Source organism: Aegilops tauschii, chromosome 2 (genome assembly GCF_002575655.3).
Source record: "Aegilops tauschii subsp. strangulata cultivar AL8/78 chromosome 2, Aet v6.0, whole genome shotgun sequence".
Lineage (NCBI taxonomy): Eukaryota > Viridiplantae > Streptophyta > Magnoliopsida > Poales > Poaceae > Aegilops > Aegilops tauschii.
In genome coordinates this window covers 60,919,617-60,991,705 of record NC_053036.3, presented here as the reverse complement: position 1 = coordinate 60,991,705, position 72,089 = coordinate 60,919,617, and the positions used below count along the sequence as shown (strand labels likewise).

Here is a 72,089-nt window from a genome sequence, read left to right as displayed (position 1 = left end):
GGGGAGAGAAAAATCCGAGAGGAGGATTCATCGCATTTTACGATACGGAGCCGCCGCCAAGCCCTGTTCTTCCTCGGGAGGGCAGATCTGGAGTCCGTTCTGGGCTCTGGAGAGGGGAATTCGTCGCCATCGTCATCATCAACCATCCTCCATCACAAATTTCATGATGCTCACCGCCGTGCGTGAGTAATTCCATCGTAGGCTTGCTGGACCGTGATGGGTTGGATGAGATTTACCATGTAATCGAGTTAGTTTTGTTAGGTTTTGATCCCTAGTATCCACTATGTTCTAACTCTGATGTTGCTATGACTTTGCTATGCTTAATGCTTGTCACTAGGGCCCGAGTGCCATGAACTCAGATCTGAACCCTTTATGTTTTCATGAATATATTTCTGTTCTTGTTCCGATATTGCAAGTTATAGTCACCTACTACGTGTTATGATCCAGCAACCCCGGAGTGACAATAGTCGGGACCACTCTCGATGATGACCGTAGTTTGAGGAGTTCATGTATTCACTAAGTGCTAATGCTTTGGTCCGGTACTCTATTAAAAGGAGGCCTTAATATCCCTTAGTTTCCAATAGGACCCCGCTGCCACGGGAGGGTAGGACAAAAGATGTCATGCAAGTTCTTTTCCATAAGCATGTATGACTATATTCGGAATGCATGCCTACATTGCATTGATGAATTGGAGCTAGTTCTGTGTCACCCTATGTTATAACCGTTGCATGATGAATGCCATCCGACATGATTATCCATCATTGATCCATTGCCTACGAGCTTTTTATATATTGATCTTTGCTAAGTTACTTTTCTGTTACCACTGTTACGATTGCTACAATACTACTACTGTCACTTTTGCCACCGTTACAGCTACTTCCATACTACTTTGCTACTAAATAATTTGCTGTAGATATTAAGTCTTTCAGGTGTGGTTGAATTGACAACTCAGCTGCTAATACTCAAGAATATTGTTTGGCTCCCCTTGTGTCGAATCAATAGATTTGGGTTGAATACTCTACCCTCGAAAACTATTGCGACCCCCTATACTTGTGGGTTATCAAGACCTTTTTCTGACGCTGTTAAATCTCAGCCTCCCTAACCTGACGTACAGTTGTCACAGCAACTGTACAAGGGGAATAAGGTGAAGACACGGTCTTCTAAGTTAAATCTCAGCCTCCCTAACCAGACGTACAGTTGTCACAACAACTGGAACTGGTCCAACAAATCCTTGTCCTCATCAAGCGACTGGTTTTATCTTCTTCCTCTCTTTATTTACAGTTTGTCTTCATGAAGTCATTGCCTGCCCTGTGTTACCTATTTGACTTCACTGTGTGACTTTATTGTTGTTTGGCTTCACACTATCTTCCATCCTGATCATTACTACCTAGCTGCTATTAGTCTTCGTGCTTTCACTTCATTGAATACTTGACTATGGCCTACCTAGTGCAGTCTACCTTCCACTGCATGTTAATAGGTTCATTTCTATCGTTTGTCTTTGGAACTCCCATGTTTTGAAGACTTTCATAAAAATCGCCTATTCACCCCCCCCCCCTCTAGTCGATAACTAGCACTTTCAGGTGGGAATAGGGGTAGCACGGCAGGGAGAGGAAACGGGCGAGCGATCAAGAGATGCCTACGTCTGTGCTTGCCACGGATACGTGTGTGCAAGACCATGGAAAAATCGGAGGAGGAAAATGCCAGAAGGTGGTATAGAGTGGGGACGGCCGAACCAATGGAAGAGTGGAGCAAAACAATTTGATTTTTTGTGGGAGGGAGAAAAAACTTGGGTGAGGCGATGGTGGGAGGTGAGGCAAAAATAAACCATGGAGGCGGGACTACCAACTCCTCTTTAACAGTAGAGATTACATTTCAACGACGGATTATGGGACGAATCTGAATTTTGTTCTCATATGAATCATATGACTATGCGTGTGATCCCACAAACAAGACAAGAAGCTAGAAAATGGGTGATAGACCAGATATGGACCCAAATGAGGAATGGCACCTAAGGGCATCTCCAACGCTGACCCGTAAACCGGCCACCGCATCTGTCCGCGGACCGCGGGGACCAGTCCTACACGGATGCGGGAGCCGGTCATCCAAAGCTATCCGCATATGTCTGGTTACATTTTGGAACAAATTTATCGAAACTGAACAATTTTAAGCAAACCGGACGATATTCATCCATACGGATAATTTTACATAAAACCTGATGCTTTGCATCTAAACCGGAGCAAAATCATTACATTTCGACATACTTGGACTTAACCGTACTCTAAACCTAGTCTAATTGACCATCGGCGCTTGTTCCCCGTGTCCGGCTGGCCATGAGCCCCGGGAACTGAAGCTCCGCCTCCGCAACCCGCAAGCGGCTAATCGGCTGACAATTGAGCCTGCCAAGCTTGGCTTTAGGGGGAGCGAAAGAGTGGTCGCCTTCTTGGGACGCGAGCACCGACGATCTCCCATTCTCTACCCTTCCTCGCTGATGGCGGCGTCCCAGGACGTGCCGGCTTCGTGGTTTTGGCGAAGCTGGCAGCGTCCTCCTCGTCCCCACTCTTGCCATACACTTCATCCGCCGCCTCGTCGATCTCCTTGAAGACGGCTTCTAACTCCTTCTGACGGACGCGGTACCGCTAGCGGTCGTGGCGGATGTCACGAGAGGAGCGGTAAGAGTCCAGCAGCACCTCATACCCAGCCACGTTCAAGTCTGGCACTGGAGCGGCGCTCACTGCTCGGGCGGGAAAGGGTGCAGGCGACACAAAATGGTTTGGGTGGGCCAGGTTAGTCAGAAGCGGGCATGGCAACGGTCCGGAAGCCCGCAAAGCCCCCATCTCCCTTTTTGCTTTCGGTTTGCTGGAAAAAGGACGTCCGGACCGCCAAGCAAACCAATACAAGACCGCCTTGGATGGCAAAACACAGCCGGACCGTGCGGTCTGGATGGTTGCAGACGGTTTGAGTATCAACGTTGGAGATGCCCTAAATGGCTATAGTTGGGAGGAACTTTGCAACTGTTGGAGAATGTCTTCCGATAAATGAACAAGAACACGATCCAAAAGTTAGGCAATGCAAGGAAGTTGTCGTAGGCCTGTGCATGTAGAGCGATACCAAGGTTGTCTATAGTTGTAACACCCCTTGATCCGGATTTTTCTCGAAGCGCATCATATGGAATGAATATAGTTGTAACACCCCTTGCTGCTTCGGCAGACTTTGAGTAATATATTCAGGTGGGGAATCCTCCCCCCCCCCCCCCCCCCCCGCGCGTTGATTTGCATCAAATTCTATTGGTGTGCATTGAAATTCATGTAAAGAAATCTTCACATGCAAGCATGGAATTATTTTCAATAAGAAGTTACACAACCAGATTTGTCACTTCTTAATGCCATTTCTTAGCAACACCGAGGAGTGCCAGCGAGCAACTAAGTGCGCTCAGATCCCGGTCAGCTAAAACCATTTTGTACAATGGCGAAGATGAGCCGACGGGCTGCAAGTTATGAGCACAATCATCGATTGCAGCGGCAACATCCACGCAGTCCTGCTTGAAGGTTGCGAACCAGCAAGTACGCACGGCATTATCGATGGCTCCGATCTTGTTCTTCACCATGTCGTACTTGCCAATGCAGTGATCGTACGCTGCCCGCAGCTCTTTGGGGAGCGACGGGTTCTGCAACAAATTCTTGCCAATGCGTTGGGTTTCTTGACACGAATATTAAGCAGTACCCGCAGCAATATTGGCGTACTCGGTGACCTCACTATTCTCAAATGCAGCATGCAATGTTTTCATGCAGAGCTCCAACAAGGGTTGCCCTGTGCTCACCTGGGGGCATGCGGCTGCGATGGTCATTAACGGATCACGCGGGCATGCACGGCTGCAGGTGAAGGGCAAGGTGGTGGTGGTTAGTGACAAGGCAAGGACATATATGGTGGTGGCCATGCTCTTCATTTTCCTTTCATGTGTCTTTCTCTATGTGAAATGTGAAATCTTTGTGGCCATGTAGAACACCAAGAACGGCCTTTATAGAATTTCTCCGCTACCAAGTACCAGGAAAGCAGTGTGAATGCGTGATAAATTTTTTGCAATCTGCACTCGATCGTTATGATCTCCTAGATCAATGAGACATCAAAAATCTACGCGTATCTTTTATGTGATGTATATCCGGTACACAAAACAAATTTTTAGATGCACGAAATCACAAAATAAATTGATCACAATAAAATAGAATTCAGAGCATACTTGCAGCAAATCAGATATCTTTACGAATCTGCGGAATTAATTTGTCTTAATTATTGGAGATGCAACAAATAAGCTAACTTATCTCCTCCTCAAAATAAAAACTTATTTGTAAACATATGAAAAGAGTATAATCCTCATCACAAAATAAAAAATCATGGAGTACATAAATACTAGTATCTCAAACAATTTGGGATGAAAATATATTCATGCATTTATTGGTGAAGCGACAAAAAATCATATTATAAATATGGTACAAATAGCTAAAATTTATCTGAGGATCTCACCTAACCCCCTTCTCCTTTGAGAGTGACCCTCCCTGTTCGTACTCGTCAACCCCTACCTAGTTTTCTCGCGACACCACGGCTGGCCGTGTTATTTTCGTTTTTGACTCGTTCCAAAGCTAAACCTAATCATATGTTGGGTCGGCCTTACAAAAGCCCGAACCTCAAACTAAAGGCTCGAGGCTAACCCAAATCCGGAAAATGCCCCTTTTCTCTAGCCTAAAACCCAAAAGCTCGGCTCAAACACTATCTTTCAATGCACACACGCTGCATGCCCGATAGAAAATGAAAGCCCGAGCCCAAGCTGAATACCCTTTCGATCAGTCTACAAAATGACGAAATCACTAATTAAGGAGTACTCGTTGCAAAGAACACTCCACCTTCCCAGGTCACGACAAGTGGCGCACATGCAGCGCGCCACTTGTCGCAACCTGGGAGTTTTCCCTTTTTTCATAGATCCGTTTATTCAAAAGGTTTTATCTCTTAAACCGTGCGTCCAAATCTCAAACCGTTTTCATCATTGGATTCCTCGCGTCGAGATCTTCAAAACTAGATCCCATGTTAATAGGTTTTGACGAACTTTTTTTTCATGAAAAAAACGGACGAAAAAAACCAAACCGGGAGCACGGTTTTTTTCCCTTCTGAAAGAGGCACGCCCATGCCTCTCGCGAAATCACAACCGTGCCTCTCGTGGAAGCAAAACCGTGACTCTCGTGGAAGGAAAAAAAACAGAAAACGCGTTTTTCCCTTTCCGAAAGAGGCACGCCCGTGACTCTCGCGAAAGTACAACCGTGCCTCTGGAGAAAGAAAAATCGTGACTCTCGTGAAAGAAAAAAAAAGAAAACGCGTATTTTTTCCCTTTCCGAGAGGCACAACCGTGACTCTCGCGAAAGCACAACTGTGCCTCTCGCGGAAGCAAAACCGTGACTCTCGCGAAAGAAAAAAAAAACAGAAAACGCGTTTTCTTTTTCCCTTTCCGAGAGGCACGGCCGTAACTCTCGCGAAAGCACAACCGTGCCTCTCGCGGAAGAAAAACCGTGACTTTTCGCGAAAGAAAAAAAATAGGAAACGCATTTTTTTGTTTCCAAAAGGCACGGCCGTGAATTTCGCTAAAGCACAACCGTGCCTCTCGCAGAAGGAAAACCGTGACTTTTCGCGAAAGAAAAAAAAAAGAAAACGCGTTTTTTCGCGTAAAAAAATTCGAAAAAAAATTGGTCGAAAAGCTAAGGAAGACCGGGAAAAAACCAAAACGTCGAAAATCCCGGAAAACCCGTTTAAAAAAGCCGAAAACGCGTGCGGAAAAATAAAAAAAAAATCTAGAGGGAGCGCCCAGAGCGTGACACGTGGCGAATGGTTGAGAGCGCGCCAAGTGGCGCTGATCGTTGCGAGCCTCCCGAAGGAGCGCTCGTTAACTAGTTGCTCCCACAAAATGAAGCTCAAGACATATCTGAAAGGCAAGCCTCACCCTGTTCGGCCTGGTTTTTTGGGTCGGATTGTTGGGCCTGGTTGCCCATGATCAGGTTTGTTCTAGGTTGCCCACCTTGGGGTCCACATCGACGGCTCAGTGCATTCCTTTCCATGGGAATCCAAATGACTGACCTACAGCAAATGCGTTAAACATTTACTTGCCTACGGTGTGGCGATGTCATCCCTAAAACGGAATAGCTCCTTTTAACGAAGCCTGTCTTCACTAGATGCTCAATCGTTGGACGTCCCCTCCTCGTCGCCGCCCTCTGCTCCACCTTCCTCCCCACTCACCGTGCCTGCCAACCCAATGCACCACCCTAGTCGTGCCTCCTTCGCCCTCTACCCTGCCTCCCCTTCCTGCCCATTGTGCCTACCTGCGCAATGCACCACCCTAGCCGTTGCCTCCCCTGCCCCTTCCCCGCTCATCGTGCTTATCTGCCTAATGCACCACTCTGTCTTCGGCCTCCTCCACCTGAGCAACGATGTCGCATCTTTGTGCAGCTGCAGCTGCTCTTCACCGCCGACCACGCATGTTCCAGCGTCGTGTAAGAGAAGTCGGACACTCAGGGTGGTGGTGGTCGGAATTCCATCTCAGGCTTCCTGCAATGGATGGTGACCGAGGCAAAACGCGTGTCAAATGTTATGCCCCACTTTATGTTGTAACCTTGAGTACTCAACCGTCAACCTTGACGGGCTTGAAATTTGCATTCAAAATGTCAAGTAGCCTTCCCAAGCAAGTGAAAAACATGAAACCATCACTATTCTAGCGTCATTAGCATAAATTAACATTGCATATTATATATCAAACAAGTATCACTTTCACAGTTAAACATGTTGCATATATACAATCAACATACATGCATATATATGGTAGATTAACATTGCACACACATCAATCCCTACATGAACGACATAGGCAAAAAGTATACCTTTGTACCCTTATGGTTCTCGAGAACGAGCTCCAAAAGGGATGAAACTTGGCATGGTGTATTCACTTGACCCATGTAGGGTGTGGTGCAAATTTGAGAGCATTAGAGCATTGATACGTCTCCAACGTATCTACTTTTCCAAACTCTTTTGCCCTTGTTTTGGACTTTAACTTGCATGATTTCAATGGAACTAACCCGGACTGACGCTGTTTTCAACAGAATCGACATGGTGTTACTTTTGTGCAGAATAAAAAGTTCTCGGATTGACCTGAAAATCAACGGAGATTATTTTTGAAATTAATAAAAAATATTGGTGAAAGAATCAGCACCAGGGGGCCCACACCCTAGCCACAAGGGTGGGGGCACGCCCACCCCCCTAGGGCGCACCCCCTGACCTTGTGGGCCCCCTGTACCTCCACCTAACTCAACTCCAACTCCATATATTCACTTTTGGGGAGAGAAAAATCCGAGAGAAGGATTCATCGCATTTTACGATACGGAGCCACCGCCAAGCCCTGTTCTTCCTCGGGAGGGCAGATCTGGAGTCCGTTCTGGGCTCTGGAGAGGGGAATTCGTCGCCATCGTCATCATCAACCATCCTCCATCACCAATTTCATGATGCTCACCGCCGTGCGTGAGTAATTCCATCGTAGGCTTGCTGGACCGTGATGGGTTGGATGAGATTTACCATGTAATCGAGTTAGTTTTGTTAGGGTTTGATCCCTAGTATCCACTATGTTCTAACTCTGATGTTGCTATGACTTTGCTATGCTTAATGCTTGTCACTAGGGCCCGAGTGCCATGAACTCAGATATGAACCCTTTATGTTTTCATGAATATATTTCTGTTCTTGTTCCGATATTGCAAGTTATTGTCACCTACTACGTCTTATGATCCAGCAACCCCGGAGTGACAATAGTCGGGACCACTCTCGATGATGACCGTAGTTTGAGGAGTTCATGTATTCACTAAGTGCTAATGCTTTGGTCCGGTACTCTATTAAAAGGAGGCATTAATATCCCTTAGTTTCCAATAGGACCCCGCTGCCACGGGAGGGTAGGACAAAAGATGTCATGCAAGTTCTTTTCCATAAGCATGTATGACTATACTCGGAATGCATGCCTACATTGCATTGATGAATTGGAGCTAGTTCTGTGTCACCCTATGTTATAACCGTTGCATGATGAATGCCATCCGACATAATTATCCATCATTGATCCATTGCCTACGAGCTTTTTATATATTGATCTTTGCTAAGTTACTTTTCTGTTGCCACTGTTATGATTGCTACAATACTACTACTGTCACTTTTGCCACCGTTACCGCTACTTTCATACTACTTTGCTACTAAATAATTTGATGTAGATATTAAGTCTTTCAGGTGTGGTTGAATTGACAACTCAGCTGCTAATACTCAAGAATATTCTTTGGCTCACCTTGTGTCAAATCAATAAATTTGGGTTGAATACTCTACCCTCGAAAACTATTGCGACCCCCTATACTTGTGGGTTATCAAGACCTTTTTCTGGCACTGTTAAATCTCAACCTCCCTAACCAGACGTACAGTTGTCACAGGAACTGTACAAGGGGAATTAGGTGAAGACATGGTCTTCTGAGTTAAATCTCAGCCTCCCTAACCAGACGTACAGTTGTCACAGCAACTGGAACTGGTCCAACAAATCCTTGTCCTCATCAAGCGACTGGTTCTATCTTCTCCCTCTCTTTATTTACAGTTTGTCTTCATGAAGTCATTGCCTGCCTGTGTTACCTGTTTGACTTCACTGTGTGACTTCTATTGTTGTTTGGCTTCACACTATCTTCCATCCTGATCATTACTACCTAGCTGTTATTAGTCTTCGTGCTTTCACTTCATTGAATACTTGACTATGGCTTGCCTAGTGTAATCTACCTTCCGCTGCATGTTAATAGGTTCATTTCTATCGTTTATCTTTGAAACTCCCATGTTTTGAAGGCTTTCATAAAAATCGCCTATTCACCCCCCTCTAGTCGATAACTAGCACTTTCAGGTGGGAATAGGGGTAGCGCGGCAGGGAGAGGAAACGGGCGAGCGATCAAGAGATGCCTACGTCTGTGCTTGCCACGGATACGTGTGTGCAAGACCATGGAAAAATCGGAGGAGGAAAATGCCAGAAGGTGGTATAGAGTGGGGACGGCCGAACCAATGGAAGAGTGGAGCAAAACAATTTGATTTTTTGTGGGAGGGAGAAAAAACTTGGGTGAGGCGATGGTGGGAGGTGAGGCAAAAATAAACCATGGATGCGGGACTACCAACTCCTCTTTAAGAGTAGAGATTACATTTCAACGACGGATTAAGGGACGAATCTGAATTTTGTTCTCATATGAATCATATGACTATGCATGTGATCCCACAAACAAGACAAGAAGCTAGAAAATGGGTGATAGACCAGATATGGACCCAAATGAGGAATGGCACCTAAGGGCATCTCCAACGTTGACCCGTAAACCGGCCACCGCATCTGTCCGCGGATCGTGGGGACCAGTCCTACACGGATGCGGGAGCCGGTCATCCAAAGCTATCCGCATATGTCTGGTTACATTTCGGAACAAATTTATCGAAATTGAACAAATTTTAAGCAAACCGGACGATATTCATCCATACGGATAATTTTACATAAAACCTGATGCTTTGCATCTAAACCGAAGCAAAATCGTTACATTTCGACATACTTGGACTTAACCGTACTCTAAACCTAGTCTAAATGACCGTTGGCGCTTGTTCCCCGTGTCCGGCTGGCCATGAGCCCCGGGAACTGAAGCTCCGCCTCCGCAACCCGCAAGCGGCTAATCGGCTGACGATTGAGCCTGCCAAGCTTGGCTTTAGCGGGAGCGAAAGAGCGGTCGCCTTCTTGGGACCCGAGCACCGACGATCTCCCATGCTCTACCCTTCCTCGCTGATGGCGGCGTCCCAGGACGTGCCGGCTTCGTGGTTTTGGCGAAGCTGGCAACGTCCTCCTCGTCCCCACTCTTTCATACACTTCATCTGCCGCCTCGTCGATCTCCTTGAAGACGGCTTCTAACTCCTTCTGACGGATGCGGTACCGCCAGCGGTCGTGGCGGATGTCACGAGAGGAGCGGTAAGAGTCCAGCAGCACCTCATACCCAATCACGTTCAAGTCTGGCACTGGAGTGGCGCTCACTGCTCGGCGGGAAAGGGTGCGGGCGACACAAAATGGTTTGGGTGGGCCAGGTTAGTCAGAAGAGGGCATGGCAACGGTCCGGAATCCCGCAAAGCCCCATCTCCCTTTTTGCTTTCGGTTTGCTGGAAAAAGGACGTCCGGACCACCAAGCAAACCAATACAAGACCGCCTTGGATGGCAAAACACAGCCGGACCGTGCGGTCTGGATGGTTGCAGACGGTTTGAGTATCAGCGTTGGAGATGCCCTAAATGGCTATAGTTGGGAGGAACTTTGCAACTGTTGGAGAATGTCTTCCGATAAATGAACAAGAACACGATCCAAAAGTTAGGCAGTGCAAGGAAGTTGTCGTAGGCCTGTGCATCTAGAGCGACACCAAGGTTGTCTATAGTTGTAACACCCCTTGATCCGAATTTTTCTCGAAGCGCATCATATGGAATGGATATAGTTGTAACACCCCTTGCTGCTTCGGCGGACTTTGAGTAATATATTCAGGTGGGGAATCCACCCCCCCCCCCCCCCCCGCGCGTTGATTTGCATCAAATTCTATTGGTGTGCATTGAAATTCATATTTATTCAAGTAAAGAAATCTTCACATGCAAACATGGAATTATTTTCAATAAGAAGTTACACAACCAGATTTGTCACTTCTTAATGCCATTGCTTAGCAACACCGAGGAGTGCCAGCGAGCAACTAAGTGTGCTCAGATCCCGGTCAGCTAAAACCATCTTGTACAATGGCGAAGATGAGCCGACGGGCTGCAAGTTATGAGCACAATCATCGATTGCAGCGGCAACATCCACGCAGTCCTGCTTGAAGGTTGCGAACCAGCAAGTACGCACGGCATTATCGATGGCTCCGATCTTGTTCTTCACCATGCCGTACTTGCCAATGCAGTGATCGTACGCTGCCCGCAGCTCTTTGGGGAGCGACGGGTTCTGCAACAAATTCTTGCCAATGCGTTGGGTTTCTTGACACGAATATTAAGCAGTACCCGCAGCAATATTGGCGTACTCGGTGACCTCACTATTCTCAAATGCAGCATGCAATGTTTTCATGCAGAGCTCCAACAAGGGTTGCCCTGTGCTCACCTGGTGGCATGCGGCTGCGATGGTCATTAACGGATCACACGGGCATGCACTGCTGCCGGTGAAGAGCAAGGTGGTGGTGGTTAGTGACAAGGCAAGGACATATATGGTGGTGGCCATGCTCTTCATTTTCCTTTCCTGTGTCTTTCTCTATGTGAAATGTGAAATCTTTGTGGCCATGTAGAACACCAAGAACGGCCTTTATAGAATTTCTCCGCTACCAAGAACCAGGAAAGCAGCGTGAATGCGTGATAAATTTTTTGCAATCTGCACTCGATCGTTATGATCTCCTAGATCAATGAGATATCAAAAATCTACGCGTATCTTTTATGTGATGTATATCCGGTGCAGAAAACAAAGTTTTAGATGTACGAAATCACAAAATAAATTGATCACAATAAAATAGAATTCAGAGCATACTTGCAGCGAATCAGATATCTTTACGAATCTGCGGAATTAATTTGTCTTAATTATTGGAGATGCAACAAATAAGCTAACTTATCTCCTCCTCAAAAGAAAAACTTATTTGTAAACATATGAAAAGAGTAGAATCCTCATCACAAAATAAAAAATCATGGAGTACATAAATACTAGTATCTCAAACAATTTGTGATGAAAATATATTCATGCATTTATTGGTTAAGCGACAAAAAATCATATTATAAATAGCTAAAATTTATCTGAGGATCTCACCTAACCCCCTTCCCCTTAGAAAATTGACAGTGACTCCCCCATCCCCCTATTCGTACTTGTCAACCCCTACCTAGTTTAGGGTCAGCTTGGTAAGCTATCAACCCGTACCTAGTTTTCAATCGCGACACCACGGCTGGCCGTGTTATTCTTGTTTCCGAATCGTTCCAAAGCTAAACCTGATCATATGTTGGGTCGGCCTTACAAAAGCCCGAACCCCAAACTACAGCCTTGAGGCTAACCCAAAGCCCGAAAATGCCCCTTTTTTCTCAAGCCTAAAACCCGAAAGCTCAGCGCAACTGAGGCAAAACGTGTGTCAGACGTGATGCCCCACTTTATGTTGTAACCTTGAGTACTCAACCATCAACCTTGCCGGGCTTGAAATTTGCACTCAAAATGTCAAGTAGCCTCTCCAAGCGAGTGAAAAACATGAAACCATCACTATTCTAGCGTCATTAGCATAGATTACCATTGCATATTATATATCAAACGAGTATCACTTTCACAGTTAAACAGGTTGCATATATATACAATCAACATACATGTGTATGTATATAGATTAACATTGCACACACATCAATCCCTACATGAACGACGTAGGCAAAAAGTATACCTTTGTACCCTCATGGGTCTCTAGAACGAGCTCCAAAACGGATGAAACTTGGCATGGTGTATTTACTTGACCCGTGTAGGGTGGTAAAAATTTGAGAGCGTTAGAGCATCTATAGCTGGACTCCTCATATTGACCGGGCGGACGCAGGGACCACTGACCGGACAGGAGAGAGAAGGAAAAAATTGACCCAACCGGACCCCTTATACCCTCCTTAAATGCCCAGACTGTCCAGCACTCCTCATATTGCCCTCATATATGGGATGAGTATGAGGTGCGCCCGGGCGCCTGCATCCGTCACATAGGATTTGGCCCACCTTTTCTCTTTGTTTATTCTTTCTTTTCTTTCTCTCACTTTATCTCCAGCAATCAAATCGGACGTATAGGATAAAAATGCGAGACATGGCTGTGAAAAGTGGTGATCGGCCAGTGTCCGCGGGCGTTTGAGAGGCCAGATTTGCAGGTTACGGCTGTAGATGCTCTAACGGCAAAAACTTGATGCACGTCGTGTACAGATCGGACAAAATCTCCCCTGAATTGTCAAGTGTTTGAACGGGAAATGCGCCTTACACACACAACTCAGTTTTTTTTTAATCATTTGAACTTCAAACTTTTCTATGATTAATACACCATTGGTGACCTCATAAGTATAGGGGACCACAACAGTCTTCGAGGCTAGGCTGATGACGGCACGAGAAACCCTCTTCCACGATCAGATTATGTGCAAGAGCTATGTCTCGCTTATAGCGAGACGAAAGCTTCTTTTTCGTCAAGCATCTACAATGATGGGCCGGCCCATTAGAACATTTAAAAGAAATGGAGTTTTGGAAGAAGAAGGGACCGAGCGGGGTTCGATCCTAGGAACGATCAGTTACAACGTAGTGCTAATAGCCACTAAGTAATCGCCAAGTTCGTGTTATGCTACCGGGGGTATGACAAACTTGAAGTAAAAAAGCCGGGTTTCCATTGGCTTTCTGTCCTTTCTTTTCACCGTTTTTTTTTTCTTTCTCTGTTTTTCTGGGTTTTTTTATGTTCTTTCTTTTTTACTTTGTTTTCTTCGGGTTTCTTTCTTGATTTTCGATGACTTTTTCCTTTTCTTTCCTTTTTCTTCAGTTTTGTTTGCTTTTTCTTCTTGTTTTTATTTTGTTCTCCCTTGGGTTTTCTTTGTTGTTCTTTACACATTTTGGTATATATCTAATACATTTTCTAATAAACATTTCAAAAAATTCAAATATAAGTTTAAGATTTTTGGAATAAATGGTCAATAAATTTTTTATACACATTTAGCATTTTTCAAATACTTGTTCAACATTTTTGAAATGCTTGATTAACATTTCTATATACATGATCAAATATATTCATCATTCTTTAATACATGGTCAACATTTTTTTCATACACACTTAACATTTTTCAAATGCTTGATTAACATTTTTCAAATACTTGTTTGATATTTTTTCAAATGCTTGATTAACATTTTTATATAAATGATCAATTTTTTTCACAAATTTTTAAATACATGGTCAACAATTTTATATAGACATTTAACATTCTTCAAATGCTTGATTACCATTTTCAAATATTTGTTCAATTTTTTTCAAATGCTTGATCAAATTTTTTATAGAAATTATCTTTTTTTTCATCATTTTTTAATACATGGTCAACATTTTTATATACACATTTAAATTTTTTCAAATGCTTGATTAAATTTTTATAATAATTATTCAACATTTTTTAAATGCTCGAGTAACATATTTAAAATACATGGTCAAAGTTTTTCATGAACATTGTATTTTTGGGGTACATTATTCGTATATTTGATAAACATTTTCTCTATACACATTTAACTTTTTCAAATGCTTGGTTAAAAATTTTCAAAAAAAATTATGTAGAGTGTTTTTTTAGTATATAAATTTATAATACTTTAAAGTATAAAATGGTAAAAAGGAAGAAAAAAGAAAACAGAAAACATGAAAAAATAGGAAAAAAATAAGTCTTCGGCCTCGCATGCGCCTGGGTTGGCCCATCTGGGGCTCCCCTTCACGGGAGGATGCAAATTTCATCGGACCGTCCGAGAGCCGTTCGGGAACTCGAACTGCAAATAATATGGGTGGACATTGCATGATAATCCAAGAGATCAAGAAGCGAAGTGCTTCGTTTGCGTCATGCACTTTCAAGTTTGAACAACGCAATAGCAATGGAGAGGCACATAGACTTGCCTGGATGGCGTCCGTGCCCTGTAGGACGACATATCTGGTTTACTTCTCCCCTTGAAAACTTATGTGTCCCTGTAAACTTTCATGCGCTGTTTGTCTTAAGAAAAAGGGTCTCGCTATAAGTGAGACTAGCAAACATGTCCGTGCGTTGCAACGAGAGAGAAAAAATTTACACGCTATCCAAATAAGTTTGACTCAATACCCTGACATATGAGCGTCATTTATTTTAACACAATGACTCACCATGTTGCGAACATGTTTTGTAATTTGTGAACAGTTATAAAATCACTAATATTTTTTAAACAACAACAAAGCCTTTAGTCCCAAACAAGTTGGGGTAGGCGAGAGGTGAAATTCATAAGATCTCGCAACCAACTCATGGCTCTGTCACATGGATAGCAAGCTTCCACGCACCCCTGTCCATACCTAGTTTTTTGGTGATACTCCAATCCTTCATATCTCTTTTAACGGACTCCTCCCATGTCAAATTCGGTCTACCCCGACCTCTCTTGACATTAAAATGACTAATATTTCTTAAAACTGCGAAAATTTTATGATTTCCCACACATTTTTGAATTCACGAACATTTTATGATTTCTCAAACATGTTTTTCAAAACTCGCAATGTTTTGAAATTTGGAATTCTCAAATTAATTTAAAGAAGAAAAAAGAAAAAAATTGAGCAAAGAAAAGAAAAAAGACAAAATGAAAAAAATAGGGGAGTCACGCCCTGCGGGTCAACCCATGAACGCGCACTGGGGGAGGAAGGTGCATCACAAAAAGAGGGGAAAAATCTGCAGAACCTGGGGATAAAAAATTACACTCTAGCCAAATAAGTATGACTCAATACCTTGACATATGAGTGTCCTCTATTTTGACACAGTGACTCGTCATGTTGCCACTTATCTTTCTTCCCACCCTCGTTGATGATGGATGCGATGTCCACGTGATCGCAATATAGTCGACATGGTAAATCCCAAGGCAATGAGCTTGCCACTGCACGACACACTTCAAAAGTAAATCTCATCGACCACAAACTTGCAATTTTTTGCGTTTTTTTCAATATTCTAAAATTTCATGGACATTTTTGTCAGATTCACAAATTTGTTTTGAATACATGATTATTTTTTCAAAATCATGTACATGGTTTTATTTCCTGACATTTTTTTTCCAAATTGTGATTTTTTATAATTTGCAAACACTTTTGAAAATCAATAATATTTTTGAAACTGCAAAAAATTTATGATTTCCCACACATTTTTGAAATCACAAACATTTTATGATTTCTCGAACATTTTTTAAAAAATTCGCAATGCGTTGAAATTTTGAAATCTCAAATTAATTTAAAGAAGTAAAAAACAAAAAAAAAAGAAAAAACCAAAAGACGAAATGCAAAAAAAAAGAGGCTTCACGCCCTGCGGGCCGGCCCACTTAACGCGCACTGGGTGGGTAGGGGAGGTGGGTGACAAAAAAGTGGGGGAAATATGCGACACCGGGGGATCGAACCCGGGTGTCCTAGGTAGAATAGAGACGAAAAAAGTGGGGGAAATATGCGACACCGGGGGATCGAACCCGGGTGTCCTAGGTAGAATAGAGACGAAAAAAGTGGGGAAAATATGCGACACTGGGGGATCAAACCCGGGTGTCCTAGGTAGAATAGAGAGGCTCTAGCCACTGCGTTGTCTCTATGCGTTTAATATATATGCAGCATCATCTTTGTAAAGAACTGAGCGGGGCGGCGAATTTGGTAAACCCGAATCGTTTTATAACTTACGGATGGCATTGGTGGGTAATTTTTGTCAACTTATAAGGTAAATTAAATGACGTACCACCAGAAGCAATAGGTGCTTTATTAGTAGGTAAAGATAAAATAAAGAGGTAAAGATAAAGACATAGGGGCGCCCAACTCCATGTGCTACGTTTTTTTTAGGGTTACTCCATGTGCTACATTTTTTTTTTGAGACAACTCCATGTGCTACATGACCATGCATACTTTCGCCGAGAGCGGCCACACCAGGCCCGCTAAAAGTCCACGAGAGGAAAAAAAAAAGAGGCGAATTGGCGGGAACGCAGATAAAAGAGCGCCGCAAACCAAAACCCCTTCCCCCAAACCCCCTCACCTCGCCGCCCACCACCACCCGTCCGTTCCATTCCAATCCCCTCGCCCCGCCCCCTTCCTTCCCCAATCCAACCTACCGCAGCCGTCCGGCTCAATCTCCCCCCGCGGAGCCCGACGCTCCGGCGCCGCAATGGAGGCGGCCCTGAAGGTACCCTCCCCGCCCGCTCCCCCCTAAACCCTAGCCGGCGCCGGCGCCTAAACCCTAGGCACCGAGGCGCGCCATTCTAATCCGGGGCTTTTTTTTCTGGCCGCAGAGGTACTTCGGGTACACGGGGTTCCGGCCGTACCAGCGGGAGATCGTGGATACGATCATGCAAGGGCGGGACTGCCTGGTCGTCATGGCCACCGGCAGCGGCAAGTCCATGTGGTAAGTGAACAAACCCCGCGCCTGCTCGCGCGCTCCATTTTGCTTGGTTGCGGTTGTGGAGGATGGCGCTAGGTGCTGTTTCTTTTTTTTGTTTGGTGTGCGGAGGTCGGTGGATCTGCAGGTTGAGCACTGTAGTGGCTGAATCTAGGTTTGGGCGCCGCATTTGGTGGGTGATAAATTAGTTGCGCTGTATCTCTTGGCACTGCTCTGCTTTGCGCTCCAGCGATTCCGCTGGTTGGATTGCTAAAAATTGTTTTGGAGAGTCTGATCTGCATTACTGTTTTTGGGAGAAAAATGTCGTCATTTTGGTGGTAAATGTTGGGAACCTGTAAGCTATAAAGTGGTTGAATCATCTTCAACGGAGTATCCAAACTCATCTAGTATTCCAACTTGTCATCGGATCAGTGAGGCTAAGAGAGGTTTACAGAGCATGATTAGAAAATGTTATATTTTGTGCCAGTGGAATTGGTTGATGGTCAGAGATTGCGAAGTACTCCCTCCGTTCCAAAATAGATGACCCAACTTTGTACTAACTTTAGACCCAACTTTGTACTAAAGTTAGTATAAAGTTGAGTCATCTATTTTGGAACGGAGGGAGTATGTGCTATTGTTTCACATTTTTGTGACATTTTTATTACTTTGATAAACGGGCAGTCATGTATAAGCATCTCATCTCTGTTATGCGACTGCTAGCTTGTCGATTGTATGCACCCAACAGGGAACTGCTTGGGAAGATTTTTGTTTGTTTATACATAGATGTATAGTGGATGTTACTATTGGCACAATCGTTTATTGACCTTTTTTTTTTGAAATGGGTGAGGGTGGTTCTTTCTTGAAACTGGGCAGTGCGTTTGTCATCGTGTCAAAGAAAAATTATTGAAGTTTCTGATTTTTTTTAGTTAAGGACCTGAAAATGGGTTAAACATTTGCAGGCCATCGGAAGTGAAAGAAATATGCATCTGTTAAAATTTTGATGTTATTACTTCCCCTTGTATGTTGGAAACTTAATTTTCTCACGGTAATTCTTTTCATGGCAGCTATCAAATCCCTCCACTGGTTGCAAAGAAGACAGCTGTTGTTGTCAGCCCTCTTCTGTCACTGATGCAAGATCAGGTATGATTGTTAGATACAGTATAACATTTTTGGCTCTTTCCTCATTGTGGGTTTGCTTTGACATGAAAGCTTTTATTGTGGGTTTCATTTACTTCAAACAGGTCATGAGTTTAAAACAACATGGTGTGAGATCCGAGTATCTTGGCAGCACCCAAATGAATAGCTCTGTTAGCAGTGAGGCTGAAAAAGGCATGTATGATGTTCTGTACATGACCCCTGAGAAAGCTATTGCACTTCCTTCAAGGTGAAAATCCTGTGATATAAAAGCAGATTATGGTCATTATTGTTTATAGTTTGCAGCACTTACAAAACTATAATTGTCAATTGTTTGGCTGAACTGGAAGGCGCACACGTACAAAACTGCAAATTACTGCTCCTGTGTCTTCTTTGGTCCCTTGTAGAATCTAATAATATGTTGGTGGGTCTGTTGATATACCGTTTTCAATCTTCTATCCAGGTTCTGGAGTAACTTGCAGGCTTCCGGAATCTGCTTGTTCGCCATTGATGAAGCACATTGCATATCGGAATGGGGTCATGATTTCAGGTCATTTGTTCTTCTATCGTGTGAATTACTTCTTCAGCAAAAGAGCTGATAATTACTTTCATCTAAATTTTTGATATGTCTTATGCATATATTTCAAAAATTCTGTGTGTGCTGATGTCAAATGTAAAAGCTGTCAGTTCATATCACCTATCAATTCTCGCTCGGTTTCTCTCACACTTAAATTCTGCAATCAAACTTAGTGACCAGTTAGTCTATTACTTATTATTTATATCTTCTTTTCTTCATTGCAATTCTCTCTTATTACTGATTGTAATTCTCTCTGTTGTATGCAGGCCGGAGTACAAGCAGCTGCATTTATTGCGTGAGCACCTTTTGGGTGTTCCCTTTGTTGCTCTAACTGCGACAGCCACAGAAAGGTATAGATGTTTCACTATCAGTTGTTTTTACCTGTTTATCCTGCTTTTGTTGATATCCAATGGTAATGTCTTTCCTCTGCTTGTTATAGCTACTTGCATGTTATTACCATAAATATTTTTTGCTCACTATGATGATTGCTTACTTGTTTTATTTATTTTCCCAGAGTGTCTATATCCCTTTTCTATTTGTACCAAATTCGTGGTAACTTTCAATTTGATTTTGTAGGGTCCGTGGAGATATTGCCAATTCCTTGAACCTGAGCAATCCTCACGTTGCAATCGGATCATTTGATCGTCCGAACCTTTTCTATGGTGTGAAATCATGCAACCGATCTATGTCCTTTATCAGTGAACTTGTGCAAGATGTCTCAAAGAACTGCACTGTTGGTGGCTCAACAATTATTTACTGTACCACCATCCGGGACACTGAACAGGTTTCTATTTTCCAGCGTTGTATATTTTCATTCTTCTATATTTTGAGGCAACTGGTATACAAGCACCCAGGGTTTTGGCTGCTTGTAAGTGGGAGCTGTGTGGTTTTAATATTAAGTTCATGCTGGATCAGTAAGACTTTCTTTAGAGAAAAATAATAAGCTTGAAATTAGTATGGGATACTTGTCTGTTGATCATTGATAGTATCAGGCATTTTCTTGTTCTGACCAATGTAACAGATTTTGGAGAGTAGTCAATTTTTTGTTGGGTACACACATTTAGGTATGTTCTATAGGTAATGTATCCTGAAGGATAGGCAATTATAAGTTTATATACATTTTTTGGAGTAATATGGGAATTTCTGGGCTCCAGTTTTGATCGTAGAAACTGCTTTTAACATATACCTTGTGCCTATTAGATTATGCTAGGGTTGATGTATCTTTATCTTTTACACTTATAACGATCTGGGTTGGTGTCGGTCCATTGACCCTCACAAATTAGCTATTAAGTTGGTAAAAAGATTAATTACAGTAATTATCTTACATTCTATGTAGTAGACAGATATCATGATCTTTTGATTAGTTGGTTTGATTGATGTATATTTCGAGATATTTTTTTTCATTTGCACAAAGTTTGGGACTAATTATAGGAGTGTTTAAACAACTCATGCAATAAAGAAAATGCTTCTATAGAAATGCACATGCCTTCAAATTACACACATGTATTTAGCTAGTTAATGTATTAAATGTGACTTTTCTCTGTCAGGTACATGAAGCAATGATCGCTGCGGGAATCAAAGCTAACATTTACCATGGTAAAATGGGTAGCAAAGCTAGAGAAGAATCCCATAGGTCTGCCATTTATGCACATGCCAACGTTTTTGTTTGGCTGTTCATCGTCTCTTCTTTCCTTCTCAATTTATTTTGGACAAACTAAATTCTTTAAGTAGGTTGAATTGTTGAATGCTCAGATTACCATTCTGAGTTCATTTAAACACTTCATGTAAAGAATGATTTGCCAAATGTTTTTGTTGTCTAGTTAAATATGCTTAATCAAGCCATTTTATACCTCTTATGATTCACAACTCAAGAGGGTTATGATCTGATCTGACACTACAAAGCATTGCCAAGATAATGTTCTGTTAGTAACACTTTAGATGTTGCAAGTAATTAAATGAGAAAACAAAACAGATATAAGGAATTAAGTGTAGTGAGTTCTCATACAGCTTTTTACAAATGTTGGCTTCACAACATAGTGATTTTGATGATAAATTATGGTTCCCCTTTGCAGATCATTTGTTAGAGATGAAGTACTTGTGATGGTGGCAACTATTGCATTTGGAATGGGAATTGATAAGCCAGATGTTAGATGTGTAATACACTATGGATGTCCTAAGAGCCTAGAATCGTACTACCAGGAAAGTGGGCGTTGTGGAAGAGATGGACTGCCTTCAGTGTGCTGGCTATATTACCAAAGAAGTGATTTTGCAAAAGCTGACTTCTATTGTTCTGAAGCAACAAATGTATGTAAATATTGAGCACACAATCAGGATTTCATGTCACACTTAAGTGATAAACATACACGGCTGCAGTTTCATTCCCTTGACTGTTTACCTATTACATTATCTCATGGTGTATAGTTCTTACTCATCTACAGGCAACTCAAAAGAATGCCATCATGGATTCCTTCATGGCAGCACAGAAATATTGCCTCCTTGCTACATGCCGCAGAAAATCCCTGCTGCAGTACTTTGGTGAAGAGCGTTACACTGACTGTGGTATGTTTATATTTTAAGAATTAGTTTGGACTCATCTGCAAATATTGCCCATTTGAAGAGGAGCCAATCAATTTTCCTTTTTGTAGTCACTACTCCCTCCATTCCAAGTTAATTGAAGATCTAGCTTTGTCCTAATCAAACTTCATCAAGTTCTACCAAGTCTAGAAAAATATATCAACATCTACAACAGCCAATTAGTGTAATTAGATTCATCATAAAATATTTTTTTATGTTTAGATATTAGCATATTTGCTATGGACTTTGTCAAATATAGAGAAGTTTGACTTGGTACAAAACTAGCACATCAATTAATTTGGAAATGGAGGGGCTGAGGGAGTAATATTTTATGAAGGTTACAAACTACCAGACACAGTATCCTTATGCAATGGCGGAGCTATGTGCATTTCTGGGGCGCTGTCCCCCCCTCCCCCCCCTCCCCAAACAATCATATTTTCTGCTCTGCCCCCCCTGCCGTTCTCTGCTAGCTCCGCCACTGTCCTTATGTATTCCCAAAGCCAAACATCTTCAACTAGAACCCATCACAGGCCCTAGTCACTGCAAAACCTAGAAAGCTCCTTCCACCAAACGCACTGTCTGTCAGCTGCTATGCATGTTTTATTTTTCTTCTTGTAATTACATATATACTCGCAGTATCCCTGTACTTTGTGTAAGGAAAATGTTGTATTGCCGTACCAATACCCGCATATTCTTCGCTATATAGACACATGCTACATCAAGTCTTGTCTCAACTGTGACATTGATTTTACGACATGCCACTTAATCCTCAGGTAACTGCGATAATTGCACAGGGACAAAAAATGAGAGGGATTTGTCAAAAGAATCTTTCTTATTGCTGTCCTGTGTCAAGTCGTGCGGGGGACGCTGGGGCCTTAACATGCCAGTTGATGTTCTCCGTGGATCACGAGTAAGTTTTTGTATCATTGATGTTTGCGATGTTCCTTAGTTTATCACATACATTGGCTAGTTTCACTTGATTGGAGATCGTCTATGCGCTGATGGTTGGGAGCAACCATATGTGGCATTATTATTGATAGTAAACATTTAAAGGGATTTGAAACATATCTTTGCTGAACAGTTTTGGAGTGTGTATTGTTGTACATGTTCGCAAAGTGTTGCACCTAAACTGCACAGAGCAGTATATTTTTTTTGTACCTTGGACATTGTCCACATTTCTTAAAAGAAAGATGTTGTATAACAAGTGCTTTCGCATTTTTGTAGGTCAAAAAGATAGTGGAGAAGAACTACGATAAACTTCCAATGCATGCGATGGGAAAAGACTATCCGCCAAACTGGTGGAAAGCACTTGGCAGTCTACTTATGGCACATGGTACTGTTATGAAGTCTGTATACTCAACCAATTATTCACTTCTTGGCTAAAGCAAGGCATTCCACAAAAAGTACCTGCTCTTGTGGACTTTTATCTCGTGCTTGTTTTCTTCGAGAAACGTAATAAGGTTGTGTCTTGTTGTAGATACAGCTTGGAGAATGTTATTTACAATCTCGCAACTGTGTTTCATTTTCTTGCCCCCCCCCCCCCTCTCCCCCCTAACAAGAGAATGGTTTTGAAGGGCTTCCTATAATATCACAGTTTTGGTTGGCCCTAAGCCTCACTGAAAGTAAACTCATGAAATTTCTTTGGAGATGCTGCAGTTTTCACGATGTTTGACTTGGTGTTAAATGTGTAATAGTAAAATACCACAAATTTCTTATGGGCTTATTAGCTTATTATCATGCACAAACATCTCAACTAGACATTTTACACTTGGAAGTGGTATAATATTTACTTTGTTGTTGGATACACTGAGCAAACACCATTCATCAGCTGCCAGTACAAAGCATTTCTGGCATCATTATTATTGGTGACCTTATTTATTTCATTTTTCTTGTTATTTCTGTGCAGGTTACTTAAAGGAGACTGTCAGTGATGGATTTAGATTGGTCAGGTGCTTTGTTGAGTATTTATTTTGTCTTTTTGTCCTAGTGATGCTCTGAATTCTTTTTCGCTGGTACTTCTCCATCGTGGTGACTTTAAGTAATCATCATAGTAACTCTGCATCTCCATCTTCAGTGTTAGTCCAAAAGGGGTCAAGTTTCTCTCCGATGGTGGAACGCCACTGGTTTTGCAGCTGACTGCAGAGATGATTGGGCAAGAGGAGCAGGGTAGTTTGCAGAATAAAGAAGGGGGCTTAAATCCTTCAACCACCGCAGAATCTGAAAAGATATCTGAGGTAGACCTGATCGGATTTACTCATTAAATGACTTAGGCCTTGTGCATTTTTCATTCGCACAATCCTGTTTTCTTCCTTTGTACATTTGATTTGAGATTTTGTTTGTGGTGTTGTTTTTTCTTTCAGGAGGAATTGAAACTCTACCAAATGCTGTTGAACGTCAGGATGAAGCTTGCTCAGGATATTGGAACTGCTCCGTGAGTTAAATTTTGGATCTCAAGTGGCATTTTTTGGGCTGTATGCTATTTAGGTATTGGAACAGTCATTGAATTGAATCTCTCCAATCCCATTGTTTCAGATATGCTATATGCGGTGATCAGACCCTAAGACACTTTGCAAAGATTAGGCCTTCTACTGGAGCTAGACTGGCCAATATTGATGGTGTAAACCAGGTATCTCTTAGTAATGATACTTCGCAAATGTTATGCCGTAACAAAGACTATGCAAGAAAGCGCTATCATATTTTTTTTCCCTCTTCTACTCACATAACATCTGACCTTTTGTTTCCAGCACTTCATCTCGCGCTACAGTGGCACTTTTGTCCAAAATATCGCACAATTCTCAAAACAGTTGAATCTTTCATTGGATGATTCATCAGGAGTAGAGGATATGATGTCAGTTCCAAAACCTGTAAACAACAGTCTTCCAAGAAACTTGGGTGATGCCAAATTTACTTCATGGGAACTGTGGCAGAAACAGGAGTACTCGTTCAAGAAAATTGCAGTGAGTTAGTTTTCGTTTTTGTTTCCTACTGACCTTAAACTGAAGTTCACAGCTTGACATGGTAGTGCATTCTAGCATTTTCGCAGAGCAGTGCCGATAAAAGAGCAGACGGTTATTTCATACATACTTGATGCTGCTCGGGATGGATGTGAGATGAACTGGAATAGGTTTTTCGAGGAGACAGGACTGACCCCTGAGATAGCCTCACAGATCCGTCTTGCCATTGCAAAGGTTGGATCACGTGAGAGGTTGAAGCCAATAAAAGAAGAGCTTCCAGAAAATGTAATTCTTCCATTATTCATTATGCCATTTCTGTGTGTGATTAAGTAGATCATAGCTTCAGCAAACGTAGGAACCACTTCCGAGCTCATTGTATGTTCATCCAAACCATTAGGGAATGACTAATCTGCTGCATGGCAACTGCAGATAACATACGAAATGATCAAGATATTCTTCGCAGCTGACGATCTTGGGGTGTTAGAGAAGACTTTTGGCAACGCTCCTACTGACGGGTCTCCTGCCCAAACAGCCGAGTCGGCAAAACCCTGTTCCCATGGCAGCGAAGCTCTGGAGAAGGGCGATCCAGGAGACCCCGTCATCATATCAGGCGCCTGTGATTCAAGCGCTGCGACAAAGAGATCCCAGACGGACGGAACTCTGCTCTCTGCCGACGAGCCAGTAAAGAAGCTGCAAAAGATAGAGGAGCAAGGGACCGAACCTACCACCGCAAATGTTGCGACCGAGGACGCTATACTTGAGCTGGCCGCAAGCCGCAACGGGGTAAGCCAAGCCATTCCATTCCCCTCCGAAGATTCTTTGACCACAAGTCCAGAACCTTACTTGTGCTGAGCATTCTCAAACCACTGCAGGTTTCGCTGGAGGACGCCGTCAAGCACTTCAGCGGGTCGAAGCGGGAATCCGTCGTCGAGATGCTGGAGAGCCTCCGGTGCAGCTTCGCGGTGTACATGAAGAACGGCTGCTACTTGGTTCTGTGACCAGCGGGAGGGAAGGGAAGGAAGGATGACGCCATTTGCTGCTCTTCGCTTGTTCGTGGCGTGAGTGGGTGTTGGTTATGGCTTTTGGGCTCTGGGACCTTTGACGGCGCTCTGCATCCCAGTTCCCATATTTTGAGGGCTTGCCTTACCTTGCCATGGGAATGCTCGTTGGTTGTGTATATACGTGGGTACTTGCTTCTGAGTAGTATGGCTCGATCGAAGGTACTCAAGGAAGTGAGCTTAGCTGAGTAGTAGAATGGACAATTTCTCTAGTCTGGTTCGAGCCTTTCTAGACGGGACCGGCTACAGATCAATCAACTGAAAACATAATTTGGGTCAGTCGACTGACCCAAAGTTGTTTCAGTCGATTGAGCCTGCCCTCGACGCACTTGCACCACACTTTTCGTTCTCGGAAACCTGGGCCAAGTCCCGACGATGGCCTGCACATCCATACACTTCTTCCGTCACCCTGTGCCTTCTCAGCCATCTGTTTCCATCACACATCCCTCAAAAAAAAAAATCTGTTTCCATCACACACACATACACACATGTTATCAGACACATGCATGGCTGTCTGAATAAATTGGGACGAACGTAGCAACATAAAAAAATTAATGGCCCAACAAGTAATGTACATGTATTTCCCGCAAAAAAAAGCAATGTACATGTATAGTTTCAAAGAAAACCAGTGTAGTACATGCATATGGGAATTTCTCAAAAAAAAACATGCATATGGGAGTATCCCGTAAAAAGCATGGTGGATTACCAGGACCTTGGTGACGAACGCTACACACATGCCCAAATTGAAATACGGACCGACTACAGGAATTTGCACTAGTCGACTGACCGTAAAATTGTTTCAGTTGATCTACATTCATGCACACTAATCATGCAGCAATGTAGTCGTCTGTTGCCTAAAATTCTAATAATTATGGTGGTGTCACCTTAAACAAAATAATGACAAAATTTGCACATAATGTACAGAGAAATTGTGCTTTTATAATGTGAAAGAACAACAATATAATAGTGAAATTTTTACAAAAAATAAGTTATCTAAGAAGGAATGAATTTGCAACAAAAATAAAATCAAAATAATGAAAATTTCTAAGAAAGAATGAATTAAGTCATTGGTTTATCATTTAAGAATAAAGAAAATAAAATAAATAATGACACAATTTGTACACAATTTACACGCAAATTGCGTATATTTATAATACGCGAGAGTAAGGCTATAATGGTGGAATTTTCACAGAAAATTGAAGTTTCTTAAGAACGAACGAATTACTGACATTGGTATCACCATTTAAAAATAAGAAAATGGATGAAACTAAATCGAAATCAAATAACAAAGTTTCTAAGAAAAAATAAATTACTTTGATTGATATTACCAACTAAGAAGAAAAAAAATACATATATATATATAAAACAATGGCAAATTTTGCACTCCTACACCATCAACCGTACACCCCACCACCACCACCCCCTTAGAAACAAAATGAATAATGATAAAACTTGCACACAATACGTACATAAATTATGATTTTTATAATATGCAAGAATAAACATATTTTATGGAACTTTTGCAAAAAAGATGTTTTCTCAGAAGAAATGAATTAGTGGAGTTGATAATGTCCTTAAAGAAGAAACAAAAAAAATTCATAATAATGAAGTATTCTAAACTAAAAAGAATCATTGGCATTTAATCTTACCCTTGAAGAAGAAAGAAAATAAAAAATCTTACCATTGACAGTACCCTTTAAGAAGAAAGGCAATAAAATACAAGTAATGGCAAAATTTGCACGCAATTTACACAGAAATTGCGCTTCATTATAATATGCAAAATAAAGGTATTACCATTAAAGAACGAAAATAAAATAATATTAAAATGAAAATGAAAACAAAATAATAAACTTTTCTAGGGAAGAATAAAAACCTTTAAGAAGAAAGAAAATAAATAAAAAATAAAACAATGAAATTTTCTAGGGAAGATTGAAACCCTTTAAGAAGAGAGAAAATAAAAAAAAACAAAACAAAATAATGAAGTTTTCTAGGGAAGAATGAAACCCTTTAAGAAGAAAGAAAATAAAAAACAAAAATAAAACCAAAAACAAAATAATGAAGTTTTCTATGGAAGAATGAAACCCTTTAAGAAAACAAAATACAAAAACTAAAACTAAAACAGAATAATGAAATTTTCTATGTAAGAATGAAACCCTTTAAGAAGAAAGAAAATTAAAAAACAACTTGCACACAAGTATGCCCTGAAATTGCACTTTTCTAATATGCCAAAAATAAGCATATACAGTACAATTTTTGCTCTCTACTATAATTTACACACATGCTGTATCATACTTGCGTGTATACTTACTTACAAACACAAAAATAAAAGTAAATCTTTTCTAATAAGAAATGAAGTATAGTGGCATTGGTACCACCCTTTAAGAAGAAAGGAATTCAAAAATAATAATGATGCAATTTGCACACAATTTACACATAAATTGCAGTTTTTTAGTTATCTAAGAATAAACATATAATAGTGAATTTTACATAAAAATGAAGTTTTTAAACAAGGAACGAGTAAATGCAATTGGTATCTTCCTTAAAAACAGTAAATGAATTAAAAACTAAACATAATAAAACTAATAAAGTTTTCTTAGAGGGAATAAATTAACGACATTGAAATTACTGTTAAGAAGAAAGAAATAAAGAAAAAAATTGCACGCAACTTTGCAATGAAATTGCACTTTTTATAATATGCAGCGAATACACATATAATAATGCAATTTTAGCAGTCTACTATAATTTACAAACATATTTTATAGTACTTTCATGCATACATACACATAATAATAGCAAAATGTATTTAATTAACAGAAAAATAGCACAAAACAATTAGCATTGTATTACCCTTAAAGAATAAAGAAAATAAAAAAACAAAATTTCCCACACAATTAGCACAAAATGCACTTTTTATAATAGGTAGATAAATATATAAGAGTGAAGTTTCTGTACTGTAATGTAATTTGTACATGTAGTACTTGCATGTATACATTTTCACGCACTCGATATCCGAAAATTTACATAAAGAAAAAAAACTGAACTGAAATATTAAAAAAAAGTCTGCACATGCAGAAAACAAAAACAAACACATGGGAAAAAGGCATGCACACACCAAAATTCAGCCCAAGAGCAAAATCGACTGACGCAAAATAGGTGTCAATCGAATCCAAACAGCCCAATACCACCAGCAAAACATGACAGAAAAAAGAAAAACTACACAAGTCTTAAAGCACAATCCAAGGGCCAGAAAATCGATTGACCACAAAACAAAAATTCAGCTGACTGAAATTTAGCTAAATTGTTTCTAGACTCGCTCATATGCGAGTTCCTATTTATCTGTATCTTTTCCTGCAAAGCGCTTTTTATTTTCTAGAATTTTCGGAGGGTTTTTTTCACCGGCATTGCCCCGCCTTGCCCAAACTTCTTCCTAGATAACCACATCTCCAGTTTTTTTTAAGATAACCACATCTCAACCTGGTTCTGCTTGTGGTGTATGCCACTACTGTACACCTCCACCAGCGTTCTCGCTCTCCACCGCCCAAACACCATCTGCTGTGGCGATCCTGCCTCAACACCCTGTGCCCGAAGCACCTTCTTTGCCACTTGCCAGCCCGCACGTTCCAGCCATCCATCTAAGGCCTTGTTTGTTTGCGCTTTTATTTCTACCTTTTTAGCTTTTTCACTTTGGCAAAAAAGTCACAAAAGCTTATAAATAAGGTTTGTTTGCTTTGGCATTGGGCTTATGAATCAATATTGTTATACGATGTTAAAAGCTGAAGAAAAAACACCTATCTAGAAGCTTTTCTCCACTTCGAGAGTCTCCTGCCACCGTAGCAACCATGGAGGCCATGGGCGACCTCCCCCGCGCACCTGACGTTGGCGCTGACCCTCCTCCACTTCTTGGCGTGGTCGCGACCAAGCCCAAGGCCCAACGGTGCCTAGGGTTGGTGCTGTCGTTGAGGCCTCTGGGCCCGTCGTCCATCCCTGCCCCTCCCTCCCACTGTCTCTTGCTATAACAAGTTTTTAGCAATCCAATATACAAAGGCTATTGGAGATGCTCTAAGCCCGTAAGGCTAGGTTCTTCTCAAGTGTCAGCATTGTTCCACTCCCACACCTCTAAGTCTCATCCTTGCCTCCACCCACGACGACGCAGTAAGTGAGCTACATCATCACTTCCTGGCCTCACCGTCACTCGAGCTTGTTGGGCCATGCCAATATAACTATTCTTTGCTAAAGGAGATAATAGGATTCACATGTTTCCCAACGCCTTTGCCATTCTCTCTACCAGTTTCTATGGCATAAAGTTCAACAAAAAAACATTGTGGCAGTTTCTTTGGTCCAAAAGGTGTGATGATAGGGCATGAATAGTAGGATGGGGTGCCACACACTCTAAGTCTCATCCTTGCCTCTCACTCTTGGCTAGAAATGTTGATACCACATACCATGTCTTATGTAGGTGCGTGTGTGCCATGGACTTATGGCAAGCTATGGCACAAGTTTGGATTGTACCAGATGTCTCCAAGCCATGGAACACGAGGCCGAAGTGGCTGCTCGAAGTGGTCGCTGACCTTTAGGACAACGGCCGCCAATGTCTGCTAAAGGTATTATGGCCGTGCTGGCACGTTCTTAATGAGATCACACATGACAAGCAGGCGCCACCAGACGCATGACAACATCCAAACGATGGCTTTGGAAAGGGCAAAGTGGTGATCAATGAAGCGGGGGTTGTGGATCCTATATCGCATGTGCAGATCGCTTATCCCAACACATGAAACGTCAGGCTCCTTTTGGCTGGATGGGTTAAGCTCATTGTCGATGGATCTTTGTCGACTGGAGATGGAAGTGCGGGCGCCGAGATGATCCTTAGACCACGCTGGCGTCCTTACCTTCTTGGCCTGCCGCTCATTATGGTCTTGCGCCGATGCTTTGCAAGCTGAACTAGCTGGATGCATCGAAGGGTTGTCCTTGTTGTCCATTGATCGTCGCTGCCAGTCATTCTCGAGTCTGACTGCCCGCAATATGACAAACCTGGAAGCCAAGGATAAATCTCAATATGCCATGTGCAGGAGGTGAAAGGGGCCCATGGGAGAAAGGGAATCAATGCTACTCATCTCTACTCCTAATGTCTTAGTTGGTAGTCCGTGTTCCGGGTTTATTTTCGTCCCACCACTTTCGTCCGGTTTTTTTCGTCCGGTTTTTTTCGTAGGTTTTTTTTGTCTGCTTTCACCACCCGTTTCACCCGAAAAAAACCCGACCCGCAGTTGTTCGCATCCTTCCTCTCGTCGCTCCTCGTCTCCACTCTCTCTCTCTCGTCTAAATCTCCGCCGCCCCTCCTCTGATTCTGGCCAACGCCATCCGGCTCTCGCGTCGGCCACCATGCGGACGAGGCGCAGCCGCAGACGCCGCCGCCGATCCGGGGACACGCCTCCGCGACGCCGGCAACCGCCGCCGCCGCCGTCGCGGATCACCAGGACGCCGCCCCCGCCGGCGCTTCGGATACGTCGCGGATCTGCAGCCCACCGTCTTTGCCCGCCTGCTGCCGCCCCTTCGCCCGACCTTCCTCCACCGGTGAGGCCTACCCACGTCCAGATTTTTCGTTCGTAGGTATCTGTATCTTCCTTTCCTTTTCCCACCCTCACTTGATCTGGATTCAGAGGAGGGGTTGCTCTGTATGGCGGCGGCGTCAAGCGCCGGCAGCGTCACCTGGATCTCCTCGAGCCAAGGCCCTCCGCGCGCCAGCACCTTCCCCATCGCGCGCGATCTGTCCGCTCCGACGCACGGTGAGCGCGCTGCCGCCGCCTTGTCACCGACGTCCTGATCCATCGGCGGCAACGGCGGCTCCTTCTGGCCGGATCAAGGCGCGGAGACCCGTGGGATCCCCTCCTTCGGCAGGACCTCCTCATCTGGTGAGATCCCCTTCCCATGTCTAATGCCTCAAACCGTTCGGAAAGCACCAGCAAGTTTTTTTACTGAGTAATTAACGTATTGAATGCAAGATTGCATTCTTGCACGGACAGAGAGTGGAACACCACCTTCAGTTTCTCATCTGATCCCACTTGTGGACTCCATGAATGAAGTAAGATAACAATCCATTGGTCAAGTACATTGCCTCTTTAGATGGTTTTTAGTGGGCGTCAGACTTGGTTTAGATGGCTTTTGCTGTGAAAGAAAACTTATCTTTCTAAAGACTGTACTCTGAATCTTACATCTCATACTTGAATTTTTTTTTTTTGCATAATTTTTTTAGGCCTGATGTGTATCCAACGGCATGGGAGATTAAAGATTTTCATGAGACTGGCGATTGTGATTTTGGCCCTGTACTGAATAATTTTGTGAGCGACTGGGTGATGATGATTACAAGCCAGGTAACCGAAAGAGTCCTTCGGCCGCTGGCTAGCTAGCTGTTCTTATCTTACTATTATATGTCTTCCTCAGTATTGACTTGTGAATTATTTCTATTTTCGAACTATGCAGGAGGACTGCATGTGATGAGTTAAGGCACAAGAACTACGACCATTTTAGCTCCAGCAGTAAGTACACAACTAATCAACAATGCATTTTCACGACCCAGACTTCTGCATTCTGGCTGACAAGCTCGCTGGCACAGCCACATAATCTCATGCATTCAAATTGCTAGCTACACGAAATACGCCCAGATCTACGAGTAGGAATCCAAGGTAACACTTATTACTTACAAGTATTTACTTCATTTTTCTTCTTGTAAAAAGAGAATGCAAGCTGAAATATAAAGTCTGCAGATTCCTCATGTATGTTCAATTTCCAGAATAGGAAGAACCATACCAACAGCATACATACATATTACAGTTCTGCATTTTAAATTTGAAGACCAACGCAAAGCCCGATCGATGTAATTGGAGGTGAATGTCTGTTTTCTTGCTTGTATTTAATCTTAGAAAACAGAATCTCATCAAGTGAAAATCCGCAGGCATTGCAGTCCAATTGTTCTAGGGATTGGAACCAGACGTGTGACTGAATACTGCTTGGAAGATGTGATTCTGCAAAGTTGAGGAAGTTGAGGAAGTATGGACTCAGATCCTTTAAGGGTTTGTTTCCATACTGTGGGGCAGCAGGATCTGAGTCCCACTATGAGGGATCAACCTTCATAGATCAGCTACCGGCGTCATACTGCCCCCACAAGGTAAACCCGCCATTTATCTGGGGTCCCAAATTGCAGTGTTTGTCTCTCTTCATTTGTTATTAGTCTCTGCGATTTCATTCTTTAGCATCTGATGTGGTAGACCGTTTAATCAAGTTTCGTGGATAGTCTAGCTCATGTGTTTGTGATCTAAGTGGTGCCACATGTTTCTTCATGAAGCCTCACAAGAAAGTTAGATTCTTCTCCATATCTTCAAATTGGCTGTTTATTGATGAGCTAGGTTGACTTGAGCCGTCTTCTGCAAGTGCTCAATTGCAACCTTAAAACCAGTCGCAAAATTGTTTTGGTCCATGTACGACTTAAATAACCTACTGTGTATTTAACTATTGATGTGTATACGCAATTATTTACTTCTATATACGAATATCTTCGTTACATAAAAAAAGTTACGGTGTACTAATTGGTAAGTAAATAAATTTAAAATAGTCAGTATGATAGTTCTTCTCTCCTCAAGTCTCAGATCTATTTAGACCTATTTTGTTTTTGTACTGACTCTTGAATTTTCTGCTTTCTATTTCCAAACCCTTTTGATATGTTCCTTACTCTTGATTTCAGCCTTTTAAGGTATGTTCTTCTTCAGGGATTGCAGAGAGCATGGACCACCGTATGGAAGAAGGAGATGCCATCCTTGTCTGTCGTTGTCTTTGGTGTGTTGCTGCCATTTTCTAATTCTTGCACTACAGAGACCTTAGTCTATCCATGTAGGTCATGCCTTCTGATCAGTCTTTTGACTCTTATGTACGTGTGTGCTCTTGCATTACTTAATAGATCTTGTTGTATACGATGATCCATTGTCAGTTATACAAAGGTTCTGATTTTAAAATTTTGTAATGTTCAGTTTAGATTTAATTTTATTCCACCTCATTTTGAATGGACAACGTGTGTGCTGTTTAAACGATCACATGTGAAATTCATAGGCATTGTGAGGGCATGGAGAAAGGATTCGATTTTTGAATCTTTTTTTCAGGGTTCAGAGCTATTACCTGCTACACCTACACACATGGAAAACTTAAACTTAGCAGTCCAAAATTAAGCAGCAAACTTTATTGCCAGTCATCTGAAAATTCAGTGACAACTGCTGACACATGAGCTTCATTTTTTAGTAGAGTAAGTAGATGATGCAGATGAAAGTTCTACCTCTCTGACAGAAACACGAACTTTCTGACCAAGGGCATACCTACAGGACAGCAGGAAGTCCTAAGGCACGCATCACACATTCACAAAAGATATGGAGCTGATATTTTAGATTAGTCTGAAGCTTTGAACCTTACCAACGCCCGTGATTTGACTCTTGGTGCTTGTGAAGTCTGAATGAAGTACCAGCAGCCAATCTATGAATGATTTCTCAGAGTATGTTACATGCTCTGATGTGATTTATGGCAGTTGTGTTCATCGTTTAACCGATCTAGCAATCTATCTTCAGTTCGCTCGAATTGTTTCTTGTTTTGTGGTTACATCTTACATGCATGGTTTGTAGAAGTAAGGGTCCATCTAGCAATCTATTTTCAGTTAGCTAACTACTAGCTAAAACCACGACGAGTAAATCGGAACGGAGGGAGTAGAAGATAATGGTATTATTATTCTTAATTTCCTATATTAAAGAAGTATGTTGCCAACAACCTACTCGGGTCCTCCCTGTGCACATCTGGTGGTGGCTCCTCCTTCTGCTTCTTCATGTGCAGATCTATTGGTGGCTCCTCCTACCCTCCACAGATCTTTATATTTTGCCATTGCTAAAGGTACATGCCTTCATCCTAGAAGAGCCTGATTTTTCTTTTGATTGCATACATCATTAGCTTGCCAGTTTAATAGTCAAATAGGAAATCAAATTCTTCCTAAGATCATGAACGGATTTTCTATAGTTTGGTTGCAAACTTAATGAACCGGTTCCTCAACATTCCAGATTGTGATGATAAGGTTCACAGGAGATGCAAGTACGTCTTCTGTCCAGAAAGGATAAATTGGTGTCCGATTTGACCACAAGCATATGATCTTTGCTCCACAAGGTTGTACTTTGATAAGGCGTGATGCTCTTTTTTGTGTAAGTTTGCCGAGGAGCAGGTCGTGCGCTGCCGCAGGGACGGGAGAGCCGGCGCCGGCTCCAAGTACGCCATCGTCCAAGTTGCGCTTGGGCTTCCCTCCAGCAGGTCCACACCGTATCTTAGGTCGTGATAGGGCTGACAGCGGTTTGGCCACTACACTCGACCATGTGCTCTGCTGACCTCGATGCCCATATTTTCCTAGACACCATGTCACGAGTACCTACCTCACAGGCTGAACTGATGGATGTTGGTATTTTGATCTTGCTATGTCAAATAGTACGATGTAATCTATGGAGCTGAAGCTATAGCTAGATCTTGATCTTACTGTCATATCCGTGTCAAGCACAAGCCGACGCCTCTATTTCCGGTGAGGCCAACCATCTAAAATACCTCCTCCATCTTAAATCCATTGATATACTTTTTTGTTACAGGCTTTTTATATATAGATATTAGAATTGGCACTATTTGGAAGTATCACTTAACTGTTGGACCCTTTTTGCAGTATACATCTTGGCTGGCCTCAACATATAGTTTTTTCTCAAATTATGGGTTTTCTTCTTCTCTCTGTTCATGCATGGTTTGCTTCTGGTGATCCGTAATGTCAGTGGTGTTGCTGCTTCTAACTTCTACTGATCCATAACAAGTGCATACTATTTCGTTTGGATAGATCTTTATATATTTCACATTTAGCTGAAAAGTTTAGTATGTGAACAGATGGTACTATTGCGGATTCTTTAACCTTTTCATGTCTGATGGCATGAATTTATCCATAGTAGGTACATGCAAAGGAACTTGACAAGAGAACAATACTCTTTTGAACAAGGCTAATTTGTTACCTTTAAATATCAGGTCCACACCACACACACACCGTAAAAGAGAGATTTATATGTATCTTTTGCAGGATTGACAGCACACGATGAGAAGAAGACATGGTTTACCTCAGAGCTGGGGACTACAGAGGATAGCGTCTTCGTGGATTCAGATAAGAATAATATTGTAAGAGGGCAAGGTATCATGTATACAATCAAGCATTGCAAAGGACTAGCTACTGCCTTGTTTATTTGTTTTATGATTGCCCAAAATTTTCTTACTAGAATTTTGAGAAGTTTGGCCATCAGTTCTACTGCTTGGTCATTTTGTATATCATGTTGCAGTCTTTCTTTTAATACAAGGTAATATTAATACCATCCATGTACTTTTGTGTTTGCTGTCCTGTACATGGTGACTAATTTTCATATACATTTTGTTTCATATTATCCATGAATATGTTCTTTTATGCATGTACCCTACAACTGGGTTATTATATGTGTGTGAAGTTTTTTTCCTTTTCACTTGATTACCATCTTTGGGCTGAGACTTTATAAATTATTGCAAGTATGTTGAGAGTGTGTTAGAAACTAAGGGCAACCCTAATTGGATATGTCCAGTCCGACATGGCATTTGCAATTGCAGTATCCGTAGAACTAAGAAAGGACCGTTCCAACTGGCAATGAGTATTGGAAAGTATAAATACTACATTACATATGGTTTCAGAAGTATAATAACAAGCTCATTGCTCATATGGTTTCTGAAGTAGAAAACATCTATACCCTTTGATGTTTGAAGTGGAAATGTATCCATGACTGTTAGTTGTTGTTGTCAATGATTTTGTTTTGGAAAAGAAATAATAAAGCCATTTTTGTTGAAGAATAACTGGGGGGTAGCACCCCACCGGTTTGTAATATTACTCGCAGGACGATATATTTTCATCGAACTGATAAAAACAACTAGATAAAGAGCTAAAACAAAAATATGGGGGACTGGTCAACATGCTAGGTCAGAGCAAAGCAAAAACCCGTATAAATGAGTCCCAAGGAGCAAAGATCATTATGTAGAATAGAATATTTTTGCTCCATGAAACCTTTCCTGGGCTCCATAAATTGTGTTTTTGTGCTCATGCTTGTGCATATTCTATAATTTTGATTCGTTGTTCAGGCATTTGGAGTTCACAGTTATCTAAGTTTCTCTTATGTGTGATTTCAAAGAATTTGGTACTTTAGAGTTTTCTATTATATTATCTTTGAATCTACTTAGAATAGATTAGTGGTATGATATAGTAAAGTAATCTAATTCAATTTCCTTTTTCATTGCAACCACTTAATTTCAATCGGGTCAAAATAAAAAAAACCATAGACAATTTTTTTCAGCCATAAGTAGAACACCAGAGCTAATTGATACACCATTTTGAAAATTGATACACTGTTGCAGGGAGAGCAGTGCACGCAGCGGTGGTCAAGGGCTTAGTGCCTGTTGACCTCGTCCGTGGCCGCTGTTGGTCGGTGAAGGAGGCATGCATGAGGTGGTGCAAGGGCATGCTGGTGACGGAGTCGCGCATCATGAGGCCGGGTGAGTAACGCTCGGGAACTGCCGGGCGCTCACATTGACGCGGGATGGGGTTGGCGCGGTGATTCAAGGAGGAGGATGTAGTTATGGGGGAGGGAGTGATGACGGAGGGGCTTCGATGGCCCGACGAGACCCTACATCATAATCAAGGAGGACCCTACGTCTAAAGGAAACAGAGCAGTCTATATCATTAGTCTATTACTGGATTTCTAGAAGAAGGAAAAAGGGAGAAATGGTTGTTTCTGCTACTCTACATTTGCTTTAAAATTGGTGTACATATATCAAGAAGAACTTGGTTGCAAAAGTGATCAAACATAACATTCAACACAAACACATTGGTTTTGTAATTAAATGCCTAAGATCTTATAATTTTGAATTAAATTGTTTGATTATACAATCAGTTCACATTATTTGGTGTAGCATGCTGTTTAACATTTTAGAGTTCCATCCTTTTTAGTAACAAAATAATGACGAACTCATATTAGTGGATCCATAAAAGTGTATGATATTAGTTTGACGAGGTTATATAGCAAGGCAATTCTTGTTTGACGAGAATAATGAAAAACCAAGCAGCAAAAGAAGATAAATTTGGAAAGAAGGGATAATTTTTCGCTCGAGGGTGGGGCTGTAAGGAATCTGTGGCATGAGTAAACAAAACCATCTTGGTTGCCGTATAGAAAAACATCTTGGTTGCCTCTTCTCTATCTCGCCCATTTTGTTGCCTGGCATGGAAGAGAGGAGGGAGAGCCGAGGAGCGTGGTGGCCTCTGGCTGTTGCCCTGGAAAAGGCAAAGGCCGTGGCACGACTGCCCGTCGCAATGCCGCTGCTCCTTGCGTGCTTGTTTCCCTCCTTACACCCCCACGTCCAACTCGATCTTCGGCTGCCGCAACGCCGTAGATGACCAAGTCTAGCGCCCGTGCCCGCGCCCGCCGCCCTCTTGTGAATGGCCAACTGATGGCCGAAGATGGGGAAGGCTTCGATAGTATGATAGTATGATGTGTGTTAGCTGATTGTCAAGAAAAAGATGTGAGTTAGTTGAGATGGCCTTATTCTTGGTTATTTTAGCTCCATGAGTAGCATTTTAATTTTTTTTAAAAGCCCATGGCAACGCACGGGCGTTTTACTAGTACTCGTAGAGAGCAACATAATGTTAGTCATTTCCTTGCAAATTTTAATAGGACGGAGGATCAAACTGCTATTTGGGATTTGACTTTTTTTTTTTGAGAAACTGTAGGGAACTGAGTTGGTTCCTAGAACCTTCGCTGGCAGCCTGGCACACGACCCGTTTCAATCGGAGCGGACCTTCGCTGGCAATTTGGCAAAGACGATGGCACGAGGCCCATGTGGCACATGTGCCGCAGGCACGGCGGCCCACCCACCCACATCACCCTGGCACCCCCTCGTCCCCGACTCGCTTCACTCCCCCCCTCCCCCCTGGCGCAACCAACCCCCCCACGCACGCACGCGCGCCGCTCCGATCAAATCCCCGCAACCGCGTCGCCCAACTCGAAGCATCCCCGCTGGCCCGCACCGACCACACCGACCCCCACTGCGATGACCAGTAGACGCGCCGCCGGGGACCGGAGCCGATGAAGGCGACGCCGCCGCAGAGGCGGAGGGGCCCGCGCCTGGTGCTGCTCGCGCTCGTCCTCTGCTCCCTGCTCGTGCCCCTCGCCTTCATCTTCGACCGCGCCCCCACCGGTACCCGCCCCCCTCCCTCTCCCTCTCCTCCCCTCCCCCGCTCGCTCTGATTCGGGGTTCGGCGAATGCGGCGCGGATGCGCGCGCGCGCGCGCGCCTCCCGGTGGATCTGGGCTGGGCACCTCCGTGGTCTCTGAATTATTAACCGCCTCTTTTTCACTGGTTTGCGATGCAGGCTACGTGACCACGGACGAGCGGCGCCGACAGGTGCGGCACTGTTTATTTCCGCCTTTATTGCGGTTGGAGCGGGGCCGGTGGGCGATTCGTGCTGATTTATCTTATTTTGTATGGATTTAGGAGGTCGTCTTTCATTCATTCGATCCCGTGGAGCCGATTGGTGGCGGTGGTGGCGGTGGCGCTGTCGATCCAGTCCCTGTCAAAGTACCGGTACAGGTATGGCTGTGCTGCCATACTCCTTTTATCCACGATGTCGACTCTTTTGTAGTAGTAGTAGATTTGTATGGTTCCGTGATGGCGACCTTAGTGATGTCTAGTCATCATCGTTTATGGTGCTTCTTGGTGTGAAGATTCTACTCTGAATTAAGCATATGACGCTCAGTGGAACGGCTGATCTGCAATGGCAAGCCTTTTTTTGGTGTAGTGTCTGTTGTGTGTTAGCTTTGTGGAGATACCGTTCTCTGCTTGTAACCCTTAGCACCAGGGGGAATGCACTTGATTTGCACTTTGTTTCATGTTTATGAAGTATGAAGGATAACAAAGTATTTTGACAGCGCAGTTCAAGAATGGGCAAATTTGCATCTGCGTTACCTCACACTTTCTTTTTTCTTCTCAGGATGCACCCAAGAAGATCTCGAATGGCAGCAGTGGGGTGCCGCCGCCGCAGCATAAGCAAATTGATCGCCCCCCTTTGGCTGTTAGTGTTAAACCAAAAGGTACCGCATAGTAACAGAAAAAAATCCGGTGCCCAGTTAATTTTTTTTTGTCTAAGCTTTTGAGATAGGAGTGAATCAGTGGAAGTGTTGCTAATGCTAGAAAATCATTTACTGAATGTAAGTATGCCTATGCAATTGCAAATAAACATGGTATACTTATTAGCAAAACCTGCTGTTTGTGCCTTTGAGGTCTACTTGAGGAAAGTGTACATCACGAATATACCGCCTGGCATGATTTAAACCAGTGCTCTTAGGTCTCCAGCTTTCTGATAATGTGATATGCCCTAAGACGTGCATGTGCTATCTCGATTTTTCTTTGGTCTCTACCTCTAGCTTCCCTTAAAATTCCTAGTTTACTTTACATAGAAGAAACAATTTATCTACCCAAATATTTCCAAACAGACTATAACGTGCATGTGCTATCTCGATTTCTCTTTGGCCTCTCACTCTTGCTTCCCTCAAAATTCCTAGTTCACTTTACATACTCTTCCCTCTGTTCCTAAATATAAGTCTTTTTAGAGATTTCAATACGGACTACATACTGAGCAAAATGAGTGAATCTGCACTCTAAAATATGTCTATATGCATTCGTATGCAGTTCTTATTGGAATCTCTAAAAAGACTTATATTTAGGAACGGAGGAAGTAGAAGCACCCAAATATTTCCAAACAGACTATGACGTGCATGTGCTATCTCGGGTTTCTTTGACCTCTCAGTCTTGTAGTTTACTTTAGATACGAGAAGCAATTTATTCTACCCAAACATTTCCAAACAAACCAGTGTTGATGTTTCGAGAACAACCTCCCTTTCTTTGGACGAGCTGTCTATATGTTTTGTTTTACGTGGAAGCTATTTGTAGGTTGCAGTCCTTTCTTTATTGGTCTTTTATCCTGTATGGTGCAGCTGTTTGTTTAGCTTTACATCTGACTCAGTAATTGATGACATATGCAGTTCTTCCGGTACAAAGAACTGAACCGCCAAAGGCTGTGAAGGGATCAACTCAAAGAACAATTGTACGCCTTCTGCATTCAAATATATACTGTATTTTTCAGAACTGGGCTCAAGCTCTGCTTATGTTTTGACATGTTTAGTCAACAAAATGAAAATTGGGGGGGGGGGGGGGGGGCTTCTACAGCAGTAGCAGCAAGTATATAATTTTTAGATATTAGATTGTCAGCTCAATCTCATAAAAGATCTTAGGCACCCAATGCAATATTTTCAAACAATTGCGTTCCATATTAGTGGATTGATGTGATAGTGTACTTAGGTAAGCTAATCTTAAGACAATGCCGAATGTACTGCAACCCAGTATCTTTCGGAGTATATAGTACTTAATTTTCCAATCAATGTTCTTATCCTTCCCCTTATCTACAGCAGTAGCAGCAAGTATATAATTTTTAGATATTAGATTGTCAGCTCAATCTCATAAAAGATCTTAGGCACCCAATGCAATATTTTCAAATAATTGCGTTCCATATTAGTGGATTGATGTGATACTGTACTTAGGTAAGCTAATCTTAAGACAATGCTGAATGTACTGCAACCCAGTATCTTTCGGAGTATATAGTACTTAATTTTCCAATCAATGTTCTTATCCTTCACCTTATCTTTGCATCAATCAGAGTCCAGTGGTTTTGCTATAACGCACATGCATTGCTTTCAGGAAGTTAGCAAGGACATAAAGAAACAAAAGAAAGACCTGAAACCAGATGAAGTGGAAAATTTAAAGGCTTGTCAGCTTGAATTTGGGAGCTACTGCCTCTGGTCAACAGAACACAAAGTAATTATGAAGGATTCAGTAGTGAAAAGGCTAAAAGACCAACTATTCGTTGCCCGCTCATACTATCCAAGCATTGCCAAACTTCAAGGTCAGGAGGCACTTACTCAGGAAATGAAGCAAAATATACAAGACCATGAGAGGGTTCTCAGTGCATCTTCTGTTGATGCTGATCTACCATCCTTGTAAGAATACATTTTTAACGGCTATGCTTTTGTTGTCTTTTCTTCATTCATTCCGTTGTAAATCTTAAATTTCAGTTTATAATGACTAGGTTATGGTACCATATCTTAGCAACACACATCAGACCGAAATGGACATTAGAGTGTTACTCCCTCTGTTTGAAAATAAAGTGTATTTAGTATTTACCTGTCTAAATTTGAACTTCGACCGTAAATTTCTCGTACAATATTTTGTTGTTTTTGTAAAAGGAGTAGAAACCCAACCTGCATATAGTTTATCAGTTTTCAATATATGAGTTGCTACTTTGATAATTCAAATGACAACTGTGCTATTTCGTTCAGTATCAACAAGAAGATAGAGCAGATGGAGCACACAATAGCAAAAGCGAAATCATGCACTGTGGAATGCCACAATGTTGTCAGGAAGCTTCGGCAGATACTTGATATGACCGATGATGAAGCTCATTTTCATATGAAGCAGAGTGCATTCCTCTACAATCTTGGTTCTCAGACATTGCCAAAAACTCACCACTGTTTCTCTATGAGGTTGACATTGGAATATTTCAAATCCCCTTCATTGGATTCTGATGTTTATCCGGCTCGCAAGTTCAATACCCCAAACCACAGGCACTATGTTATACTATCTAAGAATGTCCTTGCAGCTTCTGTTGTCATCAACTCAACAGTTATCAATTCTAAGGTATGTGGGTGATATTTACAATTATTAGTTTGCTGTTATCTTCTGCTATGGGCATTGCTGATGTTCTTATTGTTCTTGTAGGAGCCAGCAAACAATGTTTTTCATATCCTAACTGATGCTCAAAACTTCTATGGCATGAAATACTGGTTTGCCAGAAATTCATACAAAAAGGCACCTATCCATGTCGTAAACTATGAAGAAATGATTTTAGACAAGCTACCAAAGTTTAGTACGCGGGAGCTGTATTTGTCTGAGGAGTTTCGTGTTCTCATCAGGAGCACCGAGCGGCCCACTGAGCAGACAAGAATAGAGTACTTGTCATTGTTCAGCCATTCACATTTCTTTATTCCTGAAATATTCAAGGATCTAAAAAAGGTGGTCGTATTGGATGATGATGTTGTTGTTCAACGTGATCTGTCTTTCTTGTGGAAACTTGATATGGGGGACAAGGTAAATGGTGCTGTCGAATTTTGTGGTGTAAGACTGGGTCAAATGAGAAATCTCCTGGGTAAGACAAAGTATGATCCTAAATCATGTGCATGGATGTCTGGGGTGAATGTGATCAATTTGGATAATTGGAGGAGGCATAAAGTAACAGAGAATTACCTGCTGCTCTTAAAACAGGTTGGTATAAGTCTTCTCTATTTGGTTTCATACTACAGTGTATAAAAAACTTGGCTCGCATAAAAAATGGCATGGAAGAAGATTTGGACAGTTTATATGCGGTGTGAAATTTAGTTTATTATCAGTTACTAGCATGGAATAGGTAGCATGCTGCATTCATTTTTGTTACTGGGCAAGTATCATCATTTTATTAATTTCTGTGTAATACCGAACAATGGTGCTTCATATGGTTAGGACAATATTTATTCTGCTGTTGTTGTGTTGCAGGTCAAGAAAAAAGACGAGGTATCTCTGAGAGAAGCTGCCTTTTCTTTAAGCCTGTTGTCTTTTCAAAATCTCATCTACCCCCTCGATGGGAGGTCGACTCTGTCTGGACTTGGATATGATTATGGAATTGATCCGGAGGTTGCACAGAGCTCTGCAGCTTTGCACTACGATGGCAATATGAAGCCTTGGCTCGAGTTAGGCATACTGGACTACAAGAATTACTGGCGGAGGTTCCTCACTCGAGAAGATCGATTCATGGATGAGTGCAATGTAAATCCGTAGCACACTTGAAATCAGAACCATCGACAACAGTTTGCGACGTCCACTGGCCTCCTCTCGAGTGGATGCCTGTAGCTCCCAGGAGCTGCACTGTGCACTAACTCGCATGACAAACTATATGCCACTGTTGAACAGGAGAAGAGGTGCTGCCATGGGCTTACCGGTGTTGACAGGATCGAGCAGACACAGCATCATCTGTCCATTGCATTGAACATGATTGATTGATGGTTCCGGGATCTTGCGATTCTTTTATGTAGCAGGTAAAGGATGATGTGAACAAGCCGCCTCGTTGTCCAGATTGTTTGGTAAGATCTTGGATGCAAAATTATTTTTTCTCTTTCTGCCAATAAGGGCACACACACACATGTAATCTCATTTTTTTGGCTGTTAGCTGTAGCGTGGTGATTAATTTTTTGGTAGTTATGCTCCTGTGAAAGATCGCTGTCCAAATCCTATGGACTCCTCTGTGGATAACCTGTATATTGTCTGCTATACTTCCTCACTGGAATGCCATCTTTTTTGAGATCTCGACATTTTTGATCCCGAGTGGCGCAGTGTCCATTGTGGCCCTGTGCGTCTGAATTGGTGTGTGTGCTCGCTAAGCGCAAGAGGTGTATCAGTGGCTCTGCGCTCTAAGAGCATCTAGCAGACCCCGTATAAATGGCCGGAACTGTAAAATCCCGGCGATTATACTGTTTTGGGCGTTTTCCTGCCAGAACAGACTCAGGCAGCCCCGCCCGTAAAACTTTTGCGGTGGCCTGGAAACGCGCCCCCTTGACCAGTATAAGTGTGGGTTTAGCTGCTGGATACGGGCCCGAACCCAAGTGTGGGTTTAGCTGCTGGATACGGGCCGAACCCTATCCCTCCGCCGACGCGAAAATCCCCAATTCCTCACCGCCGGTCCCTCAGATCCCCCGCCCGCGCCTCCAATCCGCCGCCCGCTCCTCCAATCTGTCGCGCGCGATGGCCAAGTCCGCCCGCCGTGCCAACGAGGACCCCGAGCGGGCGCGTCGCGTCAGATCCGACGGGGCGCGGAAGCGCGCCTCCTTGCGGTACACACACCACGGGTGGTCGCCCCCGCCGTCGCTCCTCCGCCGCAAGACGGAGGAGTACGACCGTGCGCGCGGGCGCCTCTTCTCTGGCACCGGCAGCTCCTCCGGGGCGTCCAGCTCGCGCTTGTCTATCACCCTGGTGAAGAGGATGCCGGAGGCCGAGGCAGGGCCGGTGAGACGTGCCGGTGGCGTCGTCGAGTCGAAGGACTTCCTCCCCACGGCGCAGGCGGATGCCATTTTGCCCATGATGCTAGCGCGCAGTGCGTGGGAGGAGAGCAAGGAGGAGTTGCGCCGCGAGGCCGCTGAGCAGGAGTAGATCTTCATCGACCTCGACTACTCCGACTCCGACTGAGCTCTGGTCAGCTACCGCATGAGCTCCGGTGATATCCGTTTTGTTAGTGCTAGAGTAGCGTAGCTCCGGCGTAGTTCCGGCGAGCTTTTTATGTATATATATCTATGCTGGGTACGAACGAACTTCCCCTTTATATGAATGATCTATTCTCCAGTGAACTTTGCATTTAATTTCTCGCGCGAAACATGTTATTTAAAATTTACGGTTTTGGATACTGTTTCTGATCTGCCGCAACGATTTTGAGCCCGTATAGACCCCTCGCGTGAACTGTAAACTGCGTTTACAGTTTCGCAGAATAGGGGGGGTCTGCTAGAGATTCTCTAAGGGCATCTCCAGTGGGAGGACGCTTCTGTAGGCACTTGAGCAAATGAAAAAAAGTATTTTGTGCTAAGCCCCTAAGAGTCTGTATCCAACGCTAGAAGCAGCATGTGGATGCCTAAGAGCATCTCTAGCAGACCCCGTATAATGCCGACCTGTAAAATGCGTTTACAGTTTGTTGCAGATGAGATTTGTGGGACAAATTCGTGCGCTGCAGATCAGACCCTGTATATGAAACTGTAAAAAAAAAACATTCGCGGGAGAAACTTGCAACGACATTGATCATACATTAGTTCATCTACATACTACGTTGTTCATACGTAGTTCATCTACATCGATCATACTGGAGGGGGAATCTGCGGGCCCGAGCCTAGCTACCAAAATCGACGAGCTCGTGGCGTCGACGACACGGCGGAGGAGCCGGAGGAGCTCAGTCCTCGTCGGAGTTGAGGTCGATGAAGACCTTGGCCTGCTCCGCCTTCATGACGCGCAGGTCCGCCTCCTTGGACGCGTGCGCCTGCGACGCCGCGACACCCTGCTCGAGGAAGAATCACTCGTAGTCGAGCTCGCGGCGGCGGAGCGCGTCAGCCTCCTCCTGCTCCCTCGCCGAGCGCTCGGGAATGACGTGCTCTAGGTGCTCCTCCTGCCCCAGGGGGAGGTAGGATCCCTCTAAATGTTCAGGCGTTGGAGGAATTTTTGGCTTGGGACCTGACCATATCCTATTCCTTTAAGGTTCAATTACCACTCGGAGTGGCGGTAGTTGTATTGCTCTAGAGTGACGATATCCTGAATTAAGGGGTAGTAATTTATATGGTCTGTGGTTCATGGGCTAGGCTTATGGCCCACCGATCACTAAAAGGGAGGATTACTGAAACTGTGAACCTCAGCACGATCAAGATGAAAACCTTTGAAGACTTGTGTGCTCTTCAAGGATAGCTCTATAGCAAGCGCATTGGCAATCGACCATGTATGTAGCCTAGATACCCGAGTGCATATATAAGCCGAGGGGTTTAGTCTTTAGAGACACGATTATCTACTGACCATAAATGTTTTCCCTTTTGGCTGAGGGGGCTAAACTGTATGCAGTAACAACAAAGCTCAGTCAATGACAACAATTAAAAAAAGGGTGTGTCTAGGGCACATCTAGATATGCTCTAGTTATTGCACATCTAAGTGGGTGAATTAAGCATAGAGAGAAAGAGGAAAAAGAAAAAGAAAAAATCTACACGAATCTCAACATAAAATCAATGACATGTGACTTAGATGTGCAATACTTATAGCAAAACTGTTAAAAAAAAGACATGCCCAACTTAGATGTGACTGAAGTTTAGACAGACCCTTAGAAAGTATACAAAGAAGGAAAATAAAAAAAGAAAAGGAAACCCAAATGATAACGCCCACACGTGTGGCACTTATCATCACGCCCACACGCAGTAGTTGCCGTTGGATTGATTTGCACAAATTTTACAGCAGTTGTCATCTGGGTCAAAGGCCACCTAAGCAAACAGTGTTGTGTGGGCGAAACGCTCCTTGCCCGAACGCGTGTGGCGGTTGAGAATTCGGCCCGAACGAGTTAGATGTCATTGATTTTGCACGCACGAATCTTCATGCATCTGCCGAGCCACGTTTATGCTTGGACCAGCACACCTTATCCTCTCGCCTCATGGTCCCACACCTCTCCACTCGCAAGAGCGGCGGTGGTGGAGCCTTTCCCCCGCATCGACGGCGGCCACGCGCCAAGGAGCTCCGCCCCCCCACCCCACCCCACATCGACGGCGGTCCCCGCTTCGACGGCTGCAACCTCCCGCGGCGGCCTCACATGGAGGAGTGCGGCCACGGGACGTGGGAGCTCCGCTGCCCCGCGACGGTCTCGGATGGAGGAGTGCGCACACGCGACGAGCTCTGCTACTCCGGCGACGGCCTCACATGGAGGAGTTCGGCAGGTCCCGCGGCATGCGTTGGTGGTTGCTGTGCGGGTCCCGCGGCGCCTGCGCTACTCCATCATCGGAAGGGCCTGCTCTTCTTCCGCCGCCGCCACGGTCCCTCTCGACGGAACTGGGCGGCGGGTGCTCGCGGCGACCAGCGGGGCTCCCCTTCGTCTCCATGCGCGGCAGTGGCGCTCTCCCTTCATCTTCGTGCGTGGCGGCAGCGGCGGCGGTGTGCGTGCGCACAGCAGAAGGATGGTGCCGCGAGCAGTTTTGGCGGCGGGTTCGATTCCGGCGAGGACAAGGAGGCCGCCACGCATGGGGCTGCGCGGTCCGACGACGCTTCTACTACGCGAGCGATTTGGGCTCGGCTCCACCCCCTGCAGCGGCCGGTGCCCCCGACGACTATCGCCTCCTGCCGTGAGCCCGAGCTGCCGCTGCTACCGCCGCGCTCTTAGTGCTGCTCGTCGCCACGCCAGGCCAACCTCCTCCCACTCCTCCCGCTGGCGCCACTGCCCTCCATGGTGAGTCCATCCCCTGCTAGATACATCCGGAGCGCTAGCCGTTGGCTGCTCTGCTCCATCAGTGTCGCACTGCCCCCAAAATTTGGCGCTCTGCATTTGCTAACTGTTGCTGCTAACTGCTATTTTGGTCCATGTTCTGTAGCGTTGTTGCTGACTAATGTGTGCTAGTAGTTAACTCCTGGAGATGATAGGGGTATGGAACGACGTGCATTGGTCAGTAGAGATTCCCCTGGCTTCCTCCTAGCTTTGCTTTTTCTGTAGCAACTTCATCATGTGAGAGGAAGCCAGGGGATCACAAAGTTATGTAGTGAAATTGCCATGAAAATTTGTTACCATGGGCATAATTTGTTACGAGTAGTTGCCATGGCTTTGATAACAAAAATCCCACGGCAAAATACCATGGCAAATTTGAACATGCATTTGCCATGGCAATTTTTCATCATTTTTCTTATCATTTCATATTTGTGGCAAATTGTTCTATGAAAGCACGGTAAATTTGAAAAAAAATATCCAACCGCAAATTTTGATTATGCATTTTTTTGCCATGGCAAATTTGATCAATTTTTTGTGTTGTTTCGCCTACACAACAATTTAATTACACTAAAAGATGGCAAATATTGGTAAAATACCATGGCAAATCTGAACATGCATTTTCCATGGCAAATTTGATCATACATTTGCCATGGCAAATTTAAAATATGCATTTTTTGCCATGGCAAATTTGAAATATTCATTTTTTGTCATGGCAAATTTGAATACGCATTTTGCCATGGAAAATTTGAAATATGCAGTTTTTGCCATGGCAAATTTGATCCTTTTTTGTGTTGTTTTCACATACATGGCAATTTAATAATCACATAAAATATGACAAGTTTGGTAAATACCATGGAAAATTTGAACATGCTTTTTCCATGGCAATTTTCTCTTTTCTTTTTCAACATGGAAAAATTGCTTCATATTTTTGGACCATGGCAATTTACTTTCATGGAGCACGGGAAAATGTAGTTTACGGAGCATGGCAATTTCTTTTGTTCGCAACATGGCCAAAAATCACTTTTGTTTAGACCACGACGTTTTAGTTTAATAGATCATGGCAAATGTAGTTTATGGAACATGGCAATTTTATTATATGAACCATGGCAAATGGCTTCTCTTTTTTTTTTTGCAACATGGCATTTTTCTTTCGAACGGGACCAAGGAAAATTTAGTGCATGCATCATGGGAATTATAGTGTATGGATCATGGCATTTTTTATTCTATGCATCATACAAATTTTCTGTTTTTGAACGGGACCATGGCAAATTTTCTTTCATGGCAATGGTAGTTCATGGAGCATGGCAAATTTTTGTCCTTTGTAACATGGCAATTTTTTTTGAATGGGACCATGGCAAACTTAGTGTATGTATCATGGCAAATGTAGTTAATGGGGCATGGAAATTTTATTATTATATAGATCATGGAAAATTTTCTTTCTTTTTGCAACATGGCAAATTTTATTTTTTTCAACGGGACCATGGCAATCTCAGTGCATCTTTCATGGCAACGGTAGTTTATGGAGCATGGCAAATTTTCTTCCTTCTTTTACAACCTTGCAAATTTTGTTTTCAAACAGGACCATGGCAAACTTAGTGTGTGTACCATGGCAAATGCAATTTTTGGAGCATGGCAATTTCCAATTTTAAGGACCATGGCGAATTTTCTTTCCTTTTTTGCAACATGGCAAATTTTCTTCTTTAACGGGACTATGGCAACATTAGATTTACTCATGTTTCTCGTTTAATACCATCGCAATTTTATTTGCACCATGGAAAACTAAGTTCAAGCATGGCAAATGTAGTTTATGGATCATGGCAATGTTCTTTTTCTTTTGCAACATGGCAAAAGTTACTTTTTATTTGACCATGGCAATGTAGCTCCTCCCTCGGGCTAGACGCCGACCAGGAGGTCGTCCTCCGTGATGACGACCATGATTTTTGTTTTGTTTTTTGAAAACATGGCATTGTTTGAATTTTTATGTGATGACAAGTTGATATGCACCCCCGCTGCAAACTTGCCATGTTTTTAGCTAGGGAAACAACAATATTTTCCATGGCAAATTCATACAATTTGCCATCATATAGCAGATGTCATAGCAAAATTTCAACCTGTTTTTTTACTATAGGTATATTCAATCTGCAGTTTTTGCTTTGACATTGTTTAATACTTAGACCATGGCTATTCCTGTACTTTTAGACCATATAATTTTCATAATTAGATCAATGAGAATTTTTAATAGAAACCATTTGTATACGGCAACTCTATCAAACTTGTTGCCATGGCAATTTTTTTCCGACACATGTCAAATTGTTTTTGTTGGCACGTATGTAATGTACTATAGGGCAACTGTATTGTTTTTAATTTTTATATACACACGGTTCTGGTTATGTTTTTTGGCTTGTTTTAGTGAAGCAATAGGTAACTGGGCTGCACGTGTTTTTGTTGTTGTTGGGCTGGCTGGTTCAGCGTCATGTTGGGCCAACAGGAATCGTTTGGTCTGGGATCGATCCCGCACCGAAAGTGTACGTTGACATAGAGTCGTGTGGTTGTCTCAAAAAAATAAATAAATATAGAGTCGTGTGGTAGGGTGCTCCTCCTGCCACACGTGTGGGCAGTTTAATGTCGCCCACACAGAGTCGTGTGGGCTGCTGCTGTACATGCCACACATGGTCGTGTGGTCGGGTGTCTATTGTGCCACACGTGTGGCAGTTATCGGCGTCCAAAGGAAATCTAACAGGAAACCCAGGCCGAGACGATACAAATTTGAGAACGTAAACGTAACGATCACGAAGAACCCCGGAGGCGACTGCAATGAGCAAAAATGTAACTCACCGGCCTAAACGACGAGCAAACACTCGAACGTGAGAGCAAGGGATCACCCAACGAATGGACGAGCTCCAAGGAGGGAGGAAAGAGGGAGCACATTGCGTGATATTACTCTGAAGAACGGAGAGGAGCTCCGTGAAGAAGACTATCGCACCATGCTTGATTTCATGTTGAGCCGACTCCAGTCCGACGTCAATCCCTGGGCGCTGAAGGAGCTCCTGAACAGAAAGACTGGCTACCAATAAAGATCCAAAACTGCACACTTTATATAGTTATGTATCCAGGATCGGCTGCATGCTCTAGTGTTGAATCGGGTATAGAACCCAGGAGAGACAGTGCCCAGATCGTTACGCCTTTCGTGCGGGTCGGAACTTACCCGACAAGGAAAATCAAAGAAGAAGAAAGCCCTGGTATTCTCTACTTGAATTCAGGAAGATTCAGATACCGAAATCAGGAACCCGGGTATGGGACCGACCTGGGATTCTTCCATCCGAGTGAGTACCGCCCTTATGATTTGGTTTGAGTACGGGACCGACCTTCTCTTTTGTTTGTAATTGGGCTTGCCCGAAACAAAGGAACTTTGGTGTGAGAACCCACCCGAGTTGGTAAGAAATGACATAGCGAGAACTGAGCAGCTCGAAAAGCTCGGACTTCGTATACAGAAAGTAGAACTAAAAGCAGATGAGTAGAGATTGAATCGAGCATAGAAATAAGAGTGTTTTTCTTTGCTTAGCACTGTTCGGTCAAATCCTTTATCCCCAGTTCAAATCTGGGTGTCGCCTGACCAAAAAAATACTTAGGATTTCTTATTGTACTGATTGAACTCGACAAATTCTTGCCCTGCATAAGCAAAGGAAAAGAACTAGGCCTGTCGATACTGATGATGGAATCTCCTCTTTGAAGTCCTCTAATAGTGAGGAATATAGGTCATATACTTGATCCTCACCATCAACCCGTCAAAAGTTAGTACGCACTGCTAGATCCTAGAAATAGCTCATTATCTGGTAAGCAGACGAGGATGCATCACATATATATGTGACATCCGCAGCCTCAGATTTGGCCTACGAACTACGAGAAAATAAATACGAGATATGGATATATAGAGCCTGGATTCCCCTTTTGACGGCTTAAATAGCGGCTAAGCACATTTGGATTTAGCGGGTAGCGATTTGGCTGCTCCTATCCCAAAGATAAGAATATGACGGCGTTTTCCTCTTCACTTTTATTTTTATTTATTTGATGGAATCGTCCGGGCAGAAACGGGGAAGAATCTCTTCTGTCGTAGAGGCCTCGTCGAGTGCTTTTCAGTAGAGCGTATGATGTCGATGGCCCGAGGTAGAGCACTCAATGGGCTAGGGCCGGGCTACCCTGTCAATTGTAAAAAGTAGTTGAGTCGTGTCTCGCAGGAGAGAAGCAAATGAAACGCTTTCATAAAAATTCTCGTAGAATCAAGAATGAAGTTTTCATTCTGTACATGCCAGATCATGAATTAGTAACTGCATCCAATCTCTGAAAAGTCCCGATTGTTTCGATTTTTGAAATGGGATATTTACGGAAGGGCCCCGCTCTCGTCTCTGCTGACGAAGCCTTTATCTCTGTCTCTATTATCCTCGTACCTGCTGATCTCTTCGACTGATAGAGTCTATGCTATTGGTGAAGCTGGGGGTGGACCAAGAAAGAGGCAGGCGATTGGGTCCTTCCCATCCTCTGTGATGTCAGTCTCTTTGTCATTCTTTCACCCTTGCTGAGTAGTGTGGGTTAGAGATATAGAAAAGAAAAAGTAGAAAAGGATTAAAAAAGAGGGAATTCCCAATCCAATCAAAAAACCCATTTTGGTCTTAGTGTGGCCCGCCCAGCGGGGCCTGAGTGAGCTCAGTGGTCAGCCCCTGACGTTAGGGGTCTTTGGCTTTTGCCAGATCTATAGAGATATTACGAGTCCTCCGTCCCAGATTCCCGGAACGGGCTGAGCTACTGCCCGAAATAGAAGAGGACGACTAGAGTAGAGGAGCACAAAACCTCCAGCTCTTTTTGAGAGTCAGGGGCTTTAAAAGCGCTTTCAAAAGGGCTGTCTGCATTACTGGATTCACTATATCAAATTGTAGTAAAAACAAGGGGCCATGTTGGAGCTGCTGGAATATGATACGAAAATACAGATTGATGTTTCTACTTCTCCTCTCTCGGGAATAGTTTACCGACCGGGCCATAGGATCACTGTATTCAGAGGTCAATTCTCTTTCTTTGACCTCCCACCGTTCACGACATCCCTTGCTTCTCGCAAGAACGGGTAACGATCACGCATTGGCTCAACTCTGCAATGCTTTCTCAAAAAAAAAAAAAACTCTGCAATACAAATACTCCAAACCCCCAAACCCTTATATTAGCAACTCGTAAACAGCAACCGAAGCAAAGTAATCAGATCCGTCAGCGATTCTAAACCCTCTATCGATTCGATACAATATGATGGACTTCCAAGGAGCCGGGCCGACGAGGAGGCATCAGCCGCAGCCTGCCGGCGGCGACTCCGGCTCCGAGGGGCTGGCGGCGCTATCCGCCGGCCTCGCGCGGGCCCTGGCCGACAAGCACGCAAACAACAACCTGGTCTTCTCGCCACTGTCCATCTACACCGCGCTAGCGCTCGTTGCGGCCGGCGCCCGCGGTGCCACCCTGGACGAGATCCTCCGCTTCCTTGGCGCGCCGTCCCGTGGCAAGCTCGACGCGTTCGTCGTGCGCGCGGCAGGGGACGCGGGCGGACCCAGGACAAAAATGACCCGGGGTCCCATGTCTATCACATATACGTGGATATCAAGTCATAATATAGATAAAAGTAACACAGTTAACAATAAAATATACCTAGAATACGATATGATCGTAAATATGATTACCAAAGGTGCAAAATAAAGAGTTCACTTGAAATACTAGCTGATTGTAGGAAATTACACAGTAAAGGAGAATCAAAGTGTTCAAATTATGAATAAAGTATAAGTGATGATGAGAAAATGCAACACTAGATCCTGATCCTGTTCAAATCAAAAGAAACAAAACCACTTAGCAACATATTAATTACAGCTGTGTAATAAGTTTTTTGCGATAAGTGTAATAAGTAAGTTACAACAATTACCTTTCTAAAATGGTTTCTTATTTTCTTTCATGGCCTCAAAGCGATCAATTACTGCATCAGTATCACTTTGCCGCTGCTTCCAGCCGTCCTAGTCTCCTAGAGTATTGCAATACTGACATTTTGTTCTCCACTGACCACTACAATAGCCAAATAGTCCAATAGCCAACACGATCATAATTTCTGGTCTTATCCCGTAGCCCTAATTTCCTAGGGTTAGGGAAACAAAACAAGAATTGTAACAGAATTTGCAAATTGCAATAGAGGCAGACACACACCAAATTGGGTCTGATGCAGCATACCTATTCTTTCTTTCTTCACTGATTGGGCGAATTGGGGCGATCTAGCGATAGGGGCGACTGCGAGCACGGCGTACAGGGGCACGACGCGAAGCGGCGAGTAGACGAACAACGGAAAAGGCGAGGAGATAGGCAACGTATTGATGAATCGATCCTGATCGATCGATATATGTACTGGGCCTTCCCGCTGGGCGGTCTGGGGCCTAGTTAGCTAGTTGTGGCCTTTTGGTCTCTGTACGGGGTGTCCCAGCAACAAATTTAGGGGTGTCCCAGTCTTCGTGGGCTCTGTATGTGTAAGGTAAAATAGATTTTTACCCGGTGTCATGGGCTACCCGCTGGACCAACGTGGGCCCGCCCCTGGCTGCAGGACCGGTCGGGCTCCGGCGGCCCGCGCGTGGCGTTCGCGTGCGGCGTCTGGAGCGACATGGCGAAATCACTAATTAAGGAGTACTCGTTGCAAAGAACACTCCATCTTTCCAGGTCATGACAAGTGACGCACATGTAGCGCCACTTGTCACAACCTGGGAGTTTTTTTTGTAGATTCGTTTATTCAAAACGTTTTATCTCTTAAACCGTGCGTCCAAATCTCAAACCGTTTTCACTATTGGATTCCTCGCGTCGAGATCTTTAAAACTAGATCCATGTTGATAGGTTTTGACGAACTTTTTTTTTCACGAAAAAAGCGGACGAAAAGAACCGGACGAAAAAATCAAACCGGGAGCACGGTTTTTTTCCCTTTTCGAAAAAGGCACGCCCGTGCCTTTCGCGAAATCACAACCTTACCTCTCGTGGAAGCAAAACCGTGACTCTCGTGGAAAGAAAAAAAACAGAAAACGCGTTTTTTTCCCTTTCCAAAATAGGCACGCCCGTGACTCTCGCGAAAGCACAACCGTGCCTCTGGCAAAAGCAAAACCGTGACTCTCGTGAAAGAAAAAAAACAGAAAACGCGTATTTTTTCCCCTTTCCGAAAGGCACGGCCGTGACTCTCGCAAAAGCACAACCGTGCCTCTCACGGAAGCAAAACCGTGACTCTCGCGAAAAAAAACAGAAAACGAATTTTGTTTTTCCCTTTCCGAGAGGCACGGCCGTGACTCCCACGAAAGCACAACCGTGCCTCTCGCGGAAGTAAACCCGTGAGTCTCGCGAAAGAAAAAAAAACAGAAAACGCGTTTTTTCATTTCCAAAAGACACGGCCGTGACTCTCGCTAAAGCACAACCGTGCCTCTCGCGAAAGAAAAAACGTGACTTTTGACAAAAGAAAAAAAAAGTAAACGCGTTTTTTCGCGCAAATTTTTTTTTGGTCGAAACTCTAAGGAAGACCGGGGGAAAACCAAAACGTCGAAAAAACCTGTTTAAAAAGCCGAAAACGCGTGCGAAAAAAAAATCTGAAGGAAACGTCCAGAGCGCGACACGTGGTGAATGGCTGAGAGCGCGCCCAAGTGGCGCTGGTTGTTGCGAGGCTCCCGAAGGAGTCTCGTTAACTAATTGGTCCCCAGACATGGCGTGCCCGCTCAAGCCCGGGTTCCGCAGGGCCGTCGTGGACGGCGCGTACGGTGCCGAGGCCTCCACCGTGGACTTCCGCGGCGACCCCGAGGGTTCGCGCCAGCTGATCAACGCGTGGGCGGCGCGCGCCACCAACGACCTGATCGACTCCGTCCTCGGCAAGGGTTCGGTGAGCCCGCTCACTCGCGTCGTGCTCGGTAACGCCGTCTACTTCAAGGGCAAGTGGGAGAAGCCCTTTGAAAAGAGGCACATCGCCGACGCGCCGTTCCGCCGGGCCGGCGGCCCCGTCGACGTGCCCTTCATGCAGAGCTGGAAGATGCAGTTCGTGGCTGTGCACGCCGGGTTCAAGGTGCTCAAGCTTAAGTACGAGATGGGGGACGCGCGTGCGCGCCCGCCGCTCCATCCCAGAGACGACGCGAGCACGCAAGACAGACGCACCGAAATCTTTCACCGTGATCCCACGAAGCCCGCCCCGTTCTTCCCTAACCGTGCCCCGCTTGGCCATCCTGATCGATTCTCTCATGCTGCTCGCCAGCCCAACGCATCTTCCCGTCTCGCCGGCTTGCCCAGCTCCAGCTCTAGCCCCACACAGTTCTCCATGTGCATCTTCCTCCCGGACGCCGACGACGGCCTGCGCAGCCTTCTCGACGCGATTGCTTCCCGGCCGGGCTTCTTGCACGAGCACCTGCCTACTCAGAAGGTGGACGTCGGTGAGTTCCGGGTGCCCAAGTTCAAGCTCTCCTTCCATGACAGCATCGTCGGCGTCCTCAACAAGCTGGGCCTCGGCCTGCCGTTCAGCGAGGCGCCCGACCTGTCCGACATGACGGAGGACGACCGCTCGGGCCTCCCGCTGGTCCTGAGCGAGGTCGTCCACAAAGCGGTCATCGAGGTGAACGAGGAAGGCACCGAGGCCGCGGCCGTAACCATGTGTCAGATGTTCATTGGGTGCGCGGCCAGGCTGAGGCTGCCGCCACCGGTGGATTTCGTCGCCGATCATCCGTTCGCCTACTTCATTGTGGAGGAAGGGACCGGCGCCGTCGTCTTCGCCGGCCATGTCCTAGACCCCTCGACACAATAATAGCAACAACATAGGAATAGGATGTTGAGATGATGCCAATTTTTACACATTTTGGAAGGTTTGTCGCTTTATTTGTTCCTCCGCGCTTATAAGGACGTTACCAGTAATGCTACACGTATAAATAAGTTATAGGGCTTTACAAAGAGAATTATTTTATCAGCTTATGATTGGTTAATATAGATGAGAGAGCCAGCCCACCCCCGGGGGATAATTCAAGGTTGCGCATGGGAAAAAGTAGTAGCTATACCATTCAGATTCACGGATAATGGTGTCATAAAAAACTCACCAGTTAATATGCCATTTATAGATAATTCAAGGATGGGAGCAAATAATAAGATTTCTAGTTGTTGGATGGGGAAGCCTCCGGGCTGCCTAGTTCCAAACCTTGTGCACGATGTAATCCCTGTTTAATTTTTGTTAAAGCTAGCCATGATGGCTTTCCCTAAAAAAAGAAAGAATGGGAGCAAATAAAGCATTTAATTTTTTCTTCGATGTCAATCTTTTTGTTTTGTGCCCGAGGAATAGATGTGTGTTTTGATAGATAATTCATACACAAAAAAGTATCAAAGGCATATCAACTAATTATAAGATTGTGGTAAATACTCCCTCCGTCCCATAATATAAGAGCATTTTTTACACTAATGTAGTGTCAAAAACGCTCTTATATTATGGGATGAAGGGAATAACATTTGATTTTAATTACGAATTGGAGTACATTAGAGCTTCTATGTTTATGCAAACCGTGCACATTGCACTGTGGGCGGTAAATTCTCAAATCATCGCTGCACATTTCCTACATACAGTTTAATTAAGAAGTGGAATACTTGCACTCATGCCGTATTAATAACTATCGAGTACTACCCGTCAAAAATAAATAAATAACTATCGAGTACTAAAAGCTACTCCCTCTTATAAAATTTATAGAGGGAGTAGTACATATCAAAGCAATGTGTGCTTGCAAGGCGTCGTTTTAGTGTACAACAATCGATTCTTGATCGATGGAAATTATTCATCGGTACGAATCAATTAAAATGCAAGAAATGAGTTTCGCTTGTGCACACAATTCTTTTACTTAGTTACATCGATAGTTGGGAGACAACAGTTCCCTAGTTGCAAAGGACAGCTTTTTCTCATATCCAAACTGCCCCTTGTGCTATAAATGCTAGTGTTACGTATAACAAGTTTAAAAAAAAGATAGGCATCAACACAAAGTTAAATACTCCCTCCGTTTACTATTATAAAATGTTTTGACTTTTTCTTTAATTTGAATGTATATAGACGTATTTTAATGTGTTCATTAACTTATCAGGGAGTACCTCACAAAAAGTCAGTAAGTAACAACATTAAGATGGCCTTGATCTCCTGACCGAGTAACTATACCCTCACACAACGGAGCACGCGGCTTGACTTACGGGCAAAATCTCCACGGATACCACTTACGGACTCCTCTCCACCAGTCTCTTCCCTTGATTTTAAGTGCGGGACCCACCCTCTCCTAATTCCAATCACGGTTTCCCAACTCAGCCCGTAACTCCATTCGGTAGGAATGAGCGCGTAAATGTAGCATTTCTCCTAGCAACAGGCGCTTGGGTCTAATTACCGACCATTTTGCCCAATTCCCGATCGAGGCTGGGATTCTTGTTTGCGTTGACGCCGGGTCTGTCATCGGGCGCTCCAACTCTTCCATGAGTTTGTTTTGAACGGTTAGAGCATCTCTAGCAAACCCTGTAAAAGGGACGAACCCATATAATTCCAGCGAGTATATGGGTTTGGCCCGTTTTTAGAGAAGCTACCAAAGTTTAGTACGCGAGAGTATTTGCCTGAGGAGTTTCGTGTTCTCATCAGGAGCACCGAGCGGCCCACTGAGCAGACAAGAATAGAGTACTTGTCATTGTTCAACCATTCACATATCTTTATTCCTGAAATATTCAAGGATCTAAAAAAGGTGGTTGTATTGGATGATGATGTGGTTGTTCAACGTGATCTCTCTTCAAACCATGTGTCGGCATTCAGATCCATTTTCACCGTTGGAATCATCACGACGAGATCTCTGAAACTAGATCCTACATAGATACGTTTTGACGAATTTTTTATGCCAACTTTGGTACTATATGCAACTATGTTACCACATCGTGCAATTTTAGTACAACATGGTGCACATTTTTTCAAAATCATTTTTGAGGCTGCATGATCGAAATTCTTATGAGATTTGCAACCTAGCAACCATGACAATTATTTTTTAGTGATGTGCAACTAGTCTACTACCTCGGACAACTACCGAATAGTCGATATGCAACCCTCCCCTTCCCTATTTCTGGATGATATAGTTTTTCACTAATGTCATACCATGCCCCACCTACCTTACCAGCTATATGCGCAACTTACTCTATTGTTTCAGCTAACTTTCTAGTAGTCAATGGGCAACTCCTTGCCCTATATATTTGTGGATACGTAGTTTAGTTGGCAGGGGCAATAAACGAAGATGCACATACACTAGTAGAAAAAGGGCCATTTGTCCCGGTTGAGGAACCGGGACTAAAGGGTCGGTACTAAAGCCCTATACCTTTAGTCCCGGTTCTTACACCAACCGGGACAGATGGGCCTCCACGTGGCCGCTGCGGCGAGCCCAGGCAGGAGGGCCTTTGGTCCCGGTTGGTAGCACCACCAACCGGGACCAAAAGGCATCCACGCGTCAGCAGCTGGCAGGAGCTGAGGTTTTTTTGAAAGGGGGTGGGTTTGGGGGGTTTTGGGGGGTTAATTTAGGGTGTTAGCTAGCTAACACTACTAGGGAAAACCCTAGCAGTAGCACGTGTTTAAAGCCTATCAGTAGCGCGGGGTGCGGCGCTACTAGTAAGGCGCTACAGCTAAAGATTAGCAGTAGCGTGGGTCGGATCGCGCTACTGCTATATCGACTTAGTAGCAGCGCTTTGTACTATGAGCGCTACTGGTAATTAGTAGTAGCACTTCTCCTAGAACGCGCTACTACAATTATTCCGTATTTTTTTTATTTCATGTTGTATTCATACACCTTTATACAAGTTTTCATACCGCAGCAATTTAGAGAATGATTTTACATCATAATGAGTTATTACATCACTGGGAGAAAGAACCGTGGACTAGTTTCAAGTGGATGGACATCCACTTGAAACTAATCCGCGGTTCTTTCACCCAATGATATAATATATCATCATCATCATCATATCATTAACAACTTATCATCATAATACATCATTGTCATATAACACCTCCTCATGATCATCGTTTTCATCAATAAGACATCACATACAAGTTGGTCACTAGACATAATCACAACTACTCATTATCATCAACTCTCATAAACATATTGTACCTCATAGGACCTACTACATTATCTTAGGACCTACTACCTTATCACATGATCATGAGTATTAGCTAGGACCTACTACATTCTCCTAGGTAAAATAGCATAAAACAAGATAGCCCCTGACTCTCCATTATGGAGAATGGAGATTATCCTGTCTCCAATTCTTGCCTTTCGCACAATCTTGCTTTCAAGAACCTCCTTACGACTGTCCATACATTTTTTCCATTCTTTGATTACCATGTGTTCACCGATTTTGGAAATCCGATATGGACAGGTGAGATTCGTAGGATGACCTGGCTGTATGTTCAAAACATCAAGGCGACCATTCTGATACATCAAATGAGGCACACAATCCATCGGGATTTTCTGTTGAAAAACATAGTAATAACTTTGTAGTTAGCAATGTAGTTTAGTTTTAGAAGTATGCAAAAGATGCACGGATGTTGTAATAGTAAAAAATCTTACCAGGATATCTCCATGGAAGTTATAGTGGTTCAACACGTGCACTAGTGGCACGTATTCACCATAATTTGGAGGAGTTCGATAAAAGGCATTGTAATTCTCAAGATCAGTACAATATGCGACCAGATGACTTTTCTCCTGATAAGTTAACTCAGAGCCTTCGGTGTAGTTGGTTCTGTCTACCATCTTCCGCACATTCTTTGAAGAATGAAAGTAAGCTATCAATGGAAATAAGGTGTCAACAATTTTGAAATAAACAATATAAATTACTTAATAACTATGTTTGAGAAGCTCACATAGGGGAAGAATTGGAAGCGTATCAACAAGGACCCAAATGTCCAAATTGTCTTCGGCGGTGTCAGGATCACCAAGATCCATGGTGACAAGCATACCCTCATAAAAACCATACATCTCGTAAAGTGCTTCCCAATTCTTGCAACCAAAATGGGTTACACTCTCAGAATTGTACAGATTTACTTCAAAATCCATACCATGATGGGTCCTTAGGTGAATTTTCTTCATTTCCATACTTTCATGGTCTTCAAAACTCATCCTCTCCAAGACATAGCGTATTGCATAACATGGGATAAGCTAGTCGAATTGCAAAAGATGAAAAGTACACGTTAAAATAGTTGAAGTCGTGCTTAATTACGAAAAAGCCACTTGTCGTCGTTGCGTACCGTTTCAATATCGAAGGTCTCCTCGAGCTTAATGCTGAAGCGCCGATCTTCGTCCAGGTCAAGGAACCTGTCGCACATATCTCGGTCATCGTGGCACCAGTCGCACTCCCCCGGGAGACTTTCGTCGTCCGAGTACGACATTTCCTATGTTCATAATTCAAAGATTAAACTTGTACAATTAAATATATGTACACAAAAAATAAATTAGAACATTATTATTCATCACGGGTTGACTATCGGTCTGTCGAGTCTTTTCTTGAAAACTCTCAGCTCACGTGGTATATATATTCGACCGTCGGTGATGGTAGCTCCTCCTTTCGTACCCGAGTGCATTACACCAAATTGTCTAGCACACGGGAACAAAAGAGAAGCTCCCTCACTGATTCCTCTCTGACATTTGCGACCGTCGGTGATGGTCGTTACTCCTCCTTCCCCTAGTGCATTACACCAAATTGTCTAGCACCCGGAGAAGAAGGAGAAACGACCCCCACGACAACAGTTGGGATTCTTCGGCCTCGATAGACTTAAAGTCAACCAGAAATATCGTTTAAATATCTTTCTAGAAAATCCAGGCCACTCGATATTTCCTACATATTCTAGCACAAGTCATGCCAAAATTCACGGATAATTCCGGCATGACCTTTGCTAAAACATGACATATCGGGCGCCTGAAATTTGCCGGAACAGAAATTAATCAACACTCCGGCAAAACATAGGCCACTCGAAGGTATAACCTGAACATGACCGGCCACTTGGGCAACCACATATCCTATTTGAGCAACACAAGATATACATGTTTGGCTGGTCTCACCTCGAGGTCGGAGGGGGTCGGTGATGGGGACGACGGCGGGGATGATGGAGGGGCTCCTTGATTTCTGCAAAAACAAAAACCCTATAAGTTATCACTAATACATCCCGAATAATATCATACATATAACATCACTAATACAAATAAAACCGCAGCAAACGACGGGTATCGACGTCGATGCGGGAATAATTGCTTAAACTAAAAAAATAACAACAAATGTGACATGTTCAACTAGTTCTATTAATTCAACTAGTTCTTACTAAATATAAACTTACTATAAATAGAAATAAACTAGTTCTTTCTAAAAATAAACTAGTTCAACTAGTTATATTAATTTTCTTACTAAAAATACATTAGTTGTATTAATTCAACTAGTTCTTACTAAAACTAAACTAGTTCAACTAGTTTATTAATTTACTTACTAATTATTTTAAACACTTACTAAAAACATTTAAAAAACTACATTATACAATAGTAAAAAACTACAGTGAAAAACAGAAAAAAAAGAGATGGGGTTGGGGGAGACGGTGGCACCGAGGCGCGGCGAGGCGGGGTCGGGGGAGACGGCGGCGAGGCGGGGTCGGGGGAGACGGCAGCGAGGCGGGTCGAGGGAGACGGCGGCGGAGAGCGAGGGCAGGGGCTCCGGCAAGGTCGAGGAGGAGGAGGCACAGGCGCGCGGCGACGTCGAGGGCAGAATCCGGAGGAGAGCGAGGGCAGGGGCTCCGGCGAGGGCGAGGGCAGGGGCTCTGGCAGAGGCGACGAGGGGAGAAGAGAGAGTGGGGAATTGGGGGAGGAAGCAGAGGAGGGAAGCCCGCGCGGGGGGTTAGGTCAAAATAGCTTTAGCAATAGCGTGGGAAAAGAAAACGCGCTGCTGCTAAAGTCCGTAGCAGTAGCGCGCTCCTAACAAACCCGCTACTGCTAAGCTGGGCCCGTCCTGTGGACAAGTTTAAACTTAGCAGTAGCACCCTACACTAAAAGTGCGATGCTACTAATTTTATAGCAGTAGCGCGGTTTGTAGAAGGGCGCTGCTACTATACCTAGCATGTCGGCAACGGTCTCGCAATTATAGTAGTAGCGCGTTTTGTTCCTGCCGCGCTACTGCTAAGTGGATAGCAGTAGCGCCCTTTATGTCAACGCGCTACTGCTAATTAGCAGTAGCACCTCATTTTAACACGCGCTACTGGTAAGATTCTGTGTATAAGGTTTTCCCTAGTAGTGTAATAGAGAGAAGTGCCATCTCTTATCTCCGTGCTTGGTTTACTAGCGCTACTACTATGCCTAAACATGGTTTAGATTGAAGTGAAGGCAACATGTGGTGCATGTCGAAAGTAATACTAATCCTAACTTGATCAAGTTTGGATTAGTACTACTTTCGACATGCACCACGTGTTGCCTTCACTTCAATCTAATCCATGTTCATTTCACCCACTGATATATAATAACTCTTCATGCTCGCATCATGCATCATCATAATAACAAGTCCTACTAATCATCATCATACAACTTCTACTCGTTATTAATAACAAGTCATAGATCGATCATCATCCTTATAGTCATCGAACCAACCCTACTTAATTGTTCTTAGCACATGATCAAGAGTATTAGGTAGGACCTAAATACCCTCTTTAAGGTAAAATAGCATAAAACAATATAGGCCCTGACTCTCCATTATGGAGAATGGAGATCATCCTGTCTCCAATTCTTGCGCTTCGCTTCCTTTTGCTTCCAAGTACCTCCGTACGTTTGACCATACATTTTTTCCAATCGTTGATCGTCATGTGTTGATCGGTTTTTGAAATCCGGTATGGATAGCTGTGATGCGTAGGATGACCTGGCTGTAGTTCATAACATCAACGCGACCTTTCGGAAACAGCATCAGATGAGGCACACAATCATTTGGGATTATCTGTTGAAAAACATAGTAATAACTTCATAGTTAGCAATGTATAGTTGAGTTTTAGAAGAATTTATGCAAAAGAAGCACGGATGTCGTAATAGTAAAAAAATCTTACCATTTTATCTCCATGGATGTTAATGTAGTTCAACACGTGCACTAGTGGCACATATTGACGATAATGTTGAGGAGTTTGATAGTAGATATTGTAATTCTCAAGATCAGTACAAAATGCGATCAGATGATTTTTCTCCTGATAAGTTAATTCTGAGCCATCGGTGTAGTAGGTTTTGTCTACCATATTCCGCACAGTCTTTGAACAATGAAAATAAGCTATCAATGGAAATAAGCTGTCAACTATTTTGAAATAAACAATATAAATTACTTAATAACTATGTTTGAGAAGCTCACATAGGGGAAGAATTGGAAGCGTATCAACAAGGACCCAAATGTCCAAATTGTCTTCGGCGGTGTCAGGATCACCAAGATCCATGGTGACAAGCATACCCTCGTAAAAACCATACATCTCGCAAAGTGCTTCCCAATTCTTGCAACCAAAATGGGTTACGCTCTCAGAATTGTACAGATTTACTTCAAAATCCATACCATGATGGGTCCTTAGGTGAATTTTCTTTGTTTCCGTACTTTCATGTTCTTCAAAACCCATCCTCTCCAAGACATAGCGTCTTGCATAGCATGGGATAAGCTAGTCGAATTGTAAAAGATGAAAAATACACGTTAAAATAGTTGAAGTCGTGTTTAATTACGAAAAAAACACTTGTCGTCGTTGCGTACCGTTTCAATATCGAAGGTCTCCTCGATCTTAATGCTGAAGCGCCGATCTTCGTCCAGCTGAAGGAACCTGTCGCACATACCTCGGTCGTCGTGGCACCAGTCGCACTCCCCCGACAGACTTTCGTCGTCCGAGTACGACATTTCCTATGTTCATTATTCAAAGATTAAACTTGTATAATTAATATATGTACACAAAAACTAAATTAGAACATTATTATTCATCACGGGTTGACTATCGGTCTGTCGAGTCTTTTCTTGAAAACTCTCAGCTCACGTGGTGTATATATTCGACCGTCGGTGATGGTAGCTCCTCCTTTCGTACCCGAGTGCATTACACCAAATTGTCTAGCACACGGGAATGAAAGAGAAGCTACCCCCACGACAACAGTCGGGATTCTTCGTCCTCTCATATATGGTGGAGACTCTCCCTCACTGATTTCTCTCTGACATTTGCGACCGTCGGTGATGGTAGCTCCTCCTTTCGTTCCCAAGTGCATTACACCAAATTGTCTAGCACACGGGAACGAAGGAGAAGCTACCCCCACGACAACAGTCAGGATTCTTCGTCCTCTCATATATGGTGGAGACGCGACAGACTTAAAGTCAACCAGAAATATCGTTTAATTATCTTTCTAAAAAAGGACATATTGAGCGCCTGAAATTTGCCGGAACGGAAATATACATGTTTTTATCTACATCATATGAGCATTCAAACTTGATGGCCATTACATTTCAATGGTTGAAAATATGAGCAAAAACATTTCAAAATATCTTATAGGACTCATATTGACATGGAGATTTGGCTGGTCTCACCTCGAGGTCGGAGGGGGGTCGGTGACGGGGACGGCGGCGGGGATGATGGAGGGGGCTCCTAGATTTCTGCAAAAACAAAAACCCTATAAGCTATCAACTAATCAAATGCATACGCCTTGCATAGTGCTCTCCAATTTTAGCATTCAAAGTAGGAGTAGTTTTCCAATTTGAGCATTCAATAAGCAAACCAAATCGTAAAATAAAATAGTATTCAAATTAGCATGCATTCAATTATAAGCAAAACTACATCATCTCTTGCGTCCGTACATCGTCAAATATTATCACTAATACACCTCGAATAGTATCATACATATAGCATCGCTAATACAGCTAGAACTGTAGCGCCCGACGGGTATCGGCGCGGGCGGTGGACACCCAAAGAGAAGGAACCATCACAGGATCATAGCTCCAGTGAGATCCCTGAAGAACGTGCCAGGTATTGTCGAACCTGCCCTCCAACGCAACCATGTAGCGACGGACGTGCTCGTCCTCCTCGCTGACACGGCGACGTACCACTTCCGCGGTGTCTGGAAGCCTCGGCACCGTCACTGGCCCACGCGACCGCCATCAAACAAGGTTCGGGTCAATGACGGGCTGGCTCCTCACCAACCTACGCCCCCGGAAGGTAGCACCTCCCAATACCAGCCCGGCGGAGCCCAGTCCCGGACATGGCCCCTCTGATCAAGCAGGCCTCCTCCGCCGAGTCGACGACGAGGATGCGGGATAGGCATCGTCGACGTCAATGCGGGAATAATTGCTTGAACTAAAAAAAAACTAGTTCTATTAATTTTCTTGCTAAAAATAAACTACTTCTATATATAGTAAAATAAAGTAGTTTTATTAAATCAACTAGTTCAACTACTAAGCACTTACTATAAATAAAATAAAGTAGTACTTACTAAAAATAAATTACTTATATATATAGTAAAATAAAGTAGTTTTATTAAATCAACTAGTTCAACAACTAAGCACTTACTATAAATAAAATAAAGTAGTACTTACTAAAAACAAACTACTTCTATATATAGTAAAATAAAGTAGTTTTTATTAAATCAACTAGTTCAACTACTAAGCACTTACTATAAATAAAATAAAGTAGTACTTACTAAAAATAAACTAGTTTAACTAGTTCTATTATTTATCGACCCCCCTCATGTTGAAGTTATCGCGGAGGGGGTATATCGACAAAGACATACCCGATAAAAAATAAGAAGAGGAAGAAGAAGAAAAAAAAGAGGAGAAGAAGAAAGGAATAGAGGAGAAGATCGAAGAAAAAATAGAAGAAAAAAAGAGGAGAAGAAGAAAGGAATAGAGGAGAAGAAGAAAAAATAGAATATTTTCTATTTTTTCTTCTCTTCTATTCCTTTCTTCTCCTCCTCTTTCTTCTTCTTCTTTTTTCCTCTTCTTATTTATTTCTCCTCTTCTTCTCCTTCTTCTTCTCCTTCTTCCTCTTCTTATTTTACTTTTTCCTCTCATTCTTTTTCTTCTTCTTCTTCCTTCTTCCTTCTTCCTTCTTCCTCTTTTCTTCCTTTTCCTTATTTTACTTTTTCCTCCACACTAACCTAAAATCGATATCTACTAACAACCTAAATAAAAAATCAGAAAAAACAGGACATATATACACACATACATATAATCACACATATACATATAATCTGAAAAAAAACATCATAGGGGGCGCGGCGGCGGCCAATACAGGGAGGTGGTGGAGGGGATTGGCACGGCGCTCACAGCGGGCACGGCGACGGCGTCAGTGCAGGGCGCGGCGATGGCGACGAGGAGGCAGGGCCGGCGGCGTCGGGGCAGGGGTGGCGCAGGGCGGCGTGGGACGGCGCCGGAGGCAGGGGCGACGACGGCGACGGTGAGGCAGAGGGGCAGCCTGGCAGCGTCAGGGCGGGGAAGACGAACTGAATGAAAATTTTCACAAGCGTTGGCATATATAGACAGAGCATTGGTCCCGGTTCGTGGCACAAATCGGGACCAATGCAACCTTTAGTCCCGGTTATTGCCACCAACCGGGACTAAAGGTCTCTTTTCAGCAGCCCAAAGGGCGGGAAGCAGAGGCCTTTGGTCCTGGTTGGTGGCACCAACCGGGATGCATTGGTACCGGTTGGTGTCACGAATCGGTACCAATTCACCCCTTTAGTCCCGGTTTGGTGCCACTGCTACCTCTTGAGCACTGCGTTGGTTTTCCCTTGAAGAGGAAAGGGTGATGCAGTAAAGTAGCGTAAGTATTTCCCTCAGTTTTTGAGAACCAAGGTATCAATCTAGTAGGAGGCCACGCACGAGTCCCTCGCACCTACACAAACAAATAAATCCTCGCAACCAATGCAATAAAGGGGTTGTCAATCCCTTCACGATCACTTACGAGAGTGAGATCTGATAGATATGATAAGATAATATTTTTGGTATTTTTATGATAAAGATGCAAAGTAAAATAAAAGGCAATAAAAATAGCTAAGTGTTGGAAGATCAATACGATGGAAAATAGACCCGGGGGCCATAGGTTTCACTAATGGCTTCTCTCAAGAGCATAAATATTACGGTGGGTGAACAAATTACTGTTGAGCAATTGATAGAATTGAGCATAGTTATGAGAATATCTAGGTATGATCATGTATATAGGCATCACGTCCGCGACAAGTAGACCGACTCCTGCTTGCATCTACTACTATTACTCCACACATCGATCGCTATCCAGCATGCATCTAGAGTATTAAGTTCATGAAGAACAAAGTAACGCATTAAGAAAGATGACATGATGTAGAGGGATAAACCCCATCTTTTTATCCTCGATGGCAACAATACAATACGTGCCTTGCTGCCCCTACTGTCACTGGGAAAGGACACCGCAAGATTGAACATAAGCTAAGCACTTCTCCTATTGCAAGAAAGATCAATCTAGAGGCCAAACCAAGCTGATAATTCAAAGAGACTTGCAAAGATAACCAATCATACATAAAAGAATTCAGAGGAGATTCAAATATTGTTCATAGATAATCTTGATCATAAACCCACAATTCATCGGTCTCAACTCTCAACAAACACACCGCAAAAGAAGATTACATCGGATAGATCTCCACAAGAGAGGGGGAGAACATTGTATTGAGATCCAAAAACAGAGAAGAAGCCATCTAGCTAATAACTATGGACCCGAAGGTCTGAGGTAAACTACTCACACTTCATCAGAGAGGCCTTGGAGATGATGTAGAGGCCCTCCGTGATCGATGCCCCCTCCGGCGGAGCTCCGGAAAAGGTCCCAAGATGGGATCTCACGGGTACAGAAAGTTGCGGCGGTGGAATTAGGTTTTTGGCTCCGTATCTGGTAGTTTTGGGGTACGTGGGTATATGTAGGAGGAAGAAGTACGTCGGTGGAGCAATGTGGGGCCCACGAGGGTGGAGGGCGCGCCCAGGGGGGTAGGCGTGCCCCTACCTTGTGCCCTCCTGGTTGATGTCTTGACGTAGGGTCCAAGTCCTCTGGATCACGTTCGTTCCAAAAATCACGTTCCCGAATGTTTCATTCCGTTTGGACTCCGTTTGATATTCTTTTTCTGCGAAACTCTGAAATAGGCAAAAAAAAAAACAGCAATTCTGGGCTGGGCCTCCGGTTAATAGGTTAGTCCCAAAAGTAATATGAAAGTGTATAATAAAGCCCAATAATGTCCAAAACAGAATATAATATAGCATGAAGCAATCAAAAATTATAGATACGTTGGAGACGTATCAAGCATCCCCAAGCTTAATTCCTGCTCGTCCTCGAGTAGGTAAATGATAAAAACAGAATTTTTGATGCGGAATGCTACTTGGCATGGTTTTTAATGTAACCCTCTTAATTGTGGTATGAATATTCAGATCCGAAAGATTCAAGATAAAAGTTTAATATTGACATAAAAGTAATAATACTTCAAGCATACTAACTAAGCAATTATGTCTTCTCAAAATAACATGGCTAAAGAAAGTTATCCCTACAAAATCATATAGTCTGGCTATGCTCTATCTTAATCACACAAAATATTTAAATCATGCACAACCCTGGTTTCAACCAAGCAATTGTTTCATACTTTAGAATTTTCAAACTTTTTCAACTTTCACGCAATACATGAGTGTGAGCCATGGACATAGCACTATATGTGGAATAGAATATGGTGGTTGTGGATAAGACAAAAAGGAGAAGATAGTCACATCAACTAGGCGTATCAACGGGCTATGGAGATGCCCATTAATAGATATCAATGTGAGGAGTAGGGATTGCCATGCAATGGATGCACTAGAGCTATAAATGTATGAAAGCTCAACAAAATGCAACTAAGTGGGTGTGCATCCAACTTGCTTGCTCATGAAGACCTAGGGCATTTGAGGAAGCCCATCATTGGAATATACAAGCCAAGTTCTATAATGAAATTTCCCACTAGTATATGAAAGTGACAAAATGAGAGACTCTCTATCATAAAGATTATGGTGCTACTTTGAAGCACAAGTGTGGTAAAAGGATAGTAACATTGTCCCTTCTCTCTTTTTCTCTCTCTTTTTTTTATTTGGGCCTTTTCTCTTTTTCTTTCTTTGGCCTCTTTTTTTAGTCCAGAATCTCATCCGACTTGTGGGGGAATCACAGTTTCCATCATCCTTTCCTCACATGGGGCAATGCTCTAATAATGATGATCATCACACTTTTATTTACTTACAACTCATGAATTACAACTCAATACTTAGAACAAAATATGACTCTATGTGAATGCCTCTGGCGGTGTACCGGCATATGCAATGAATCATGAGTGACATGTATGAAAGAATTATGAATGGTGGCTTTGCCACAAATACAATGTCAACTACATGATCATGCAAAGAAATATGACAATGATGGAACGTGTCATGATAAATGGAATGTTGGAAAGTTGCATGGCAATATATCTCGGAATGGCTATGGAAATGCCATAATAGGTAGGTATGGTGGCTGTTTTGACGAAGGTATATGGTGGTGTAATGCACCGTCGAAAGTTGCGCGGTACTAGAGAGGCTAGCAATGGTGGAAGGGTGAGAGTGCGTATAATCCATGGACTCAACATTAGTCATAAAAAACTCACATACTTATTGCAAAAATCTACAAGTAATCAAAACCAAGCACTACGCGCATGCTCCTAGGGGAAGGGTTGGTAGGAGTTAACCATCGCGCGATCCCGACCTCCACACATAAGGAAGACAATCAATAAATATATCATGCTCCAACTTCATCACATAACGGTTCACTATACGTGCATGCTACGGGAATCACAAACTTCAACACAAGTATTTCTCAATTCCACAACTACTCAATTAGCACAACTTTAATATTAATACCTCCATGTCTCAAAACAATCATCAAGCATCAAACTTTTCTTAGTATTCAACACACTCATAAGAAAGTTTTTACTAATCTTGAGTGCCTAGCATATTAGGATTAATTTCATGATTCAAGCAAATTACCATGCTGTTTTGTAAGACTCTCAAAATAATATAAGTGAAGTATGAGAGAACAATAGTTTCTCTAAAACAAATCCACCACCGTGCTCTAAAAGATTTAAGTGAAGCACTAGAGCAAAAACTATATAGCTCAATAGATATAAGCGAAGCACATAGAGTATTCTAATAAATTCCGAATCATGTGTGTCTCTCTCAAAAGGTGTGTACAGCAAGGATGATTGTGGTAAACTAAAAAACAAAGACTCAAATAATACAAGACACTCCAAGCAAAACACATATCATGTGGTGAATAAAAATATAGCTCCAAGTAAAGTTACCGATAGACGAAGACGAAAAGAGGGAATGCCTTCCGGGGCATCCCCAAGCTTTGGCTTTTAGGTGTACTTAGATTATCTTGGGGTGCCATGGGCATACCAAAGCTTAGGCTCTTGCCACTCCTTGTTCCATAATCCATCAAATCTTTTACCCAAAACTTGAAAACTTCACAACACAAAACTTAACAGAAAATCTCGTAAGCTCCGTTAGCGAAAGAAAACAAAAAACCACTTCAAGGTACTGTAATGAACTCATTATTTATTTATATTGGTGTTATACTTACTGTATTCCAACTTCCCTATGGTTTATAAACTATTTTACTAGCCATAGATTCATCAAAATAAGCAAACAACACACGAAAAACAGAATCTGTCAAAAACAGAACAGTCTGTAGTAATCTGTAACTAACGCAAACTTCTGGAATGTGAAAAATTCCACCAAATTAGGAAGTTCTAGATAATTTGTTTATTGATCTACAGCAAAAAGAATCAACTGAGAAGCATGTTCCTGTGATTTATGAAAACTAATCTTGTGCGCGCAAAGTTTCTGTTTTCTGCAGCAGAATCAGATAACTATTACTGTAGGTTATCCTAACGGTTTTACTTGGCACAAACACTAATTAAAATATAAAAATGAATCTAACCAGAGGCTAGACATATATTATTTGCTAAACAGCAAGGATAAATATTGGGTTGTCTCCCAACAAGCGCTTTTCTTTAAAGCCTTTTAGCTAGGCAATGATAAATTTAATGATGCTCACATGAAAGACAAGAATTGAAGCGCAAAGAGAGCATCATAAAACACGTCTAAGTCTAACATACTTCCTATGCATAGGCATTTTATAAGCAAACAAATCATAGCAAGCAAAAATTAGCATATGCAAGGAAGAAGAAAGAGACGATAGCAATCTCAACATGACGAGAGGTAAATTAGTAAGATAAAAACTTCTGCAACCATATTTTCCTCTCTCATAATAATTACATGTAGGATCATAGGAAAATTCAACAAAATAGCTATCACATAAC

The 72,089-nt window shown here is 43.2% G+C and overlaps 4 protein-coding genes across 4 annotated transcripts; all 4 read left to right on the top strand.

The window, feature by feature from the left end:
* Positions 1-16,808: 16,808 nt before the first annotated feature.
* Positions 16,809-25,658, top strand: LOC109746409 (uncharacterized). Its single transcript, XM_020305527.4, has 20 exons — positions 16,809-16,957; positions 17,064-17,176; positions 18,214-18,289; positions 18,391-18,533; positions 18,747-18,833; positions 19,127-19,210; positions 19,437-19,644; positions 20,408-20,493; positions 20,933-21,164; positions 21,299-21,419; positions 22,208-22,344; positions 22,659-22,767; positions 23,341-23,383; positions 23,509-23,668; positions 23,795-23,865; positions 23,967-24,060; positions 24,179-24,391; positions 24,467-24,673; positions 24,818-25,171; positions 25,261-25,658. The coding sequence occupies exons 1-20, from the start codon at positions 16,940-16,942 to the stop codon at positions 25,384-25,386; spliced, it is 2,682 nt and encodes an 893-aa protein (XP_020161116.1). The 5' UTR covers positions 16,809-16,939; the 3' UTR covers positions 25,387-25,658.
* Positions 25,659-38,390: 12,732 nt separating this feature from the next.
* LOC109746392 (probable galacturonosyltransferase 7) lies at positions 38,391-44,000 on the top strand. Its single transcript, XM_020305511.4, has 9 exons — positions 38,391-38,748; positions 38,923-38,954; positions 39,045-39,140; positions 39,541-39,640; positions 40,592-40,653; positions 41,304-41,602; positions 41,942-42,299; positions 42,381-42,923; positions 43,191-44,000. The coding sequence occupies exons 1-9, from the start codon at positions 38,637-38,639 to the stop codon at positions 43,470-43,472; spliced, it is 1,884 nt and encodes a 627-aa protein (XP_020161100.1). The 5' UTR covers positions 38,391-38,636; the 3' UTR covers positions 43,473-44,000.
* An 8,962-nt stretch (positions 44,001-52,962) lies between these two features.
* LOC109746398 (serpin-Z2A-like) lies at positions 52,963-54,403 on the top strand. Its single transcript, XM_020305517.2, has 2 exons — positions 52,963-53,226; positions 54,284-54,403. The coding sequence occupies exons 1-2, from the start codon at positions 52,963-52,965 to the stop codon at positions 54,401-54,403; spliced, it is 384 nt and encodes a 127-aa protein (XP_020161106.2).
* A 1,011-nt stretch (positions 54,404-55,414) lies between these two features.
* Positions 55,415-58,120, top strand: LOC141041528 (putative serpin-Z8). Its single transcript, XM_073507968.1, has one exon. It carries the CDS (start codon positions 55,415-55,417, stop codon positions 56,495-56,497), a length of 1,083 nt encoding a protein of 360 aa, XP_073364069.1. The 3' UTR covers positions 56,498-58,120.
* The last annotated feature ends 13,969 nt before the right edge of the window (positions 58,121-72,089 follow it).

Bases quoted from the DNA above. Each gene is read 5' to 3' on its own strand.
- LOC109746392 (XM_020305511.4), top strand. From the start codon at position 38,637: ATGAAGGCGACGCCGCCGCAGAGGCGGAGGGGCCCGCGCCTGGTGCTG. The intron at 39,641-40,591 runs GTACCGCATAGT...TGACATATGCAG, and splicing joins TGTTAGTGTTAAACCAAAAG to TTCTTCCGGTACAAAGAACT. The intron at 41,603-41,941 runs GTAAGAATACAT...TATTTCGTTCAG, and splicing joins GATGCTGATCTACCATCCTT to TATCAACAAGAAGATAGAGC.
- LOC109746409 (XM_020305527.4), top strand. The intron at 19,645-20,407 runs GTTTCTATTTTC...TTTCTCTGTCAG, and splicing joins CCATCCGGGACACTGAACAG to GTACATGAAGCAATGATCGC. The intron at 24,061-24,178 runs GTATCTCTTAGT...TTTTGTTTCCAG, and splicing joins ATATTGATGGTGTAAACCAG to CACTTCATCTCGCGCTACAG.
- LOC141041528 (XM_073507968.1), top strand. From the start codon at position 55,415: ATGGCGTGCCCGCTCAAGCCCGGGTTCCGCAGGGCCGTCGTGGACGGC.
- LOC109746398 (XM_020305517.2), top strand. From the start codon at position 52,963: ATGGACTTCCAAGGAGCCGGGCCGACGAGGAGGCATCAGCCGCAGCCT. The intron at 53,227-54,283 runs GTGCGCGCGGCA...CCCTGGCTGCAG, and splicing joins GCAAGCTCGACGCGTTCGTC to GACCGGTCGGGCTCCGGCGG.